The sequence below is a fragment of the Syngnathus scovelli genome, chromosome 12, assembly GCF_024217435.2.
Source record: "Syngnathus scovelli strain Florida chromosome 12, RoL_Ssco_1.2, whole genome shotgun sequence".
Taxonomy (NCBI): Eukaryota; Metazoa; Chordata; class Actinopteri; order Syngnathiformes; family Syngnathidae; genus Syngnathus; species Syngnathus scovelli.
Window position 1 is genome coordinate 12,075,001 of NC_090858.1, and position 67,500 is coordinate 12,142,500.

The following is a 67,500-nucleotide window of genomic DNA, read 5'->3' on the forward strand; positions in this document are numbered from 1 at the left end:
CCTGGCCCGACGTCTCCGTGCTGGCCCCTCTTCTCTTTTTGTTTACATTCACTGAAGATAAACGCGTACAACTTGGGACGTCATGAGACGTCACTTCCGGCTGGCGGCTCGGTGCAGTCAAACCCGTCTGCGCGGCAAATTTAAATTAAATTTTTCAGAGCAACAGCTTCCTTTTCGTTGTTTCGATCGTCAATTTATATTTATAAGCCCATAAGCTAACTAAAACCGATTTGTACATATATCGGTGTCTCTAGGCCAGGGGTCACCAACCTTTCTTAAACCTAGAGCTACTTCCTGGGTACTGATTCAGGCAAAGGGCTACCAGTTTGACACACACTTCTGAAATAGCCAATTTGCTCAATTTAGCTTTCACTATGTGTTATTATTGTCATTTCCAGTTCACATGTAAGTGTGATTTTAACAAGAATAGCAAAAATACAGTCAAACCTCGGTTTTCGACCACAATCCGTTCCAGAAGGCGGTTCGAGAAGCGAATCGGTTGAATTTCGAATCTATTTTTCCCATTACAAATAATAGGAAAAAAAATTGGTCCGTTCCAAGACTAAAAAAAAAAAAACTCTTTTATTAAGCATTTTTTCATTTGCGCATTTTTGTCCGATCGCGCTATTGCAGCGCACCGCCGAACGCGCAACCGTAGCGCGTCGCCCACCGCGCAACTGCACCGTGCTGGTCACATTACTGTGACAGAGCCGTCGCTGAAATTTAGAAAATAATTTTAAAGTCCTGATGTACTTTCCAGAATTTAACTGGACCCAAGTGCGCAGGGAGCATAATTTTGTCCGATCGCGCAACTGCAGCGCACCGCCGAACGCGCAACCGTAGCGTGTGGCCGACCGCGCAACTGCACCGCGCTGGTCGCATTATTGTGACAGAGCCGTCGCTGAAATTTTGAAAATATTTTTAAAGTCCTGATGTACTTTCTTAAATTTAAGTGGACCTCAGTGCGCAGGGAGCTTAATTTGGTCCGATCGCGCAACCACAGCGCGCCGGCGGGCGCTCACTGTCGCATTGCTTTAAGAGCGTCTTTGTGTTTTAGGATGGCTTTACTGCTCCCACTTGCTTTCTTTGGAAGCATGATTAGGGGTTAATACAATCCTCAAAGTGACGAAAATACGTTAACTACGGAGTCAGTCGGCATCCGGGCCGCGCGGTCGGGTTTTCTCGGGTCCTCCCGCCTCATCTCGCGAGGTTCGACCTCCGAATTTTGTTCAACAACCGAAGAAAAAAAAAATCTCGAATTTTTTGTTCAAATTCCGATTTGTTCGAGAACTGGGACGTTCGAAAACCGAGGTTTGACTTTAAAATAAATAGATGCAGCTCACAGACAAGTCCCGCTATTTGAGCTAATTTTAGAACAGTCCTGCGGGCGACTCATGCGGTCCTCACGGGCGACCTGGTGCCCGCGAGCACCGTGTTGGTGACCCCTGCTCTAGGCCTTTAAATGTGAAGAAAATAAATGGTCCTGTTGCCATCTGCCAATCAATGAATGTGACTCCAGTGCAGTGCGTGCGACTCATGAGCTCCTCCTCCTTGGTCAGGTTACTCGCACTGGAAGGGCCAAGTGCTAACGGCTGACGAGCTGCACGTTCTCTACGAAGGCATCAAGCTCAACAACGTGCACCAGTATGACTATGTTCTGACAGGTGCGCGCGTGCCGAGCGGCCACCGACGACCATGTTAGTTTGCCGCCTGTACAGATTGTGCGTCTGTGTGTTCAGGCTACACTAGGGACACATCCTTCCTGGAGATGGTGGTGGATATTGTTCAGGAGCTGAAGAGAGCCAATCCAAACTTGGTGTATGGTGAGTAGTCACTTTTGAGATCAAGAACGCTCAAAACTTTGATACCTGAAAACCTTTTTAAAGTTCCAAGCTGAACTGTGCTTAGTGATTCTTGCGCATGGCACTCGAGGGAGCCCACAATTGAGTGATTCAAATTGAGCGCACGTATGTTTGTGGTTGCAGTGTGCGACCCGGTGCTGGGTGACCACGGCTCCATGGTGGGTTGCCGCTGCTGCGTTTGTCTGAGTCTTAGGCTTTTGTCTTCATCTTATGGCTGTCAATGTCTTGACAGTACGTCCCTCAGAATCTCTATCCAGTGTACAAGAACAAGGTGGTTCCTGTTGCGGACATCATCACGCCTAACCAGTTTGAGGCTGAGTAAGTTGCGCCGCGTTTCGCTCATTCTTGTAGCCGTCATGATTTTCCGTGATTGCTCCAACAATGTCTGCATTTGTTTTGGAAGAGAGAAAACAACATTCGTCAATGTACAATTTGCATTTGGTTGTCTGCAACGAATGACACTTGAAAGATGCCTGTTAGTTGTCACCTGGCGCTCCAAAGTGTGCCACCCGACGTTTGAGCTTGCAGAAGCCCGTGTGAAACATCAACAGTGAAGTGTTATCTTTAGAAATGTCCCCATATGGTAAAAAAAAGAAAGAAAAATACGGCAGAACAGGTTCCATCATACCCTGGCACTAATTTTATTTTTTTCCTCCTAATTTTTAGACTGTTGACAGGGAAGAACATCAGCACGGAGAAAGATGCTGTGGAGGTGAGCGGAAACCTCCATGCATGACAAATGTCCTGTACTTTTGGACAAGACACTTAGGAAGTGTCTGTTTGGTGCGCAGGTGATGGACCTGCTGCACGCTATGGGCCCGGACACGGTGGTCATCACCTCGTCGGATCTACCCGCCAGACTGGGCGATCGCTTCCTGGTGTCGCTGGGCAGCCAGCGTCACGGTAGGTGCCACTTCACCTCCATTGGACGATTGATTGATCGAGGAGACAAACATAAATTCTGGCTCTGCGTTTAGTTCGTCCCGACGGCAGCAGAACCATACAGAGGGTCAGAATAGAAGTTCCCAAAGTGGACGCCGTCTTTGTCGGCACGGGTGACTTGTTTGCCGCCATGCTGCTGGCGTGGACGCACCACTACCCAAATGACCTCAAGGTACCTACGCCTCCTCTCGTGCGGACCAACTGATTGGGACACGGCTCTTAACCAATGAATTCACCAACCAGTGGTTGGACGAGGTCCCTCAGAGATAGGAGAAGCGGCAGTAGAACAGGCCAAAATCCCGATGAGGTGCGATGAGTAATCGCTGTGGTGTCACCAATTGCAAGTGTGTGGAAAGTCCTCCCAGAAGAGTGGAACAACTGATGGCTGTCAACTCCACGTTCCTTCATTTCTCACTCTGCCAAGGTCTCACAATGCTTTTCTTCTCTGTCCAATCTTTCGACCATCAGACGGCATGTGAGAAAACGTTTTCGGTGATGCATCACGTCATCCAGAGGACCATCTCGTACGCTCACGGTAAGAAAAAAAACTATGCCGGAAGACTGTGTACACTCACGGCTGTTTGTGGTTTTTTAACCAGACAGTCTGTCCGTGAAAATCACTGTCTATTTGACGATAATTGTAAAACAACAAAAAGAGTCATAAAAAAAAAAAAGTTTTGTAACGGTCCTAAAATTCCCGCTATTGAAATCAGTGGGATTCTTTCCTGCTGTAGCTCATCCATCCATTTTCTATGCCGCATGTCCCCACGGGGGTCGTGTGCGTGCTGGAGCCTTTGCCAGCAGTCATCAGGCAGTAGGACACCCTGAGCACTCACAACTAGGGACAATTTGGAGTGCTCAATCGGTCTACCAAGCATGTTTTTGGGATGTGGGAGGAAACCGGAGTGGCTGGAGGAAACCCATGTGGGCACTGGGAGAACATGCAAACTCCACACAGGGAGGGCCGGAGGTGGAATCGAACCTACACTCTCCTAACTGTGAGACGGACGCGCCACCATGCTGCCGTTGCTGTAGCTCAGATTCTTATTATTTTTTTTATATTTTATTTCTGTATCTTCTTCAAAGTCTTGGTTGTCTTCTCCGTTTTTCTCTCCTCAGAACTAGCAGGTCCCGGTCGGAGGCCCAGTCCGCCCCAACTGGAGCTGCGGATGGTCCAGAGCAAGGCCGACATCGAAGACCCCGACATCGTGACGGAGGCCACCGTCATATCGTAACGACCGCCAGCCTCCATAACGCATTGGGCCCTCGGAGCCTTTGTAGTCTCCTCAGCGCTCCCGACAAGCCGTTAGCCTCCATGCTGAGCTGCAGATAGACAGCAAGGGCAGCTTGTCACAAACGGCCCCAACTTGTGTATCTGCGGCTCCACTTCCACGCATCTTTTAGCAGTAATATATTGGTGAGCAACCCCCCCAGAAAATACGACCAGAAAAAAAAAAAACAACGCACAATGTATATAGTTGATGTCTCATTGTTGTGCTCAAACTGTATTGGAGCATCTGTGTGACAACGCAACTGTCTGGTTGGCCTTGGTGTGCTACTCAACTACACGTCACTCGACTTATCAAATACATTGGCACTTTTACTCTAGTACTTAAATAGTTTAAGTTACTTAGCTCCATTTTAAGGGGTACACATATTGGTTTTTAACATCTGGAGTGATATTTTAGAAGTGTGTCTTCACTTCTCTTATTGCGTGCCGTCTACTAATGGTGAGTCTCCTCCCCTGAAACCAGATGTCTGTGGGAGTAGTGACCAAGAATGAGTGGGATGAAGCAACAATCATAAATAGTCAACAAGTTGACCATTGCTCTTTGAGAAAATAACATTTGAAAAAATCTCTCTCCTCACACCATTAGATAATCACCCCAAATTCACTTTCGAACACATCTGATAATCAGGCCTTAGCTGACTTTGAAAAGCACTGAAATTGGGTTCAATTTTCAGTGCGTACATACCCCAACTAGCCAACATTGATAAAAGCAGAGAACATGGCAGGTCTTATCTTGTTATTTCTAAAATGCGGATGAAAATCAATCATGTCATGAAAATGCTTGTCTTGGGTTGAAAGATCAAATATTTGAGTGTACCCGCCATCATAAAAGGTGACGTAAGGAGGCCTGAAACATTCTGATGCGTCTTTACCAAAATGGACGACGGCTTTTAAAATGACAACGATGCAGTTTTGGTTGTCATCTGCGGTCTTTGATAACTTCAAGTCTCCTCTGGTGTCCTGCCCGTATTTCCTCAAGTGGAGGCTGCGGCTCTCTTGCTCTCACACGCACTTGACAAGGGTTGACTGCTCAGCCCATTTGAACGTTGTTGCTAACCAAAACAGCAACAAGGTGCATGCCCCCCACCCCGAAGAAATAATGCAAATCCAATTATTCCAGAATCTAGAAATGCAAATTTTTAACAATCAATACTCAATAACTAGTTTTACAGACAGAAAATTCTTCTAAATAAATAGGAATGACTAATGAAGTGATGAAATGAACAAAATACAAGATTTAGACAAGAAAATGTGTCCTAAGCCGCTCAGTGAGTTTTATCCCGTTCATCTTCAAACAGTGTGGTCAAACTTTGTACTGGTAATTGTGCAGTGAGTTGTTAATCATCACAATCAATCATCATTAAGCTGCTTTGATCTCTGCTCCACGCATATCGACGTGTATTAGCTTCTATGTCAGCTTCATTTGGCTTGTCGCTCTTTTTGACGACAGTGTCTTAGCTCCCTGCTAGCCAAGCGGGCGGCCATGTTGCGCGGTCCAAATGTCTACCTGGTGTGTCTTTTCACAAGCTGTGTGCGTGCCTATTTCTATTCATGAATGGTCACAGGGTTTTGTGTGTGCGTGTGTGTATGTGTGTGTGTGTGAGTGAGAGATAAGGTCAACAAAAAGGGAGAAATTACTGTAAATGTGGCCAAATAAGAAGAAAGGAGCATTTTAAGGCCCCTTGAAATTCTAGTGAACAGGGAAAAACTTAATTGGATTGGGCAGTTCATCTATTCGTCCGTCCGTCTATCATCAGAAGGTAGGCGGGGGGCACCCAGAACCGGTAGCCAGCCAACTGCAGGGCATACACAGACAAACAAGCATTCACACACATAATCACACCTACGGCAAAGAAAGCACTTACTACTTACTTAGCCACCAACTTGAGGTCCTCGAGTTTCCTATATGCTAACACTTGAGTGAAGTGGAAGAAAAGTGACAAATTTACAGCTAAGTGACTGTAATGCACTGGCGTTTGGGCAAGGAGAGCCACAGTCACGTTCAGATTTTTATTGGAGAGGACAAACAGTCAAATGAAAAAAACTGCTGTCAGGCCAGGCTGACCTGATGTCACTCACTAGGCCACGCCCCTTAAAGGCACACGTTCAGAAATTAGGCGTAAAAAATGCAATTGATTTCTTTACATTCTCTTTCATTGCTTTTGTTTATATAATATGGCTCTGTTTTGATTTTGAAAAGGTAACTGCATGTCATTTGATTTCAATGTGGAAGATTGAGTTGATATCAATTCAAGAGAAAACAAAACAAATGCAAAACCTGTTTTGAGTGTTACTATCATCTGCTTTTCTTTACGTGAAGGGGGGAGAAAACTCTGGAAAAATGTTTTGATGGTCCAGCAGCTGGACTCCAGCCCTATGTTAAGTGCAGCTTTGAAATTCTGAAAGAGTAGAACATTTTATCACTAGCCTAGCAGGATAATTGCAGAAAACTCACTTTTGAGCATTTTCAAAAATCAAGACAAAAAGAACAACAAAGATTCCAGTTGTGATTCAAGATTTTGGGATTATAATGGCCTGGATGACTGAGAATCTTTATCAAAATGATTAAAAATATATTTATATATATTTTAGTTGAATAAAAATGACTTATGCAATTACGCTGTCAAGTCAACTTTGAGTGATGTGTATTCAAGAGGACAATCGTGGGATGTGTTGGATGCCTCACATCACCTCTTGCCATCACTTATGCATACCAAATGTACCCCTGCCCTGCCCCAATTTGCCCCGCTTCCCTTAGATCGTTATACTAGGCTGGCGATGCACCTGTTTGTGCGTTTCCGATCCTCTTCCGACCTCCATTTCATTTGGGCAGTTCCTGCAACCTGCTGACTCACATGTGATATCTTAATGTTCATATTGCTTTCCTAAAGAAGCACAAATGATTTACGAGATAGACGTTTCTATCAATGTTTGTTGAAGAAGATCAACATACCGCCTCATCTTTAAAATGTTGTGTGGAAAAACATAAATAGTGCTGAATGAAGCACTTCCACTGGTAGATGTAATTTATTTGCGTGTGTGATTGGTGTTGAACTTTTAAAACCAGAAAAATATCAATAAAAAAATACACTATGTGAATCACAGATATTAGTTGTGCAGTGGCAGTAAACCACTGGTCCAAGTGTTCATTTGTCTTCAATTATGTATGACGTGTGCCCCCGTTCTGACATGGACAGCCTCATCTCTGTCCAACTTGTTTTGAAGTTCTTGGTGGCCAAAAACAACAACACAAATGTATTAATCATTGTTTGGTATCTGTTTTTAGTGCTATGTTTTTGCAGTATTTTCTAACATGTTACAAGATTGTAGTGTACAAATTCACATTTATAAACTAATATAACTGTATGTATGTATGTATGTGTATGTATGTATGTATGTGTGCGTGTATATATATATATATATGTATATATATTATATATATATATATATATATATATATATATATATATATATATATATATATATATATATATGACAAATGTATGTTCTAATGCAATAAATACAGAACGATGAGTTATTATTTAAAATGCACTTGTGTATTATTTACTCTTTCCTCACCATCATCAGTGTTTGTTTTGATGACACTTTTTATCCTCCCTTTTCCATTAGCTGACTTATCCTCAAGTTAGCAACAAAGCTCACATAGAACGACGGAATACCTCCAAAATTCATGTCTTTTCTAACATGTTATAAAACAAGATTGCAGTGTACAAAAATTTATAAACTTATACATACATACTTATACATACTTGCCAGTTGCAAGTTGTTCTCTTTGCATCTTCTCTGAAGAGTGGCAGCATGGGACCCTCAAAACAACTGACAAATGACCTGAAAACAAAGATTGTTCAATGTCATAGTTTAGGGGAAGGATACAAAAAGCTAGCTCAAGAGATTTCAGCTTTCAGTTTGCACTGTCAGGAACATCGTGAGGAAATGGAAGACCACAACCACAGTTCTAGTTAAGGCCCGGAGTGGCACGCCAAGATAAGCAGAGGTGAAGGATGGTGAGAACAGTCAAAGTCAACCCACAGAGCAGCTCCAAAGACCTACAACATGATCTTCATGCAGATGGTGACACTGTGCATTGTTCAACTATTGCTCACTTCGTACAAGGAGATGCTGTATGGGAGAATAATGCGGCAGGAGCCTTTTCTGCGCACATGCCACAAACAGAGTCGCTTGAGGTATGCTAAAGCACATTTGGACAAGCCCTCTTCATTTTGGAATAAGGTGCTGTGGACTGATGAAACTAAAATTTTGTTATTTGGACATAGCAAGGGGCGGTATGCATGGACGAAGCAGAACACAACATTCCATGGCAAAAACTTGCTACCCACAGTCAAATTTGGTGGTGGTTCCATCATGCTGTGGGGCTGTGGGGCCAGTGCAGGTACTGGCGATCTTGTTAAAGTTGAAAGTCGCATGGATTCAGAAGACTCTTGCAAACAATGTTCAAGAATCAGTGATAAAGTTGAAGCCACAACAAGACAACAACCCCAAACACTGCTCAATTTCTACTAAGGCATTCATCCAGAGGAACAAGTACAACGTTCTGGAATGGCCATCTCAGTACCCAGACCTGAATATTATTGAAAATCTCTGGTATGATTTAAAGCGGGCTGTCCATGCTCGGAAACCATCAAACCTGACTGAAGTGGAGATATTTTGTCAAGAAGAATGGTTAAAAATACCTTCAACCAGAATCCAGACTCTCATTGGAAGCTATAGGAAGTGTTTAGAGGCTGTTATTTCTGCAAAAGAAGGATCTACCAAAATTGATCTCATTTTTCTGTTGGGGTGCCCAAATTTATGCACGTCTACATTTGTTTAGGTAATGATTGCACACTTTCTGTAAATCCTATAAACTTCATTTCACTTCTCAAATATCACTATTTTTGTCTGCTATACGATATATTTAACTGAAATTGCTGATCCGAACAACCAATGATTTATAAAGTCAAATCTTGCCAATGATCAGGGGAGCCCAAACTTTTGCATACGACTCTATCTATCTATCTATCTATCTATCTATCTATCTATCTATCTATCTATCTATCTATCTATCTATCTATCTATCTATCTATCTATCTATCTATCTATCTATCTATCTATCTGGATGGATGGATGGATGGATGGATGGATGGATGGATGGATGGATGGATGGATGGATGGATGGATGGATGATGGATGGATGGATGGATGGATGGATGGATGGATGGATGGATGGATGGATGGATGGATGGATGGATGGATGGATGGAGGAAAAAAATTATGCTGTAATGCAACAAATACAGAACGATGAGTTATTTAAAAACGCACTTGAGTAGCATTTACTCTTTAGTTGAATTTGTGTGAAAAGACCCTCGCCAGCTTCCGTCGTCTGCGTTTGTTTTGTTGACATTTTTTGTCCTCTCTTCCGTTAACGGACTTGTCCTCAAGTTAGCAACAAAGCTCACATAGAACGACGCAATGCCTTCAACATTCACGCCAGCTCGACAAATTCCGACTTATTTTAGAGCGCAATAAGCGCAATATGACAGTTCCGTGGTTGACCGACCCGTCGTGTTTCGTCGCTATGATGCCGCGAGGAATCGACAGTTAGCTTTAGCCCGTTACCAGCTGTGACAATTTAAACTAGAAAAAAAAAAAAAAAAAAAAAAAAAAACACACACACATGGAGGGCGTTCTGTACAAATGGACCAACTACATGACAGGTGAGTCGCCTTTCTGAGTTGTGGGTATTCACAATATGTCTCATTTGAGGACAGGCCCATTGCTATTGTCTTAATAGTCATGAATGTTAATTGTGATATATTACAATCGTGCTCAATTAGAGCCAAGACAATACTTATATCACCAAAGTCCTGCCCGCGGGCCAAATCCGGCCCCCGGTCATATTTCATACGGCCCACAGCTTCGGTCTTATAATGAATTATTCATGGCCCGCCTGCACTGTCAAACTGAAAAAAAAAAAAAGAAAAAAAAAAATGAAACTTGAAACTGTAATTCCTCCTATTACTAAAAGGTGGCAGCACCAGCCCTCTCCGCTCATTTCTGCCAAAGAAAACGAGGAAAGTTGACATTGAGGGCCGTCGCTTTCAAGAGAAATGGGAATTACAATACTTCTTCACTGAAAATCAAGGCAATTGTGTTTGTCTTATTCGTAAAGAGACTGTTGCCTTGTTTAAGGATTTCAACCTAAAGAGACACCATCAGACTAAACATGCTAACACATACGACAAGCTAACAGGGAGTGACCGCGCTGATAAAGTGAAGCAGCTCCAAGCTGAACTGGCATCACAACAGCGATTTATCACGTGGGGCTGTGAGTCAAAAGTAAATCAAAAGTAAAAATTACTTAATATTAAATATTACGAAGTGGCCATGTTAATACTGTTTAAGTTATGAACCTGTAGACGTGACACAAACTATTACTTTCTGAAAAATTTTGTAAATGACAAGAGCAAAATTCACTTGTTTTAAGTTTTAATAATAACAGACAACTTTGCATTACTTATAACTCCTGTTTAAAATGTTCATGAGGCAAAAATAATTTTAAACTCTTTGATACAGTTTGTTCAATGTTATCTGACTCTTTAGATATGAATGAAAGGCAGAATTTGTGTTTTTAAAGTTGCTCACATCTGCCTGAGTGGCTTATATTTGGTTATTTTGTCATTTAAAAAATAAAGACAATTGGGACAATGAAATTTGTTTCATAACAGTATGTATTTGCATGAAATTTCTGTAGTTAAAAAATGTCTGAAAAAAGTATTGGCCCCCAGGCCCCTTCACTTTATCAAATCTGGCCCTTGTTGGATTCTGTCCACAATTTAGGGAGCGCGCTATCTGCGCCTCACGGCAAAAGCCATTGCCAATCACCTGTTATCCAATTTACTCACTGCGTGCTTGTTTGATTTCTTCAGATTAAGGAAAATGCTAAAACACTGAAGCAGAAATTAGACTTACACAGGTTGGTTGAGTTCAATCACAATTCTTGTTCAGAAAGCTCCGTTTTCAGGAAAGTACAATACAGCGCTGGGCCCTTCAAGAGCAGAAAGTCTCCATTCAGAAAAGGCAACATTCAAGGTTCTTTGGTCAGCTTATGTTCATTTGCACATCCCAGTGTGGGCCGAGTTTGATGGGTGATGAGTCAGGGGGTGTGACAAGTTCGTAGGAGATTCTGATTCCATGGGAGTGGTGCTGGTTATGGGCGATTTGGTGTGTGTGGGGGCTGTTGTCTTCCATCCCGTCTTTCGGCCTTGGCGATCATCTTTGGCCGAGTCCTTGGCTGGCTCCCTCTGTCACCTGCTGGTTTTTATCTCCACATGACCTTCCTGTGAACATTCTCCTCCATTCTTGCACATACACTGTCGCACCTCATTCTTTCATCGTTCTTTCAATTTTGTCATTTTGTACGAAATTGTGTGAGCTTTTGGCTGTGACATCATTAATCTATTACTGTTCCCTGACTATGCAAAGTTTGTTGTTTTGATACTCCATGTCTTTGCTTACGTCATTATTCTCAGTTTAATCATGCTTCCAACCGTATCTTTTCTTTGTTAGGCAAAATATTTCCCTCTGTGCAGAGCGTTCAGTAGTAATGGAAAAGCTGGCGTCTCGCATTAGGCGACATATGACGTTTAGTCAAAACACAAGATATAATCAAGTACTGAACAGTCAAGACGACTCTGGCCGTGTCCATGATTTAGAGAAAAAACATCAGGCATGCATTACACAGTTCCTTAAGGGTCATTAAGCTATTTCGGCAATATATCAAAAGACATTTGTTATTTCAAAGTGCTCAGAAATACATATCAGATCATAAAGTTATAAAAACCTTATTACCACCTATCAAAAATGTCTAGTTATGTCTTCTTTATTGATTTGGTGTGCAGGTATAATTATAAGCTTAAAGTGTTTCTTTTATTGATTTAATATGTGAATATAGTAGTAGCTCAAGAAGTGAAACTCACGGAGATTTTTTGCACAATGTTTTTCTGAAGAAAAATTAGAAACAATTTTATATCTGTAATAAAAATCTATTTTACTTTTCTTAGATGTAATCATACAAATTCTATTTTAAGATTTAAAATATGACATTGTCTAGTAAATCTACATAATACAAGAAATTGATTTTTTTTTTTTTTTTTTGAAACTCAGAATTTTTTGTTTTTCAGGTCCCTTGAATTGTGCTCCATAAATCCAATTTATTAGAGAAAAGCCCAAAATATATATACAAAGCTTGAAATAATACTATATACAATGCAAATATTTGAGAAGAATGAGCACTGCGAGTATTTTTAATCACAGCGTATGTAAAGAAGTCATCATAAGGTGTTCAGGATTGGTGCCTGTAAGACGAATACCGTTCTGTATTTACTCACACAGAAGACTGTTGGCATCGCATATTTACCTTTCATTGGAATGGACATTGCTGTTTGATGTGCATCTTCATAATGTTTTAGAAGAATTGAATAGTATTTCATGGTGGCTCGGTGGCGCACTGGGTAGCACGTCCGCCTCACAGTTAGGAGGGTGCGGGTTCGATTCCACCTCCGGCCCTCCCTGTGCGGAGTTTGCATGTTCTCCCCGAGCCCGCGTGAGTTTTCTCCGGGCACTCCGGTTCCCTCCCACATCCCAAAAACATGCTTTGTAGGCCGATTGATCACTCCAAATTGTCCCTAGGTGTGAGTGCGAGTGCGAATGGTTGTTTGTCTCTGTGTGCCCTGCGATTGGCTGGCAACCGGTTCAGGGTGTCCCCCGCCTACTGCCCGATGACGGCTGGGATAGGCTCCAGCACGCCCGCGACCCCCGTGGGGACTAAGCGGTTCGGAAAATGGATGGATGGATGAATAGTATTTCTTTGTGTGCACACACATGTGCGTCAGGCTGGCAGCCACGCTGGTTTGTGCTGGAGAACGGCGTCATCTCATACTACGACAGCGAGGACGACGTCGGCAAAGGAAGCAAAGGCTCCATCAAGATGTCCGTCTGTGAAATTAAAGGTTGGTTCATCAACATTCGTCGAGTGAAAGCAAGCGGACCTGACGTGGCTCCGTTTCAGTTCACCCGACCGACACCACCCGTCTGGAGCTGATCATTCCCGGCGAGCAGCATTTTTACGTGAGGGCGGTCAATGCAGCAGAGAGACAACATTGGCTGGTGGCACTCGGCTCCTCTAAAGCCGGAACCTTGGACTCACACAGACACAGAGGTACGCATAAGACATCCTGAGCAATCAATTCAAACTACTCATTCAAGTGGATGATTGGCCACCCCTGATATGTGGATGGATATGCGTGTGCGTTGCAGGTCCGGACTGTCTGCGCACCAAAATGTCTGAGCTTCGCCTGTACTGCGACCTGCTGGTGCAGCAGGTCCAAACCATCCAATCACAGAGCAGCGCAGAGCCCGAGGGCACTCCCACATCCGAGGTTTCAAACGAAACGAAAACACGGTTTGTTTGTGCCTGTTTCAGCTTGGGCGCCAGCGGAAGCTCACTATTTCCACCTGATCCCCAGGCCTCGCTCCTCAGCGCCACCTGCACCACTTTTATCCGGACACTGGACGAGTGCATGAGCCTGGCGCAGCAGAGCCTCGCGCCGCGCCCGCAACCTCCTGAAAGGCTCAGCCGCCCTCCTAATGTGCGTGCGTATGTATCGTATGCAATGTGTGTTTGAAGCGTACAAAGACAACATACATATCATTGAACGTGTACCTCCTGACAATGATGGTTTTAAGAAGATCGTGCCGGGATAGACTCCAGCATGGACAAGCGGTTCAGAAAACGGATGGATGTTGACTATTCCGTGTTGATGCGAAATGTTTGGTGTCCAGATGAGAAGATCAGTCAGTCACCCCGGCACGTCCATTTTGGACAGGTCAGTGCCAGCGCACACTCCCACTTTGGGTTCCCACCTGATTCTGTCCTTCAGGCTTTCCCGCTTGTTGATCCCTCTTTCAGCTTCTTTGCAACTCTTCCATGTTTCAGGCTTATTCTTTCTGTGTAAGGTTCTCTGCTTGTCATTCCTTTAAACGGCCCTTGTCTTAGCTTTGTAACGAATGGATTCATCAACTAATTGATAATTTAATTATTTGGTAACTATTTTGGTAACTTGGTAACTTCTTTTTTCAAACAGCGGCCGATACTATTGCCCATTTTCTTGAGATGTTACAGACCAAACCAATAACTGTGTCAATTAACTTATGTTTCTCTATTTTCCACTCATGCAAAATAACGGTCGGTGTATTGTTTGTGCGTCGTTGAGGTGCGGCGTACTGAAGGAGAGCTCCAGCGTATCCAAGCCACGGCGGGACCGGGCCAGCTCAGACACTTCAGAGTTGACGTATAAAGGTGCCAGCAAGTTTGGATTTTGTCTTCACGTTAAAAAGATGTAGCGCAAAGCTGATTTCCAAATAGCCCATTTTGTTACAAATCGGGCAAACAAACGACATTCAAGACAACCGTTCAGTAATCTACCGTAATATTAGTTGTGGCTTTGCTTTTTTTTTTTTTTTTTTTGCAGAAGATAAAGAATATATGCCAGTGATAATACGTTAACGGTCCGTTTTTAAGAGAACAGCCATGTTGTTAGTGTGAGAAGTGCACAGGAGGCCTGGCTGAGCGTCATTCAGCAATGAATAAAGCGGCCAGGTGTTTGTGTTCCAGGATTGCTGGACTCATCGCACATCCCTAAGGAACGAGGGGTCGCGGCCAGTCTGAAGACCACGCCTGCAGACACGGGCGCAGACCTATCCATCTGAAGGTCGGAAGGTGTCGTTTTGATGCAGACGCCGTGAATGTATTTTACTCGCTCTCTCTGTGGGAGCACACCTTTGGCTTTTATTTATATTTGCCCATGGGACTCAGAACTTGAATTCCTGCTGCGGCAAGTGGGACCAAAGTGGACGCTGTCCTTCCGGCCCTCTCTCCCATCCACACAACAATGTGAACACGTGGCGCCATTTTGTGGCGATGGTCGCGGCTTCGATGTTGCTGCTGCCTTCAAAGACCATGCCTGTGTTGGGACTTATTTTCTCATGAGCGATTTTCAGTTGGTTCATTGAAATGTTCACAAAATCAAAATCTTTGTACCGTGTCGCAGCAACTGCGCTCAGAATCAATCACATTCTCTCCCTCCCCCTTCCATGAATATGTGCCATTGTGTTTTTGATCAATTCCCAATAGCGCCAATGTGAGGGCGGTGCAATGCACAATTGGTACTTGTAGGCAGCAGCTGGACTCCATTCATCCACTTTTTACTTGCCGCTTGTGCACTTTAACAGTCAAATTCCTTTTATGGAGGGATTGGGATAACTGTGTCGCCATGGCAACAGATTCTGCACTTAACCATATGGCGTTAAAAAACACTGCACTAAAGCACCTAAAATAATCTGAATTATGATATATAAAAAAAAAAAAAGTGTTTTTCTGGATGTTATGATACCCCTGAATAAAATCAGACACGATTCTAAAGCATCTGTCCAAGTAGTTCATTTGTCTCACTGAAGTTTTGATTTAACAGCTGTTTTGAGTCACATGCAATATTGTGTGCGTGCACAAGAACCAACACCCGTACAAAAATTACTTTCAGTACAGGCTCTCCCAAAAATGTCCACACTCTTTGACCACCCATTACTGTACTCAGAATTCTTCTTTCCACTAATGTTTTCCCATAAGCCATTCCACTGTTGTGTGTGTGTTTACAGAAGGTGTGTGCATGTGTGCTCTTGGTATTTGTTGTTTTTGTCTCAATGAGCAAGCTTCACCCACGATGGCATCCATGCCGGATGCGGTCTGAGCTTGGCCGTTGAAAAGGGCGTGAACACAAATGAGAAATTGAGCAGTCGCCTCCAAAAGTATTGGAATGGAAAGGTCAGTCAGTTCCTTTGTTCAACTTTTTTAAATGAGCAAGGTCTGTTTCAATAGATCACTTGAAAAGTGATGTTGACAAATGAACTTGAAGCATTTCACATTTAATGGCATGACCCTTTCTTGCGCTCCAGCTTCACTTCTGCAAAAGCGGACACGATGACAGCGATGACGATGATGTGTAAGCAAACATTTAAAAAGTGGCTTTGGGCGCGGTCCCTGGCTCAGATGGACGCGGCGATGAACAGACGACAGGCACTCGGCCGTCAGTTTGGGCTTCACGTTTTAGATGTCTTTGTCTGATATTTCTCCTTAACGTGCGTAACAATTTGCCACTTTGTTTACTTTGGGCAGGAGGAGCCGAGGAGCAACTCGCAGCAAGTCCAAAACTACGCAAGGTAACAGCACAAACAAATGTTAATGTTACTGTTACTTTTGTGTCAAAACCAAATGCCAGCAACATCAAAATAGACTAGCTACCCCGACCTAGGTTTTGGAATTGGTTTGAACCTGAACATTGCGCTTAGATATACAGGAAAAGAAAAAAAAGACTGAATGCACGATTTATGATTCACTGAAAATGGCAAAACAATGTACCTCAATGAATGTTCCAAAACATTTAAAGGTTAAATGCAAGTGTGAAAGGTATGTACATACAAGTGAAGTGTATGCTACTTGAAAAGTCAAATGGAAGATGTAAAAAGAAGTTAGCCGTGTGTGCGTGTGTCTGCGCGTGTCTGCGCGTGTATGTGCGTGTGTGTGTGTTGCATTCCAGGCCTGGTGCCCTCCAGAGTTGGTGGTTCTGGCGCGCTGCGCGGGTTGTTACAAGCAGCCCAAACATGCCACCATGGCGGCAGGACCCTTGGAAGATCAATCGTCCTCCAGTGATGAAGACGACCATGAATTGGAATGTGAGCCGCCGGTAGTGAGCGCCAATGAGCACGAGGGACCCCAGGCCGAGTGGCAGAGCGAACCGCCAGACTCCAGGACCACCGTCCTGCAAGGTGACTGCTGCCTAATTCCCTTGCCCAGAATGCATACGCTACCCAATCTGCACACATGAGAAAACAAACACAACCAATCTATGTGTAAGATCATCATGTTTTCCACACGCCATGTTTTATTTTTTATTGTCGCTGTTGTCATTTGTTGTCATTAGTGACTAAAGTGGCCAAAGTTTTTTTCTCCTTTTACGATATTCATTTCACAAATTTGCATCAGTAAAAAGTTCATATTTTGTCCATAATTCATTTGATTACTTCATTATGGTTCATGTACGTTGCATACCTTTAAAATGGCAATGGCAATTCCCGCTGAAAGTGTTTCCCTTTATTGCCCCTCAGATGGCGCGTCCCCCCCGACTCAGGTCCAGGATTCACCTGCAGAGGGCGCCAGCCAAAACACGGACCCATAAGGCAGCCTGTCATGTCACACACGTGCGCTTTTCCCCAAAGTCGCAAACAAACAAATGCCTCTTGCTAGTCATAATCATTATTTGTTGAAAATTGAGAGCCCGTCACAGGTCAGCTGATTGTCTTGATCGCTCATGTACACACACACACACACACACACACACACACACACACACACACACACACACACACACACACACACGCACACACACACACACACACACACTTATGCATACACACACACACGCACACACATTGTTAACTGTACATTGAAAATGAATGGGTCATGTTAGGTTACGGATTCTAGTTATTGATCTGACTCCAAATTGCGATCAACACTTAACACATAAATTGCTATGTCCTAATCCACACACTGGCGCACCTAACAATTTTGCGAGTTCGTTCTGTCAAAGAGAAGACCAGTAGATCAATCAGACCAAATTTACCAATTATTTATTCCTGACAGAGCGCACTAATACAGGCCTGGGTCCCGGGTCCCTCACACTAAAACTCGTGCGTTTTTGTGACCACCAAAAGACGACACATTCTTCCGGGTTGCCCAGTTTTAAAGAAACACAATATGAATATTAAAGCATGCAAAATATTGTGAGATGATTGGTCGATGGCCATCTCCTCCCCGGTCCAGGTGTCGCTGAGGTCAGACAGTTGGGTTTTTCCCTCGAAGGCCGGTCTCATAGACGTGCTGTTGTTCTTGTTCCTAACCGACCTTGAGATGATCTCCTCCGGTACTCCCTATCCGGGCCTATTCCACAACACTTTGAAGAAAACAAGTTCATGCAGTTTGTCTGCACATTCCTCGCCCCCCACCAATCCACACGTGCACTCTAATACTAGATATTATATTAATATGATTATAAGTTTAACACAAACTTAAAAAATATGTTTGCAAACTCCCAAAAGCACATTTCCCTTTATTCCCTCTCATGACCTCATTTATGAGGTCATCACCCGTTACCCTAGCAAACAGCTACCAGCGCGCTGTCGATCCTTCCTTCCCCCCGCTGCTCATGTTGAGTCACCAGGGCATATTGGCCCATCGGTGGCAACGGGCCAACGGTTTTCTCGATCAACCGGACAGTGAGTGACCTAATACATGGAATACAACAACAATCGCATAAAATCATAATTGTAATAAAAATAGCTACAGCAACAAGCACAGACATGATGAGGCCTTTCCAGCTTCCGAACGTTTTCATCCAATCAGACCAAATATCGGTGTGTACGCCTGAATGATCTTTCATCTTTTTGTTCAGTGTCCTCAGTCCTTCCAACGCCCTGGTCAGTCGGCCTCCTGGTGCCGTGTTGTTTGGGATGAAAGTACAACATGCATCACCAAACATTCCACACACACCATGTTCCTTAGCTAATAGCATGTCCAACGCAATTCTATTTTGGAACGCCATTAACGACGTTGCAGCCAATTGTTCATGAACTGCGGCGAATGATTCAGCTGTATAATTACCCAGCCGTTGGACATTGTAATGAACGTAATTAATACGGTCTACATTTTTATTGGGGGTGATCCATAGGAAGATACTTTCGAATCCCGAGGACACTTGATTAACGAGTTTATACTTATCTGGCACACCCCGGGGCACTCCTATAGTGTCAATATATGTTGGATCGTCGTCGCTCAACCACGGGGGCAAAATGTCTCTTTTGGCTCGCTTCAGGAGCCCCGCCAGTGGGGACTCCAGGTTCCAATTGAGATTCTGTATTTCAATGGGGACAACCACCACAGGCATTATCAACGACACGAGGGCACAGATACCTGATGCATTCTTCGGCAAGCGATCCTATAATTTGTCATCTCCACACCACAACCAGATGTCACTGGTCTTCCTCTGCTCCTTCCATCATTGCTGGGTGAATTCTGGCATGTCCTGTTAAAGCTTGAAAGCAAGTGAATTTGGAAAAAAAACTTTGTATATCACAATTACAAATTGAAACCTACTCACCCATTTCTATTTTACCACTCCCCCCTTTTGACACATTCACCCAATGTGTCATTACGTATCAAAAGGAACCTGCAAAGCGTCCCCTCTCATCACCACACTCATTGTAGCCAGGCCCGCGGAACCTCTAGTTACCATCTGGGCCCCGGGACCATCACCCCAAGTCCTTGAAACTTGACTGTCCACCACACACACTCGGCAACACAAACAAAAATCATCGCACTCCTGTCAGTGAGCTTATAGCCCGGCTGACAGTGGACATTTGTACACACAAAAACTGACATCAAGTATCAAAATTAAAACAGTCATAAAATGAATCCTGGCGCCCGCGGATCATGTCCTGAAAACCACGTTATCAACAAGTTCATCATAAAAACCAAAAGGGCAAGGGTTAACATATTCTTGTAAATCCAACACAAACTTTCCACGAATGCAATCGACAACCTGCAAGAATGAAAACAAGTTACGCAAGCAACGCGCAATCCGCTCCTTGGCTGGTGGCTGATGCTGCAAAAAAAAAAAAAAAAAAAAAAAAAAAAAATCAAGTCACACAGAAAAACAAAGCAGAGCGTGCTATTGTCGCAAACACGTTCAAGCGTCAAACAATTGGTCACTGTCCACCTAGTCCGTCACCCCGTCGGGTGAGCTCAATGTCGTCACACGTCAAATCGTCCAAAGTCTTGCTGTTCGATACTAGTTCTGTCTTGTCTGACCATATCACTGAAATGGGCCTTCTCCATCACATCGTTTTGTTGTCGATGGTGCCCCTGATTTGATCATTGAGCCATGGTTCCGGTCAGAACTCATCATTTACCAGTTCCAGACCCTCCAGTCTGTACCACCCCTTCAGGTGAGAGGAATTTTATCCTCAATTGCAAACACATCACCCCAACTTCAGACCTCTCTGGCCAATCATACTGCGCACACACAGTCATAGATGATCACATGCGCACACACCCATCCACACACTCGCAGACACACACATCCGTCTCTATCACTCAGCTCTCCTCCCACACTAAGCAAAGTTAGTATGTTAGTGTGCAGGCAAACATTGACTCCTAATAGTAACTCTTCACATTTGGACATACTTGTCAACATGACCTATTGTAAAATCTCCAATTCAATTTTCCATAAACTCGCCCATCAGATTCATCGCAAATTGTCATATATGTCTATCTGGGGGGGAGACGACTGTGGGACCCGCGTGTCAGGGGAGCCTCCATAACCTCAGATTGCTCCTACAAACTCGATCTCTATTAATTATCCTAATTAAATTCAATAAAGATGGGTCCGACTATTCCCTCTGGATTTTTACATCATCATTTGGCTCTCCCCCTTTTTCCTGTTGTCTAGCTCAAATATGTTTCTCAGTCTGCTTCTCTTTATTGCCCCTCTTGGCGAGTCTAACTCGCCCCTTTTTCTCTTCCTAAAAATCCTGCCTGTCACACCATCCAGCACCTCTCCCTAGAATGGGCAGTTTTTAATGTAATTTACGTCATTGCTGTCCAGATCTTCTATCCTCAATCTCCCTTGCTGTCAATCCCTGTTAAAATGCCAAAATGCCCCTGTTCCTCTTGACCGAATCCACTTTAGTCCAAATGTCCTATTCTAAAATGTATCTAACTCGACTTCTACTTCTTAAGCCTGACGAGCCAAAATATCAGATCTCGCTCTTGTTTCTTACCGTTTTAGCCTATTTGTTTTATCCAAATCTGTTCAATCTCTGACTATGATGCTTTTCTCTGTAGCTCTACGCATTATTCAATTTTTATCAAATCTCCTCAGTTCTGTCAAACTCAGTGCACAATGAAGCTCCTGTCCACCTTGACCCGAGCTCCACCCAGTTTGGTAACGCCACAGCAAGGAGTGCGATTTGGCCGTCGGACACTTCCAACACCCCTGCGTCCCAGAGGCCACACAGAGTGTCTTCCATGCCTTGGTCCGCCTCTTTCGGCCAACGATATTGAGGCCGTTTGATAGGCTGCGTCTCATCCATTTGGAGATCAATAGGGGCCACCGAATGACAAAACCCGACATCAAATGGACCCTGGGACCACAGTGTGTCGGGCAAGGCCGCCAGCATTACTTCAGCGTCCTCATGATCAGTTAACTCCCTACCGTGTGTGCGGGACACCATAATCTCCTCCAGCAATCCTGTGTCTGCCATGGGTTGTTTAATTTGGTATGCATTCTGAGACTCAGACCAGTACAAATTAGGAATGTGAGTTTTCCGCCAATCAGTCTGTTGCAACAACTGCTTGACCATTGAGCCCAATTGTCTGGCCTCGTGTCCTGGGGCAAGAGCCAGCGAAATGTGTGGCACCCCTTTCTCTGTCATTTTGAACCACTGCATTTGTTCATATGTCAATTCAGTTGCCGCTGCGACTCCCTCTTTACCAATCAAAATGCACGATGAAGTTAAATCCCACATGTGCCCTTCAATTTCTTCAAACAAATCCCGATATACATCATCACTTTTTCGGTCATAAAATAGAGTGCAATGCAAAGGATCAACAGGTGGGTGGTATGGCGCCAGTGAGCAGATCCAGGCTTCCACAGTAGGTAGGTCGAGAACACACCGCCACCAGCAGGGGTCTCTGGCTCCAGCCTGGCCCAGTAGATGGTTGCAGTTTCTGCTTCTGCCGGTAGGGGCGCCATCAGCCACTGACCATATTGTTGTAGCTGCTGTGAGCACTGGATGCTGATGCCATCTGGAAATTGAATAATCACTCCCTTTGGCCCACACAGAATTCTGGCTTGAACGGCTGACAGCAAGTCCCTTCCCATCAAATTGATCGGAGTGTCTGTGGAATGGATGTATTTGTACCACAGTCTACACCCTGTCCGGGTGATCACAGTTTCAAGTGGTTTGGTAAAAGGCAGAGTACGTGGTTGTCCCGAGAAGCCGACTAAAGTTGTTGTTTTCTTTGACAGTGAGGATACAGGAAGGGCAGTGTTTATTGATGAATAAGTTGCTCCTGTGTCCACCAGCATCTTCACAGGTTTTTCTTTCCACTGTCACATGAAGCATTGGCTCCGCCGGGCCACTGCTTTCCTGGCTCCCTGGGCAGCCCTATTCAAATTGTCCACACCAGAGATCATCATGTTGGTAGTACTGACCTCCGTGCGTTTGTGGGCGGGTGGCTCCGCGCGGTCGATACTGTGGGCATTCTTTTGCCCAGTGGTCGGTTTCGCCGCAGATGAAACATGCGTTGGGCGAATGGGGTTTGTATGCTGCCCTCCCCGGGTAAGCAGGTGCACTCCCTCTGTATCCGCCCCGGAACTGGCCCCTTCCGCGCCCCACCACCTGAAGAGCCTGTGACATTTGCATTTCCTTTTTCTGTGATTTAGACTGTTTAGCTTCACCATGCATTTTTGCCAACTGTAATTTCAACAACTGTTTAGATAATGCGTCTGTCTCGTTTTCAACTTTAGCTTGTGACTCAGTGAACATTCTGCAGTGATGCAAAAGATGACGTTTAAATCGTTCTTCGGCACAAACCAGAATGTCAGGATCTGACATTAGCTGCTTCTTCACATCTGGCGGAAGTCCATCCAGCAGCGCCGTTCGGAAGAGCACCTCTGCCTCGTGCGTGAGAGCCGGATGTCGACCTGTGGTTTCAATCCAACTCTCCACACATGTTACATAATGTTGTGCAGGTGACATTTTCACATCATAAGGAAACATAGTGGGGGCCAGATCGGTGGGTTGTGGGAAAGTCAATTTAATGTTTTCAAACAGGGGCGCTGCTACTTGTGGCAAGGGCACCTCCCTCCCCAGTCTCGCTGTGCCTGCTGCTTCCTCAGTTGCCTGCAGTTGCACCAGGGAGCATGCTCCTGCCAACATCTGGCGCATGTCACCGAGTGTACAGCTCTGCCCACTCATCAGAGCCAAAAATTTGTTCAGCCACACCTTGCCTCCTCTGTGAAGTGGGGGCATATTTTCCATTATCGTGGTCACATCACGGAGCACCATGGGCTCGTAGTGCTGACCGCCCGATGTGGTCACCAGCGGACACATCAATTCATTTTTCTGCACCTCGGCCTGTGTCATCTGTCCCTGACCACTCCGCAAATTATATTTTCTCCGTGTCTCTCTCTCTCTCTCTCTCTCTCTCTCTTTCTCTCTCTCTCTGTTGCCCATTTTAACATCTGCGCTTCCTGTCTACGCTGCTCATCGGCTTGATCAATTTTCTTTTTTAGCTCCTCATTCTCGGCAGTAAGTCTATGCCAGCTTTCTCCTTTTGTCACATTGGACGGTTGAGGGCTCGGACCGGGGGTGGAGGTGTCCACGCGGGATGTGTCCACGCGGGATGTGTCCCCCTCCCGGGCCCGTCGCCTCTCTTTATTTACTGCTTGTTCAATCAACTGTACAATACTCTGATCCGCCCTTTCGCCTTCGCCCTCGACATCCACTACCATCCTACCACCCAACGTCACCACCGGATCCATTACTCCGGGGTCGCCGTACGGCGGCGGTCCAACATAGCTCACTCCGAGTTTCGGGGCACTCGGGTGTGTCACATCATGCAAAGATGGATAAATGCCCTTGTATTCATTTCTTTCCTTGTCTATTTTCACCGCTTTCTCTACCCTTCTTTCTCATGCTCTTGTTAGCCTGCCATTGTCCAAATCAAAAATGTTTTTTTCTTTTAACTGTCTTTCTTTTGAACCTCTAAATCGCTCGTGTTGCTAACCTAACCTAACCTTAAAGAAAGGACAAACAGATTACTCCCAATAGCTCCTCATTATTTACGAGTTAGCCCCCCTTTCTTGAACATTCTCTGATCCATGCCGTCTTCCTCCTCACACTGTGTGGATGCAGCACACAGGGTGTGCACATAAACGCACACACCGAGCGCGCACACAACCGCACGTACACACACACACACACACACGCATACGCACGCACGCACGCACGCACGCACGCACAATCCATCTCTCATGTAGCTTCTTTGCCACTTTCTATCGGTCAATACCACTCACAATTTGCGCTTCCACATCAGCATATACATTCCTTCAATCTCACTGCTTCAAACATTCACTGAGAAACTCACACTGTCCCTGCCCCGCCCGGGCTATAGCACCCCCCGTGCGAGAGGGTCGCGGCATCAATGTTGACTGGTTACAGGCTGGCCATTTCCTGCAACAATCATGATGCCGGCCCACCGCCCGCGCGAGCATAGCACAGGCCCACGCATACAGCCCAGACCCGCGACTACGCGCGAGTGCAGGCTCGCCCATCAGTCTCAACCTCTCAAAGGGCAGGCCAACTTTGCTATTGCGCCCTTCACCATGTTCACATTCGACATCTTTCAATGTCTTCTACACAACATTTGTTGTCTCTTATTCTCATCCTATCAAGCCACCGTTCTAGTAACTTTCTGTCACACACCTTATTTTCTCTACTGCCACACCTTGCTCATCTTAGTTTCTCTAACCAACTTAACTTAAACACACCATTCTTCCATAGAACACACATCACTCACACACACTCATATACACACCCACTCATGAGGATCCTCTGCGCGCACACTCTCTCTCCCCCCAATTTGGTTCATTTTGGATGTTTTAGCGGTCTGATCTCTCACAGGAGGAACTGTTACCACCGGATATTTTTTGAGGAGGCCTCACTTCCCCTCGGGGATCTCTTTATTAACCCCAGCTATTTGAATACGATCGTCACCGCACCCTTGTCCGCCACGACGAAGCACTAGGTCCCTGACCTATCAGTAGTACGCGTAAGTCCCTGACTTTACCGTACACGTTACACACGTAAGTTCCAAACTTATTCACCGTATGTATCTTAACTTCATGCACACCTTATTTGATCTGAACGACAGTCTCCTCTTAAATTTCCTCTTTCAATTTGCAGCATTTCGACTTATAGTAACAGGTATTCTGCTTACCTTATCGGTGATGAGCTCAGGGTTTAGGAAACGTCGTACCAGCTCAACGTTGTGCGCTTATTCCAAACGGTTCGCCGACCGGGAGACAGTGTCCCTGACACTGTCCGGTGTCTTGGCTAAAGACCACGAGTTGTCAATTACCCTTCTCTTGACATCACGTCCGCGGTCACCAAGAAATTGTTAGGTTACGGATTCTAGTTATTGATCTGACTCCAAATTGCGATCAACACTTAACACATAAATTGCTATGTCCTAATCCACACACTGGCGCACCTAACAATTTTGCGAGTTCGTTCTGTCAAAGAGAAGACCAGTAGATCAATCAGACCAAATTTACCAATTATTTATTCCTGACAGAGCGCACTAATACAGGCCTGGGTCCCGGGTCCCTCACACTAAAACTCGTGCGTTTTTGTGACCACCAAAAGACGACACATTCTTCCGGGTTGCCCAGTTTTAAAGAAACACAATATGAATATTAAAGCATGCAAAATATTGTGAGATGATTGGTCGATGGCCATCTCCTCCCCGGTCCAGGTGTCGCTGAGGTCAGACAGTTGGGTTTTTCCCTCGAAGGCCGGTCTCATAGACGTGCTGTTGTTCTTGTTCCTAACCGACCTTGAGATGATCTCCTCCGGTACTCCCTATCCGGGCCTATTCCACAACACTTTGAAGAAAACAAGTTCATGCAGTTTGTCTGCACATTCCTCGCCCCCCACCAATCCACACGTGCACTCTAATACTAGATATTATATTAATATGATTATAAGTTTAACACAAACTTAAAAAATATGTTTGCAAACTCCCAAAAGCACATTTCCCTTTAGTCATTATAATAAGATAACAGACTCTACGAATTTAGTGTTTTTGTTCCTCCGTTGGAAAAAACCCAGCAACAACCGTGTCTTAGGTTCATTCTTCCCTGTTGAAAAGTGTCAAAACATGTTCAATTTGCCTAACCTGAAACCTTAATGCCTGTTTGAAACACCATCTCTGGTTTGGATCCCTAATTTGAAAACTGTCCCAAAGTCCTAATTTAAATCTCTACCTTCTTAGCCTATCAAATGAAATCCTGTACCTTTAATTTCCCTCATGATCATCATATCGACCTGCCTACCTATTTGAAAGCCCAACCTACGTTCTTAAGCTTAACCCTGTGTTGAAACCATAACCCTCATTTCACATCGAAATTGCATCAAAGTCAATCATCTGTCAAATAAATAAATAAATAAACAAATAAACAAATAAATAAATAAATAAATAAAACACAAAAAGTGGGAGTGACACTTTTGAAACTACTGTACAAAAGCTACATTGGCGGCGCCCGAGTCGATTAGCCTTATTGCACGCCGCTTTCCGTAATGGGCCGCGGCTCAGACCACTCCCTCCTCACCGCACACGCGCGCACACAGACACGCATGCTCTCTCTCGCTCTCTGTGTCGATCTTTCTTTGTTTGTTTGCACGAGCGTCGGACCGCAATGGAGCCCAGCAGCCCCAAGAAGATCCAGTTTGATGTCCCGCCACTGCAGGGGCACTTGGACCCTCAGGCCGCCGAACACGTGAGTGGGCCAAGCCACCATCAATGGGGCCTCTCTCTACTTGGAATGCGTGCGGGCGGTCATGCGGGCGCCACTCTCGTCAACAAGCCATTGCAGGCTCTTGAGTGTCAAATAACACTCGACCAAAAACACTTTTTAAAAGTGACAAATTTTGAAAATGGGTGGTGGATGCGTCAATGGCCAAGTTGTCCAGCGTGTCTTTCCCAGGAAGCGGCTTCCAACTGGTCATCACTTGCTGCTCCACAGGGATGAAGATGAGGAGGATGATGCCTAAATGACATCATGTGTTTGTCTTTGCGGGAGGCTGAACAAAATATCGTCTGTCCGAAATGTAAACATGAACGCAAAGTTCTTGTCTGCATTCAAGTGGAACAAATCTGATTTGAAATTTTCCGAGTGGCTTGCGATGCTTCATCAATACGCCACGCTTATAGTGGGCAAGTTGTTCAGCAAGTACACGCACAAAATTCTTTCTGTATATTCTACGTGTGTTCTACAATTTTACAATTTTCGTGATTTTACCTTGGTAATACTTTCTAAACATAGATTATATTTGACATTCACAATTATGGATATGGGTCGTAATTGCTTTTATTGCATTGGTATCAATATATCATAATTGTACCATTACTTTACGATTCCTTTTTTTCTCTTGCTGAAGAACAAAAGTCAATTGTAATAAAAAATAATATTCAAGATATTTACACAGTGCATGAATGTAATTAATATGACTGTTGTTGTCAGGCAGAATCAGTCTTTTGCATGCAGTTTAAATGATGGCAACAGGACTCGGTGGTAAACACTGACACATTGACTCATCAGCTTCTTGCTTCAGCATTTTTATTCACTTGAAAAAGTATTTTTCTCCACCCGACTTTCTGTTGACCTTCTTTCAACTCTTGCAATGTATTGAGTCATTCAAATAAACTTGCATGTGTGCTTTTGTCAGTAAATCTTTAGAGCATACAACTATTTTGAGAATGTTAATATACATATATTCCCACTGTGTGTCACTCTGAACCAATTTGTGTTGATCGTTTTATAGCGCAGTTAACATAAGTGTGTTTTTTCCATGTTGTTTTCTTCAGATACGTCGTAGACGACCGACGCCTGCAACTCTGCAAATATACAGACAACCAGGTAACACACACATGCGTGCACATGTGCACACACACACACACATACACTTACACACACACACATACACGCGCACATTGCCTAACTACAGGTAATTGGCGCTTTGGCAACACTGTTTGTGGCAAACAAGAACCTTTTGAATGTGAGCAGGACGGAGGGGGGGGGGGGCGTTGAGGGGTGGGGGGCTATAATGGGGCCTTTATTAGATTGGAGCTGCAGCATTTGGGAAGTGATGTCAGTTAGTGTGAAGACTGAACTGATGGATGCTGAGCATGCACGTATGTGTGCACACTCGTGTGTGTGCGCGTGCGTGTGTGTGACTGACTGATGGAGTGGCGGGCTGTGTTCCATTTTGTGAGCTCAGCTTGGCGAGTTTTCTCAAAGTGTCCAAACAGCATCAAGTGTACAACGGAGGAGTTCACAGAGTATAATGTAATGTCTAGTCTGTAAAGAGAGTCTGAAAAATCAACACAACCCTCTTCAAACACTTTTTTTTTTGCAGGTGGAAAAAAAAAGAAGCCTAAATGTGAAAACCTTTAAATGTGTACATCCCAATTTGGGGAAATAAAGGAGTGGTTAAAAATAAACAATTCAGATGAAGCTGTGGGGTGGTATTATGACTTGTTGTCAAATTGTCCACCCGTTTGTGGCAGAAAAAGACCCAACGACAAAGCGGTTCATAGAAGTCAAGCTAGGGTGAAGACAACATTAAAAATGGTGGAAGGGTGTGCTCAGCTGATGTCGGTTGCAGTTTAAATTATTTCACAGACCCATATAACGTTACATAAATTATACTATATAAAATAACTATTATATAAGCAACAATATTATCGAACCATCTGTGTCACTCCAAATCATTAAATCCATCGATCGTCCTTTATGTAAACAATGCCGGGTGTGCACTGCGCCGCTGACGTAGGACTCGTCTTCAGTTACAATTCAAATTATTCCACAGGCCCATATAATTATAAACAATAATTTTATCAAACAATCTCTTGTCACTCCAAGTCATTAAATCCCGTGATCGAATCCTTTGTCCTTTATGTAAACACCGCCGCGTGTGCGCCGCGCCACTGATGTCAGTTGCAGTTCAAATTACAGTAATCCCTTGCTACATCTCGGTTTGTTTATCGCGGTTTCACTACATCCTAGATTTTTTAATTTTGAAAATTTGTGAATACATTTTTTTAAAGTCGCTCCTGTGTATAAGTCGCCCCCCCACCCAAACAATGAAAGAAAATGCGACTTATAGTCCGAAAAATACGGTATTTTGCTTTGTTCTAATTAAAAAACAACAACAACAATGCCGTGTCTCTGTTTTGTGTCTCGTGCAGAAGCTGGAGATCAGAACAACGCCAGTGGAGGCTCTCAGGTTTGTACGCGTGCACATACGCACACAGTAGAATGTGGAATAAGGTTTTTGGTGTGTCCGCCCTTTGCAGTCTGTAGATGGCGCTCACAGGAAGCAAAGCACCTTGGCCCCGCCCACCATGAAAGGTAAACAGTTCATTGTAGAATATCAATCATAAATTGGAGTTAAGCTCCAATTCTGGAACACATCACGGTGGAAGATGGTTTGTGTGTCCGTGTCACAGTTCTGGAGTTCATGGTTCAGACTTTTGAAACTGAGAGTTCTATTTTTACAAGTGGCGCATAAATGTGTGCGGAGGTGCGCTCGACTGGAGTGTGGTAATTTTGCAGATGCACACGAGCTGGCTCATTCAAAAAAGGGCAGTCTGTGCTGTAGTAAGTGTGAACACAGCTGATTCAGCTTGACCGGGGAATTGCGAGTTGGTTTCCTTCCTTGTTGTATTTGTGATGCGGCATGTCCACAAAGAGATGAAAAACAACAACAAACTTGATGCACTGCCTTCTAACAGCCAGGCACAAAGTGAAGACCTTAAAAGCTTTTCTTCTATCGATTCACTGAGTGTGTGCGTGTATGCGCGCGCCAGCTTCTAAGTGCTTCACAAGCAGCGTCAGTATTTAAAGCGGAGCAGCAGAATTTCCCCCGTGCGGAATAAGGCTAAAATACTGCAGTGAATTGCAAAGTTGGATCAATGTAAAATTTCATGATTTCTGACCGTTGCGTGTGGAGTTTGCAGCACAGTGCGAGATTCAGCAAGCTATTACTTTTCAAACAGCATTGTGCACAATTAGTATTGCTTGGAGGGTTTCATTTGATTGCCATGTAAATTTAATGTAATTGAACTGCACATTTTTTTAATGTATGTAGATGCATTCTTTAATTTATCTATTTTAATTTCATTAAATTTAAATTGTATGTTCATAATGTATAATGTAGTTGCGTGTTTTAGTTGAATGCAAATTTTATTCAAATTCCTTTATTTTTGATTGCCGTTTACATTTAATTATATTTTGTTTTGTTTTACTTTGCAGATTTAATTTAATAGATTTATTTATGTATTTTCTGATTTTAATTCAAGTTCATCTCATTCAATATGAGAATTTATCACGCAAATTGGATTTTTATTACTTTTGAAGCAAGATTTCAATTGATACAAATTATTTTCTGTTACATTTAAATGCGAGTTGTAAAGTATGCATATTTAAATCATTGTTATTCAGTTGAATGTGACTTCTGTCTATTTTCATTTATTTTTAACTATAAGGTATATAATTTGTTGCAAATTATTTATGAAATGGTTTGGATGAAATCTAATTTAGTTTCAAGATTTTAACTGGACTTGATTGAATTGAATGGCAAACATATGGAGGCGCTGTTGTCGTTCTCAGACCTTCACGTGGGGGCGGAGCAACTGCCCGACTGCCAGCTGAATCCAATCACAGCGCAGCTCTATGCCGGTTCCTACCCGTGGACCAATCAGAACAGGCCAGAGGAAGCCAATGGGAACCCGACGGCCCTTTTAGCCAACCACGGAAGAGGCGTGGCGCAGAGCAACAGTTCAGGCGGTAAATTATTAATCATGGAATATTTGTTTTTGCACGGCAAACACTTTTTAAATTATACTGCAATCTGAAATGATTTTGAACATATTTAGCATTTTCTGATCATGCATGCAAGCATGTCTTCCTGGATCTTTTGCCCACAAAGTTGGAAGCACTCAAAATGTGCAACGAGGTATTCCAATACGTGTGCATTTCACAGTCGGCTTGAATGGAACCAACTCGACTAACTTCTGTTTCTTACGCATCTCTTTGCTTGGTCCTTTCGTCCTTCCATTTCCTCAGATGTGTCATGTGATTCGCATAAAGAAGTTTCCAGTCCCGACTCGGTCTCTCGGTAGCCGCCGCCGCCGCTGCTGCTGCACTTCCTCCAAGTAACGCTTCCTCTTCTCCTTCTCTTCCTCCTCATGTCCATGCTGCTGCATTAACGGCTTGACAAGAGCAACAGCTAGAACCCTGTACAATCAATCTCATGTAAGATGGCATTAATGCACGACATGGCTGTGAATAAAGAGCTATTATTATATGGCAGGTAGAAACATAGAACATATCTTGAATCATTAATTATTATGATTAATATTGTGGCTTTGTGGAATGAGATTTCTCAAATCCAGGGGGGGGGGAAGAGAATACATAACACATCTATGAGGTCATCACCCATTAATATTGACCCAACAATGATCACGGAAATATGACGTGGTGGTCATGTGAGCAGCCAATAAACGAGCACGGTGCCATTCTGTTGAGTTTGCGTCACTCTCCGTAATGCACATCTCTAAATAGACGATCAAAAGCCATTACCGGCAAAAACGTATCACTACTTTATGGATTAAAAGCGCTCTTCATGTTAGTTGTATTATACTGCCCTCTTATGGCCATTGTTTGCACACTAAAAGGAGCGAGCGCAATGTCAATGGCTATTAGCGCATGAAATTATGACGCAATTTGTAACGCTTTACTCCGTTCTTTACATTTCATTCTTTTTTGTTTAAAAGAAATACTTTACCAGCTCAGCTGGACACCACATCATTAAAATACGTGCTCCCTTAACATTTTGATTTTTCTTTCCGTCATCCAAGTCAATTGTGAAAAAGAATCGAAGCAACGAGTCCTTTGTTTGTTGACGTGTTTTATTGTATTGATTTTTTTTTTCAAAACCATTTAAAAATGCGTTTCATCACTAATTATTGAGCTGTTCGTTTTTGCAGGCAAGCTTGAATCTCCCCTACCTGAAGAAGAGGAGGGGGAGGACATCACGCAACAGACTGAATAGAGTGGGTGCGTGTGTTTGACTAATCGGAATAAAACATACGAGGACTGCAGCACTCTGGTGGGGGTGGCTGATCCTGCACACCCCCCTAACTGTAGTATGATCTAAATTAGCTCAGACCCCTAAATAAAAAGACATTTTCATGTCGGTTGTTATTTTTTTCCAAATTGGGCTTTAAAAAAGAACGTCTCGACCGGGTTTGGTCATGTGACATTGATTAGTCCTTCCAACGTGTGCTGCCAACGGCCAATCACTACACGAGCCAGATGAAGCGGTACGCTCAAACGTGGCCAACTCGCCAGGATCAAATGGACAGAATGGAGCAAAAAGCTCACTTCGCCCGAGGTTTTATTTTTTTTACACACGCGCGCACGTACGCACGGGTATCGAAGTCATGATGCCTGCAAACAAGACAGGCGGGTGTACCACTATAACATCAGCATTTTTTCATATAATATATATATATTCTTGTATTTAAATTTGTCATTTTGAGTGTGGTTTTCCAATAGCTGTGCTCATGGCGCCTGTTGTCAAGCATTTTCAGATAGGTGTTGAGACTTCTCCATTTTGAGGAAGTTGGGTCATTTTTTATTTTCCATGTTATATTTCGAGCAATGATCATATCCTACTGTTGATGAGCACATGAGGTTGACTTTTGATTTCCTGTCAAGTAGAGGTAAACGCTCAAGAAAGAGTCCACGGCAACTACTGACGCTCCTCGTGTACTGCAGTGAAGTGAGCTAAATTGACATTTTGAAATGACCTTCAAGTGTATTTGTTGCCCGGGAGACGACCGCAAAGCAAAGAACCAAAGTGCTCAGAGTCCATGCAGACAAATGAAGACATGTCCACTTGTACTTTATTAACCGTGATTGAGAGCAGTCTCTTTTTTTAAACTCCACTATGTTACAGAACGCATGATCCCGATCCCCCTTCCCTCCCTATCCCTCTTGCACGCAAACATCGTATGTAGTGTTGTTAGAATGATTGGCAAATTGAAAAAGTAAGAAAACGTAAAAACAGACCAGTTGAGTTCACATCAAAAACCTTTCTTTAAAAAAATAACAACCCACAAAGAGTTCATGTTACCACTAACTAGAAAAGAACAAAATCACCATGTTACAAGTGTACGCGTGCGTGTTTTTGCTATGAAATGTCACAAGGCGGCATAATGACCGGGCTGTCCGTGTAATAAATGAAATATGTCCACAAACAGCAAGCAAACGTTGGCCGCCCTCCTCGAGCAAAAATTAAAAACATCAAGGAAGGAAACCATCCAAATCCATCACCACCACATACAAGCCGTCAATTAGTTTAGTGTCAACGCAATATATATACTGTAAATTTATATATACTATTTATTTATATTTTTTGTCCTCGTATAACAAACAAACACTTGGGTTTGGTTTGTGTTGCCACGCTTATGGTCCCCATCGCATCAGCATGACATAATATTTAAAACAAAAAAAGGATTAAAAAGACAACAAATGTAGACTGATTCCCAACTAATCCAGCTCGTGTGTATGTGTCACATGTTGTTGGTCAGCCATCATTATGTACTTATTTACATCTTATGTGTGTGTGTTTATGTGCTAGCAGTACAGTCCAGTACAGTGAACCCGCGAACATTTGGTGTTTGGCAAATAGGTGTATTTGCACATTTTTGGTGGGAACTTTAGAAGAACTTAGCTATTTTTCCTGCTGCCATCAAGTGGGATGAGGAACTTCATTAAAACAAAATTAACGATTTGCCGCCATTTTGTGGCATTTGGGTGCTAAGGAACTTTGTTCAAGACGGTTGAGGTGCCGCTTTTTAGACAAAAATAGTGTTATGTGGCTGTTGTAGCAGCTCTATAAGCAATTCTTAATTCTTGGACAAAAGGAGAAGTCAAAGCACTGTTGTAAAAGGAGTGATTTGGCGGTATCTTGTGGCATTTCCAAACAGTTCTAAACCTTCACTGCTTGCTGCCACTAGTGAAAATCTGCAAGGAATTGCCCCCCCCCCTACTCACACACACAGGAAACTTTACAACTTCGTATAGATGCGCCATATCACTACTTTGACATTAGACAGAGGTTTAGTGCTATGGTGTGTGTGTGTGTGTGTGTGTGTGTGTATTTCAAGGTGAGGTCCCTACCGGTAGCATACGTGGATTTGCAGGCGGCAGAGAGGCGCAAGAACAGTGTCGTGTATGGAGGTGTCTGACATTTGCGTCTACTGAGGAAGCAGACGGCCAGAGTGGCTGGCTGGATGCGTGTGTGCGTGTTTATGCATTGGCGCTGATGCTCTGCTTGTAGACAGCGTGGTAGGCGTTACGCAGGAGCACATAAGGGAAGCAGGATTCCAGCAAGTCCATGGTCAGGAAGGGGGACTCCTGCACAATCTGACACAACGCACATTAGCAAAACAAAAAGTGAGTAATTTGTGGTTGATCACTTTTCTACTGCTATTTGATTTGATCCAAAATGTTCAAGTGCATCTATCAAAGGGCATTTCATTGCGCGACCTCATTGAACACGGAATAAATCTCACCATGTCCAGCAGCAGGTAAACCGACTCTCTGTTACGCGTCGTCATCTTGTCCGTCTCCTGGCCAATCTTCAGAAGGCTGGACGAGGCCAGCTGCAAGCAAGCAAGCAAGGAAGCAAACAAGCAAACAAACAAACAAACAAACAAACAAACAATAAAAAAAAAACACACACACACACACACAGCAGATTGATGTGAGCCGCAAACGCACAACCACTGGCTTCGTCCGCCGTATGGCGTGACAAAAACAATAATGTGTAGTATGGTGAAGCTTCTTACAGCCAGGAACTCTTTGAGGCGGTCCTCAATGCTTCCTTTGTGGATGGTGAAGAGTGCGGCGGCGATCTGGTTGATGGCTTTAGCCAGGCAGTGGATGTTGTTACAGTGGCCTGCAGGGGACAGCAAAGACACGCTTAGGACAGCCTAGCTTTTCTCTCTCTCTCTCTCTCTCTCTCTCTCTCTCTCTCTCTCTCTCTCTCTCTCTCTCTCTCTCTCTCTCTCTCTCGCTCTCGCTCTCTCTCTCTCTCGCTCTTTCTCTCTCTCTCGTGGCAAGATGAGGAAAATATGGTCGGTCCACAAAGGGAATAAAACATTATTTAGTGTCGTGCCAAATGGCTATTTGTTCAACGTCCCCCAAACGCGTTGAGTTAAAATGTAATTATTTATTTTCCAAGCCACTTATCCTTACACTCTTAAAACTGCCTGGTTACAAATTGGATCGACACAGGAACTTGTTTTGCAAAGAAACAAGCTAGTTTTGTCCAACCCAAAAAGTTGTGGTGTTTTGTCCCATAAAGTTGGGTCAAATTGACGCAACATCCTGGGTTGGTTAAATTTTTAACCCTAAATGGGTTGTTTTTAATCCAGCATTTTTAAAATAATGATAAAATAATACAGAAACCCTGTATGTATTATTTTTTCAACCATGTGATCTGTCAGTTGACTGATTTATTGAAAATAAACCTGAGTCCTTTTAGACAGGAAAAGCTGGAGGTCATTCAAGGATTTGCGCCCAAGCTAAAGGGAGATTTCAATACACAATGATCGTGTGTGATATGGAGAGGCGTTTCCGACACGCGACACCCGCACACTAACAATAGAGCCCATTACCAGTCATTATCCTCTTCCAACGGCCCTTATTAACAATGGCGCCTTTCATTTCAAGGTTGTTAGTGCCGCTGCCTTTCAATGAGTCTATCAAGAGGCTCTCGTGCTGAAGAATCAACTTTATCCAGTGCAGCCTTTTTGCAATAATCACCTTTAATTAGCGCCAGCGAGTGTTGTGACCTCAGCGTGGAGGTAAGCGGCGTAATGAAGCAATCGCGGCGACCGCTTCGCAGGCCTCGTGCCACTGGAGCAGTAAATGACATTTGCCGATGCGGCTTCTGCTGCAGTCGCAACACGGCGATATCTCGCTCTTCTTTTTGGGACAACACACGACAGGGACGTCCTTGAATATTTTCTTCCGCTCAAAAGCCACCTTCACTTGAGTGCTATTTTTTTTATCAAATCGGGAAAAGTCGAGTTCACTTCTGTAGCCTGACGCCACACAAATTGGCAACAACACATCATTTTGTGTCCCACGACTGATACTTGTATCCTACACGTTTGATATTTTCATCTAATTTAATGAACATCCATTTTTTTTAACTGTAGATACTTGAAGACAGGCAAAAATCGTAATCGTATTTGGGATCGAGTGATGTTAAAAAGTAAATTGTGATTATGGTAGTGGCCTGATTGGCCAGTCATCGTGTGTACCTTCAATGGCGGGGCTGTACTGTGACATCACATTGCTGGCCAGCGTAGGCAGAGAAACGGCCACAAACACCATCAGCAGACACGCAATCTTGTACTCCTCCTCTGGGCTGATGTTGTCTACAATAGTGGAAATGGTTTAGGGAGAGCCCGCATGGCTCTGTCAAAGTGCGTGCCTCTTACCACTCTTTTGCGAAGACAGCGCCACCACCAGGGCCGGGTCGATCTCGCAGGGCAAACCCGCGGCGGAAGATAGCTCATAGACATTCATGGCCACCTGAATAGGGACAAAAATGTTGCGGCACAAAGTCGAACCAAGCTCTTGGTGGCGGGTATACCTTCATGTCTGTCTCTCTGGGAATGTGGTCCTTGAAATCCTCCACCGAGCTGACCAAGAAGGGAATGTGGCATGATAACACCTGTGGAGGAGAACTATTAGAGGCACTTGAGCAGCACTTAACCATCATCACCATAAAAGCTTGGATGTAGATAAACATTATAACAATTTCTGTGGCTGGTAGCAGGTATGAGAATTGGTGTGTTGCAAGGAAAGATCGAGTGAATGATGAAGGAAAAAAAAGCCGCGTCAAGGTCACTGTTTGTGTCCCACAAGAAGCCGATGTGCTCTGTTTTTTGTTCAGAAACCAAGTCATGTTCAGCGTTTCATTGCTGCTGCAGAATGTCAGCTAGCATGACAAAGTTAATGTGCCAGTGAGTGTGTGCAGATTTTTGTCTTTCTTACATCTCTCAGTGCTTCCTGGGCCAAGGAGCGGAATGACAAGATGACTCCGATGATAGTCATCCTCTTTAGGACGCTGTCCACGGCTACAAAAAAAGTCATATGGCACAATGACAAGCAAACATTTTGAAAATGCCATTGTCATCTGCTTTATCTATAAACAGAGCTGGATTGTGATCGCTTAAAATCAAATTTGAGTTAAAAAATTGCCCCAAACTGTTAAATGCCTCCTTGATTGGGAAGAATGAAGAAAGCGATGCCTACAAGTAAGCTTCTTGAAGAGCGCCGCCATGTGATCGGGTTTGTCAAAGCTGGTCCTCATCTGGGTCAACACATCTATATTCTCCATCACCAATTTCTGCACGCACAAACACACGTTGATGGCTCACGCAATGCTCGGGATGGTGAGGCCGCGCGGTGCTCCTACCTTGAGCTCGGCCACCTGCGAGGAGATGTGCCACATGAGGCTCTCGCTGAGGAACTTCATGCCATATGGCCCCAGCAGCTCAGACAGGGAGCGCATCTCTGGCAGGGAGCACAAGGACAGTCGCTGATTGTGTTTTTATTTTTTTACCTTTTAGTGGAGAGGACGCGTGGGCGAGAGTACCTGAGATGTCAGAGTATTCCTCAGCATTGAAGGTCAGCTCGTTCTCTGTGGGCAGATTGACAAAGGCCTTCATGGCGGGAAAGTACGCGATGTGTCCGTTGCTGACCTGCCGGAGCAATGTCTCCAGGTACCTACGTCACAGTTTAAACACTGGCATTAAGGTCAGTCGGTTGCCGTGACAACACCATAAATTTATGTTGTGTCAAGAGCAGGCGCCGCCGCCATCGTGGGGCAACGGCGAGAGCCACACCAGTTGGTGTACAGGCTGGTGATGGTGGGCTCGCCGTGGCTGTCCAGGTGCTGCGTCTGCTGCAGCAGGACGTTGTTGAAGACCCGCGTGATGTCGATGGTGACGTAGTTCTCGATGGACTGCAGCACCGTCATGTAGGCCCGCACACTGGTCAGCAGCTCACTGGGCTTGGCGATCTCCTGAGTGGCCTGGTTGTACATGGTCATGCCCACGATGGACCTGCAAACAGTTGATTCAGGTGACATGTGGCGCTGGGACTTTCTTCTTTGCCGTCGGGTTTCAAAGAAGTCCCACTTCATCTCAAGCAAATCCCAATTTGGGTAATTCATGTCTAACTAATTCATGTTTGTAGCGCCTCCCCCGCCTGTGGTACATCCTTACTTGGTAAAGCGGATCTCCAGATGGGAGGTGAGGTACTCTCTCGGCGTGAAGGTGTGCTCCCACACCGCCAAGTTGGGAACATAGTTGATGGAGAAGCAGAGTTCCGAGAGCGCCGTGTGCAATTTGTCCAGACTGGAGAAGGAAGAAGAGCACAATGCAGGTTAGGAAGCATGAAAGCCTCTGGCGCCATTGCGGGCGGCTGGTTGGGGGTTTACTTGGTGACCAGTAGTCGGGTCTTCCTCATGCTCTCCACTCCGGGTTTCTCTCGTTCCGGCTCGCCCTTTTTTCCCGTGGCCTTTTTGCTCTTTTTGTTAACGGCCTGGCTGATGGTCTTTGCGCAGTGTTTGGGAAGCAGCTGCGGGCAAAGGGGAAGAACTAACAGAGGGTCGCTCCAACAGATGGAACACGATCGCCGGGTCGAGCGCGGCGATTTGATATGGCATTGCATGTCAACTTAATGACAAAAGAAGCCCAACCATCCATCACGTGACGGAACTGAAGCGGAATGATTCTGTAGGTCGGTGAAAATGAACGATGGCCTTCCTACCTGGTCGCTGAGGGTGCACTGTTCAGTGCAGATATCTGTGATGAGGTTTCGCGCTTGTTTGGCCATCTCATCTAGAAACATGTTGCACAGCGACAGGCTGCGGTCCCCTATGTGGTGCCGCTGCAGGGAGAGGGAGCAGATAGCATGACGGGGACAGATGCAAAACGCCACACTCAGCATATTGTGATCGTGTGTGCGTGCCTGCGCTCGCTCACCTCCTCGGGACAAAGCTCGTGAGTGCAAGACATGAAGTGTGTGCAAAGCAGAGGGAAGCAAATGGAGTGGCGGCTCTGCGATGGAAGCTCCAAGCACTGCTGGAACATCTTCTCAAACGCACGGCTGTAGAAACTGCACGCCGCCGCACGCACCGTTTTAAAATCATGGACGGAAGAGGAAAAAAAAAAAGGGGGGGGGGGGTGGCGTCATGTCTCATAGTGTAACAGTAGTCATCGGTTGGCTGTTCGAGCTTACCAGAATATGGAGAGGTCAGAGGTCTCCACCAGCATCTCGACCAGCGAGTCCACCATTTTAGTGTGGAAGATGATAGTGTTCATCATTTTGCCCAGCTCTTTGTGGTCGGCAATACCGAGACTGGCCTTGGACACACTGGTGTAAGCCTGCGCAGAGCAAACATGGTTCACAAAAGCAGCCAGGACTGTATTCAGACAATGAGAGAAAGGAGCACTTTCAAACCTGCAGTCGAAACCAGTCGAGCCTCATGCCTCTGAAGTCAAACACCTCGCCGTCCTCAACTGCAAAGCGCAATTGACAGCGTCCGTCAGTTCTCGGCAAAAGGTGGCACGTTCCACCATGGGCGCTTCCGCGGAACTTACCTTGTTTGACGCTGAGTGAGGTCATCGTGTTGACGAAAGACGACATGATAATGGACTCATCCTCCGGACACACGGACAGGTTCTGGCGGACAAAACACACGAGTCTGGTTACAACCGCAGTGACCGATTCAGTTCAGCCGTTGCGTCAACGGCCAAAAGAGAGTCGAACACAAATACAAATTGAAAGAATTACACAACATTAACAAAATTACATTATGCTTAAATTTAGCAAAATAAAAAGAATCAATTAAAAATACTTTCAAATAATAACTCAATGAAATTAAGTGTCTGAAATCTGTCTTGACTTTTCAAAAGTGAAATACGGCCAAAATGTAGCCATGGATTGAAAAACTGGAAGGCCACCTTTTGAACAGTTTGAACGCAAATGTGCCATGATGGCGGCACTTTTGTAAAAATCACCTGCACCAGCTCGTTGAGTACAACGGCGTCAAAGCCGGACAAGTACTGCACGTAGTAACGCTGCATGACGGGGCCGTACTTCCTCACGTGGGCTCGCAGCTCCTCCATGTAGAAGATGAGCTCCGCAATGTGTCTGGCGCACAACGTGCAAAATTCATCAGGTCAGAGCGGACGCGCGTGCCCGGGCCAGACCTTTAGAGCGCGTGCATACTTGTCGATGAAATCGTCCGTGCTTTTCTTCTGGATGTTGTCGGCGTGCCGGAGCAACCAGATGATCTCGTCTCGGGCGAACGACAATGCCATGAAGACAAATAAGGCCTAAATGGAAAGCGTAGATGTCGGTCAGCAACTCTTCAAAGCGCGTGCGTGTTGAAAATTGTTTCACGGTGCCACCTTTGGACCCAGCAGGCCCGGCTGGTCCGCCAAAACGGTGGCCAGCTCCTTGAGGGCGGACCGAAGGAACTTGCGGCGCTCTCGGTGCATGGAGCCTCTGTGGAGTTGGGCAGACAGAAGGAGGAAGTCAGCGTTGACACTTTGAGGACAATCCTCACCAGACACCAAAGTGAGGAAGTGACAGCCACGGCGGCAAGAACCAGAACAACCATCAAAGTGGATTAAGTACAGAGGATGAAATGTGGGCAAGCCAAAGAGGGGGGAAAAAAGGAAGGCGAGACGTCTGAGTCGGAATCCCCGAGGGAGATGAGCGGGTCGCAAGCGCATAAAAGGAAAACAAGAAATCAGTTTGGCAAGTCGACGACGCGACGGCAGCCGGGGATGGAGCACGCTCGCTCGCTCGTACGTACGCGTGAGACAGGGCCTGTTCCTTGCATTCTCTGATGTCATTGATGCGCTTGTTGTACCTGGAAAACACAAATTGGGGCGGGTGGACGCGCTTCGTTCAATGGATGCTGGAAAAAAGGACTGTATTTGAGATTTTCTTTTCAAACTCATTTGTACCCTCGGATGTTGACAAAAAGGTCCTCGGCGGCCTTGTGGATGTGGAAGACTTCGTCCCTGAAGAGGCAAAGACAGGTGGAACTCTGCAGTGCCAGCTTCCACAGTGACAACGCTCCCGCGTCGCTGTTCAGCACCGCGTGACACAGAATGAAACCGACTGAAAACAAGAAAGTCAATCAGAAAGCTCCGTCGGAAACACAGACACCTCGCTTCGCCACTCACAAACTATCCACTTCTCCATCGCGTCCAGGGACAAGTATTCGCAGGGCATCTGCAGAGAGCCAGAGACAAAGACTTTGAGTTGATCTGGTCATGAACTTGTTAGCGAGGAAGGTGACGGCGAGTCGCCACTCACGGTATCTGACTGTGCGGGGTTGAGCATGGTGGACGGAGCCGAGATGAGCGAGAGCAGCTGGGCGTTCCTCCACTGGTCGGCAGAAAGATTCCTTCTGGGGTAGACCATCTGAAGGCTGGTCAGAGCGTCGGACAGAGACTGTGCAAAGAGGCACATACTCATTAGCAGTCGTATGTGTGCAGATGTATGCATTTTCTTTGTGTATATGTTGTTTGTTTTTTTTGCCCGTTTGTGGTGCAGCTTGCCGTCTCGTGCGTCCGCCTTCCGCGAGCGGCGGCGTGCTGTAAATACTGAGCGACCTGCATTCAGGCGCACATCGTCAATACAAGTTGCCGTATTTTGATTTCCGTACAATGCTAGCGAATGAATTGCTAGCATCTGCGTTAGCCGACACGCGATGCACTTATGGTTTGAAGAATTCCCTTTGCATTCTGGATCTTGTTTTGTAATGTGTTTTAACAAGTATTATTTGACCGGAAAAGCAAAGTGTTGTGTCTTTTTTTGAAAAATATTTGATGGGGGGGGGAAAAAAAAACATTGATCACAATGACATTATTGGCATTTGATATGGGTTAGTTCTCCAAAGCAAGTCCCTGCACTTGTACTCAATCTGGCGCTTCTTGACTGTAGTGTGGCATTGATTGATCTCGATTGACTGATTGGGTCCAAAAACACCTTTGATTATCTCTTAGCTGTTTATCTTTAACAGGTACAGAAGGGCTCACTATGTTATATTTCTTTTTTTTTCAGGCCCATAGCTCTACTCCGACTGCAAACATGCTAACGTGCAATGAGCGTCGATGGACTACCTTCCCGTGGGGGACAAATTCTTCCATCAGCTTCTTCAGAGGGTTCTCATAATCCACAATCATCTGGCCCAGCCTGGGGTACTCGCGGTCACTGCGACACACAAACACAAACGCAGAGACACAGGCATACACGTCAGAAGTCACCTGACTCGATGGGCGTAAAGTCTGAGTGTGTTTTGCTCACCTGGCGCCGTGCGTCATCTCGTGAGCGTAGTTGTACAGGCCGATGATAGCTTTCCTCTCCTCGATGCGTGACAGTATGATCATGAGTGTTGTGTATGTCACCGCCAGGTCTAGGTAGTTCTTGGTCAGGTCGAAGTTCACCGTCTTGACAGCAAACATAACGGTCCCGTCACGCGCCACAAACAACAAACTCTCATGACGAGCGGGCTTACAATGTCAAAGAAGACTTGGCAGGCATCAATGGTGTTGAGCAGCTCACACACATGGTCCTATTGATGCACACAAAACGTTGGTGAAACACCTTATTCTCAAAATGTCACCGGTAGCACTTCTAACCTTAAATTCCATGACATCCACAAAGGTGAAGTAGTAGAGAGCCAAGTTCTTCAGGATCTCCGACTTCTCCTTCTGCAGCTGCGCCAACTGTTGCTGTGACATCACAAAAGAGTCTTGACATTACAATGCCAAACTAGAATGCAGACCACAACTCATTTTAGTTGGGGGCGGGGCTCATTTTCTAGTAAGCAAACCTGGTAAATGTAAGGAGCTCTTAAAATGCACACTTTGAAAGGGACATCAACAGTAAGTCAGGTCAATTAGCCTGCCGGTACGCGCACTGTAACGCGGCTGGTAGACGCACTAGACTACGGAACATAAAAAATATAGAATGTGGCCAGCCGAGCAAAACAAACAGACAAAAAATAGCCTCAGAACGTGTGCAAAGAAACCACTGCAGTGTTACAAAACTCAAATGAAATACACAAACTTACCAAAAAGCACAAGTCCGGAATAAGCCAGGATTAGCATGCAAAACAAATACACACACAAACAGAAAAGAACATAAGAGACCATTTGTGCACATTTATGATATTAAATCAAGCTGTTAGCCAAAAACATGCCGCAAGCTAATGAAACATTTGGCGTCATGACTCCACGCACACGCAGAAACATACACACGCACACACACGCGCACACACGCGCGCACACGCACGCACGCACACACACACACACACACACACACACACACACACACACACACACACACACACACACACACACACACACACACACACACACACACACACACACACACACACACACACACACACACACAGTTTTTGTTTTACTCGTGCACTTCAGAGTAAATGTCGCATTTCCATCCCAACACGGGTTTTACTACTCCTTCACACACAAAAAACAACAACCATAAAACGTCTTCTAAAAAACACAAAGTAAAGTGGCGATCTTCTCCAAAGATCTGGACTGACGACTTTGGAGATAATAACAGTTTGACATAATGCCCATTTCAGGATCCATATCCAATCAAGCTGCAGGCCCACTCACGTTGTTGTTGCGCGTCTCCACCGCAGGAAACTTCCTGACAATGAACTTGACGGCAGACTCCAGGTTCTTGTCCACCAGGTAGGAGGGCTTGGCCTTGGGGTCTCCGCATGCCTACAGAGAAGACACACGAGTTGGCGAGTGTAGAAGCAAAAAATAATGCTTGGAGAAAAAAAAAGACCATGCTAGTAGCCGGCTTCCTCAAAAAGTGGCCATCAGTGGTTGAGTACCCACTTTGCAAAAGTGAAAAGTCCATCTGTGCTTTTCATGTTTCAAATTTACGGCACCACTTTCCCACCACTGCAGCTACAACTTGAAAAGAGCTTCGTTATTGAAGAAGAAAGTCACCACAGTTCAATGGGAAAAATTTTATGTCAAAATGAACTAAATGTGGATTTTCATGATTAAAGTTAACTTCCTTAGCTGATTAGCCTCCACACCAACGGGTGGCGCTGGGTGTGATGGTAGTCAGCGAGAAGACGTCTGAGTGGCGGGAAGCGACGGAGCTCATGCATCATGGTGGCGTAGTTGTGAATGGTGAGGAAGCTGCAGTTCATGCATGTGCCATCCACTGAAAACTTCCTTGACTGAGTAGTAGTAATGAGAGTCATAGTGGTTACCATAGTAGCTAGATTGTGCCACATTAATGCCAAAATAATACATTACTTCAAGCGGCATAACGATACAAAACTTAACACCCACAGTAAATCCTGAAGTTTTTTCCGTATTCAAGATCCAAGCACCAAACACTGATTCACCGTTGCAAAACGTAAGCGCAAGCCAACCCAACAAGAAACGAGCTGTTAAGATGGGACACTTCAAGTCTACTTGACCACAGCACAAGCGAAATTATTCTCAAGGCCAGACTGCGTCGCTGATATACAACCACCAAAACGCCGTGCCAATGTCATATCAAAGTGAGGGCGCCGAGTAAACTGCTCTCCTTTCTCTGTTCCAATGATTTCGCAATGCTCCGACAGCTGATTTGGTTGAAGTCCAATTTGACAACACGTACATGGTTTGGATGCAATGTCGCGGCACGGGAGCTTCTCACATGCATTTAGAGTCGGCGGCGTGGACGTTCCGCATTTGCCGAGGCTCAGCGTCATGGTTGTGCAGTCGGGTGTTAGAACATGCAAGGGCTCCAATCGCTCAACCGAGGAACATCTTCATGTCTGCAGCTAACAAGTTTGTAGTTGATTTCACATCAAGTGGACTCAACTACGACTGCAGGATTTTGCTGACATGAAGCGCCACAGAGCAGAAAGCTGCCTGGCTGAATGAATGAAGGGATGATGGATGGATGGGTGGATGGATGGAGGAAAGGTAGGAGGGAGGGAGGGAACAGCGCAGTCAATGGAAGGACGGCGTGGCGATGACTGGGCGTGGTGGGGGAGGAGTGTGGAAGTGGCTGCCAGGACACCGGAACAGAACGACATCTTGCCTTCTCCAGCAGCTACCGCCGGCTTTCTGGAAAGGGTCGAATTGCGAGCGCATCTCAGCTATCATCGGCTTTTCAGCTGTTCCGTAAACCGCGTTAGAATTGGTTTGATTTTTTGGTGACATTTTAAGGAAGTGTTGTATTCTTGTCCATTTGGGATCCCCAAGCTCGTGCTTGACTGCACTATCTGTGACTTTGAGTATGTATGGCTTCAACCGGCCTGGTGAGCGATGTGTGTCAGGCAACAAAAGTAGATTTGTGAGCTCAGGTTGATGGCTGAATGCTAACCAGCTAACCTTTAGCCAGTCCGCGCAACGATGAGTTCCCATACGTCAGAAGTGGCCGTAAAAGTATGTTAATTACGAGCATTTTTGTTATGGTTTCTGTGTGTCTGATGTTGACAACTAGAGGGATAGGTTCCACGGGTGGTAGGCTGCATGAAATTAGCTAACACCGATCCATCGATACCTTGCGTTGGAGACCGTTGACGTGCAGTTATGGTATCTGAATTACAGTAGTTGTGCTTTGCAGTGGAGCATTATTGTCACATGGAATTATTTGAGCTGTTTTATTTCATCATATGAACATTAGAAACAAGCTAATTGGCAAAAAGCTGCTTTTATGGGCACTCAAAACGTGTTAGCTTGCTGGCTGAATGCAACAATTACTTTAACGATGTAGTGAAATCATCAAAGTGTAATTGCACAGTGAGAACAATAGCTCCTGTTCATATTGTGTATGATTACATTCATGGCCTTTGTAAACTATTTACATAATCCAGCAACACTGTTTGGTATTAATCAAGAAGAGAAAATGTAACACACAGAATCTAAAAATGGACTCATCATCAATCTGCATTACACACGGGTTGACTGACTTGTCATTTTTTTATCCATCACATGTAACGTAAGCGAATTTGGTTCTTAGAGTGCTTGTGAAGTAGCCCACATTGGTTAATTGAAACATGAAGAAGCGCAGAGGACCAACAGATGAGTGGCCAGTAGGGGAGGAAGGAGAGAAGGGTGGGACCAGGAAGGAGTCAAAGGGTGGGTGAGGTGGATTAAGAGGGAGGTTCATCGGTGGAAGGTGATAAACTTTGCAAACCTTCCAAACTTGTCCTTGCTGCATAGGAGAAGGGGGAAGCATTGGAACAGAGAGAAGAAGAGAAGAAATCAAAACCACCCACACGCACATACGCACGCACACACGCATGCATTGTGTTACACACGTGTTGCTACATTGTTATCCACAGCACATTAAAAAGGCCACACGAGCATGCTGTCGCCGCATAACACTGGCCTAACGCACGCTGACTCGCCGCTGACACACTGAGTAGCATCCCTACCTTCAAACTCGGCGGGGAACTAACACGTCCATTTTGAGTGCCCACCACGGTGGCCGACTAATATGGCCAATACTCCACGCAAACACAAAGTTAGGCCCGTGTGCTTTTCCCCCCACATTTTTGGGGGAAGACTGTTGCCTAGTAACTGGCAGACTGCAATTATTCCTCCGTGGCGACGGCCACTCGGCCGCTGCTAATGTCCTCCTATAGCTTTGGAGCTGCATCAACAATTGCAGCGGCAGCCTTCTTCACAAACTCTCTTCAAGGGCTGCAGCTATTTAGTATTTTTACAAAACAAGTTCTGCTTTAGCAAATACAATACCATGCGCATGTAAGGTGCGATGATTATTTTTGTCCACTCAGGGTCGTCACCCACACATTCTACTGTTGCATCTGTGACTTTGAGTGTGTCTGGCTTTAACAAGAAAGTCTCGGGCCCAGAGAATGATGTGGGTGACAGCAAATGAGAGTGTCAAGTTGGCTCGCTGTTTACTGCGTCCTGAGTTGTGGCCAAAAGGGAGCATGATGAAACATTCTACCTCGTACAGGTAGGCTACGTGAAATTAGCCAAAGTTACCTTGCGTTGGACATGTAGATGTGCTGCTGTGGTAAGTGCACTTTATCTTGCTTCTTAAGTGTAATAAAAGGTGAAATGGTTGGACATTCACTCTCTGTCTTTTATGGACTTTTTCTTCTGACTTACAGCATTATGCCAACCTATTTTGACAGAGCAGATTGTAGGACTGCAACAAGTAGGAACATGATCTCGGCAAAGTTTTGAGGCAGAGTCTTCAATAGCATTAGTTGAGAAGAAAGATGAATAATTGGAGATGCTATTTTGTAGAGACTTCCAATTTCAACTTTAGTTCTGCCTTACATTTAGAGGATAACTTGTGTGTGATTGTTGCCAGTAAGCCCCCAACTCCCCCTGAGGCCATCAGATCTGCCAGAGGGTGGGCAGGCTCCATATTCCGGAACATTCATGGAAGTACATTTAGTTGATCCCAGAACAGTTGGAAAGTAACAAAGCACACAACACTGGGGTGGTAGTGGCGTAGGGGGCTCCGTTGCACAACACAATCCATCACAACAAAAACAACAACAGCAATTGAAATGTAAAACGTCTGGAAAACATCAAATTGAACTCTAATCACCCTACCACGACGGCCATTAATTCACCGTTATGTTTATGAATGCCTTTCACAGACAGAATCAAACAACCAATTTTGTAACTTGTGATTTTATTTACCAATAAGGACACTTGTAATAATTAATCCAGTGCTCTGCTGTCCAATTTTCTTGAAATAGACTGATGGTTCGAAAAACTTTAAGACATTATAAAGGAAAAGCTCAAGCAGTTGAGGGTGAACATGCTGATAATAAAAATAAAATAAAATGGCCATGCTAGGAGGGGACAAACAGGACGGCTTTCAACAAAATCAAGTCAGAAGCAATGTAGCTCATTGTGTGGACACACACTAAGCAAGGTTCTCTGTTCTCATTAATGTGACCGTTCCTTGTTGTGCGGAGTGTGAATGGTGTTAAAAGAAAGATCAGTGTGGGCGTTCAGATGGGTCAGTTTGACACACAAAGTGGGCGTAGATGTGATCGACCAAACTGTGGTGGCAATGGTTCACTGGCACACAATCCCTGTTGGTACTTCTAGCAACTTAATAATTACATTGGCTCCTCTTTTGTACAACTTTGGATGATTGGCTAACTCCACTCTCCCTTTCGGTCATAAACAATACAAGCCGTCACTGGTTGGACTTCTCTTGTCTGCACAAAGTAGCCTTCAAGACCTAACGCCAACTAACAAGTCATGAGGAATACGACCACATCCGGATTATATATTTTTTAAAACACAGGGGAGGAGGGCACAACAGTACAACTATGATGACATAACATGGCCTGCCTTCCAACAAATACTCAACAAAGAGCACTTTGCTTACTTTAAAGATTAGGTAGAGAATCACACATGCACCCTATCACAAGACCAAGCCATGCAAATATCTCTACTCACCAAACATTTATATTTAAACTCAGATACAAGAGTCGTACGAGCTTTCATAAGGACAATAATGACTGCTATCTTATGTTTATTCCACTGATTGTAGTAGCAACGTGACATCTTTGTGAAATTCTCAAAAACACCATTGTAGTAGCAACGTGACATCTTTGTGAAATTCTCCAAAACACCAAAAAAAAGAATCAGCACTTCAAACACCTCCATAACCACAACAGCAACAAAATGCTTTCCGCTTCCTTACTCCGTACAAAAGCACTTTTCATTTCGGGAGTCTCAATGTGATTTAAGACGTGAAAGCAAGTTTACTGTCCAAAAAGTTGTAAAAAGTACTAAAAGTAGATGTCTTTCTGATTTTGGAGTAACATTGTGGTGAGTGAATAAAATACTGTAGTACCCTGACTATTGCTGACGTACAGGACCTATTTTACTGCTCTTTTCACAAAGAAAGTTTCATTTATGAAATGTTTTCACCAAAACTTGTCAGATAATTGGAGGAGGAATTCCCCAAGGAAAAAATGCCTAGAAATGGTCGTGGAGATATGTGAAGAGAAATCATCAGTCATTCTGTTTTATCAAGGCCAGAATTTCTACAGGCGATATTGCATAAAAATGCTCCCCAAAAGCCTCCCCATCACGGACAAAAATTTCTCCAGAAGTCATTGTTTGATTCTCAAATATCTTGGTATGCTAAATGTTGTACAGAGGCCAAGATCTACCAGAGTCAAATTTCTTGTTTGGCATGCTCAAACTTGGCAAATAAAAATTTCTATTCTATTCTTTATGTGGCCATTCCAACCAAACCCAGCATTTTAGGTGAATCTTGTCACGTTGCTATTTAAGAGCTGTTTTTAAATTTTGCATTTGTATAGTGTAAGAAACAAATCAACCAAATTGAAGCTTGAGAAAACTTTGATTTTTAGATACAACTCTTGCATTGGATCTCATTGGAGTTTGCATAAAATCACGACAGACGGTAATGAAATAGTTTATTATAAAAAAGTGTAAAATATGTTTATGTGTTTGTTATTAAGGTGGATTTGTGTGAATTTACACTTGCCTCAAAGGGTCATTTTGTAATTTTGTTACAACAACAAAAAGTATGTTTAATTGCTACATTAATGTGAGCGCTCAACGCTGTTAAGCTGAATTGACAGCAGGCAGTCTGACGGGCTGCGGCCGCGCTTGAGCTCTCCCTTCAGGCTTCTCGCCGTCGTGAGTTAGGCGGATCCCGGCTCGTTAGTTTAGCCTAGCCTAGCTTAGCCGACACCCTCCGCCATTATCCCAATAACAAGCGAAGCGACGCTAGCTCGGCACTAGGCCCCGACGTTTTTAGTTAGAAGACCGGGCATGGCTATTCAATAATCTCCGTCGTCGCTCTTTAGCTGACTGATTACACAATGTATATTTGAACACCCATGATGAATAAACGCCTCAAATCCGCCGTGAATTCCCTTTTGGGCGCAAGGGACCAACATTACCGCAAGCTAACGCTGTTAGCCGTAACCGTGCCCATCGTCAGCCTCCATCATAGCAAATTGGGGCCAATTCTCCGTTATGAGCGAATCCACAACGCTTATTATATGGAAAAAGACGAAAAGTTGCTAAACATGTCGAGACTTTCCATACAATGCGAGCTAATAAACCATTCATACACTGACGTGCGTCAATACGTGCGACACCGGCTTTTGGGTACACATGTTCGTCTACATTCAAGCTTGCCCGTGTGCTTAGTGTCCGCATTTAATATGTGAGCGTGCGAACCTTTTTGATATTGTAAACACGGGTCAGCATCCCGATGCCTCTGTCGTTGAGGATGGTGAGTTTTTCGGCCAGCTTCTGCTGGCTGGGCTGGATTACTCCCCGAGACATCTTGGAGCTCCTCGATCTCCACAAATCAGTCGAGAAATGGAGGGAAAAAAACACGTATACAAAATCACAAATGTCCACACTCTCGGCTAGTCTATTGGTGGCGTTTGTGTAGGAATTAGATTTGGGCCATGATCAAATAGCCGAGGACAGCAGCAGCTTCCTGTACTCCACCCACCGTCGCTCCAGCCGCTCGCCGTGTTTTTTTTTTTTTTTTTTTTCCTCGGTCACTGGGATGAGATGGGATGAGAGGAGGCGTCCTCGTTTCCGCATCATGAGGCGTTCACGGTCAGCGCACCTCGAATTCGCGTCACGACTTGCACAGGGAGACTGCCAATGTTTCCCCACTTCTGCTCGTCTATATTTCGGCATTATTGAATTCTACGCGTTTTAGTGTTGATAACTAAACGTATGGAGAGACTATGCAAAAATGGTAGAAGGTGAAAGCTACCGTATTAGTTTTGCAAATAAGCATCTTGATGATAAAAATACTTTTAGGTGAATATTCTACGGACGAGACTAAAGGTGTTTTTTTTTTTTTTGCAATGTATGCGTCAAGTAACATTTGTTGTAAAAGCAACGGCATTTCTGGGAAGAAAAAACACAACTCACCAGCAGTCATACATGGTGGCGGTTGTGTGAACTGCTTGCTACTTAAGGACCCGGATAATTTGTGAGTCACAGATGGCCCATAAAATAAAGTAACTTTACCCAGTCTTTAGGGCTGACGCTAACTCTATGTACGATCATCAGCATTCCTACTTTTCTCCAAATGTGAACGCATCATGCGCTACGTACTTCCGGCTTCTCTGGCCGTAAATGTTGACCGTTTCTAACGTCGCCTGTAAGTATTCCACTTTTCTCTATTTAGAATAAACATCAGCTGATTTAACATTACACAAAGTCTAGGGACCTCGATTGTTTTAGTTGCATGTCGTGTCATTAATAGTCTTCTATATTTTCAACAAGGTGAGTACACGAATAATCTTTTAACTCACTGCAAAGCTATGATTTGGTCCATGCCTAGTAGTATCTTGTATTTTGCCCATCCCTAGAACTTACTAAATGTTTGGTAAAGGGGAAATAAACCTGCGGATTTCAATCAAGAAATAAAGTGTAATTTGTAGTGTAAATTGTAAGTACATACTTGGAATTGCAACAAATCGCACATGTTCAATATTTACATCGTAACATCGTTTGCTTACCTTGCAATGTGTTCATAGATACAATTAATGACAGTAAAAAAAAAAAATTGCTTTCTTTTTAAATTTGTTCAGTTCGTCCATTGTGTGTCTCGAGCTCTGCTTGACCCTCGTGCAATGCATTCATTGTCTGGGGAGATCCAGGGCTTCTCCAAAAGCCGCCTGAGGAAACAGTGCAGCCGCGTAACCACAGTGACGGGGAGGAAGCTGTTGGAAAGGAGCACCGATGGCAGCACACAGGTAGAGGAGCTTGAGGACGCCAACGGATGCGGATTTGTGGAGGATAAAAGTCTGGACCTTCAAGTTGGAGTGGTCCGACCCTTCTTGCTGCTGGGTAAGAAATTTAACTGGAGCTTACCTGCATCGGCTAAGTCTCTTTTACTGCACATCGTAGCATTGAGCGCTATAGGGCCTACATGACAAGTTTATCTATGTCTACGCAACATCACTGCATGACTTTATATTAAAGCGTACGGAAAAGAAAGGAAACTAAACCCAAAAGCCCTGACGCTGTTGTCCATCCACATTCTGCTGGAGTGTCCTTGAGCCTGACATTCAACTCCCTCACAGCTCGGCATGGCCGTTCGGTGTCGTAGACGCACACGTGGCACTCCACCTCGCAGACGAGACGACTCGTCAGCGGGGATCAATATCAATATTGCATCTGTTCGGCTCAGTAAAAGGGAATATTGTCTTTATGGCGCGTTGGCACTAACGGCATTGAAGTCCCATTCATCTTTCCTGGACGTCAGCCAATCAGCGGCAGTATGCGCCGCGACACGACACCGCTCGTTTACTACTCTGCTGGGATTTTCTGGGGGCCTGTTTTTTTTTTTCCTTCTCTTTTCTGAGCAAACTCATTTCAGGATGACACACTTACTCCGTGAAAGCCACACACATTTTCAACTCTCCTTATCCATTTTTATAAAAGACAATCGCTTCGATTGTTCTCTGAGGATCAATTGACTATTGCACTTCTTTTTGCCGACATGTACTGTTAGGGTTTTCCAGGTTATCTTTATTGTAGGATTATGTTGGAATGTAACCTGTAATAATTACCCTCGCCTGTCCTGTCTTAACAAAAGTAGTAGAACAAAGTGCTAAGATCTTTTGAACTGATTGACTAGCTGCAGAGGAAGCAATCAAAGTTGTTTTGTTCACACAACATCGTGAAGGACCCCCTGCTGTGCTTTGATCAGCCAGGGGCTTCGGCCATTTGTCTACTCTGACCCCCACTCTCACCCCCACTCTGTTTCTCTCAATAAAAATGGTCCTGCAAGAGGCCTGAGTCAGACTTCATTCGATAATCGCTGTTCAGATAGCGACGAATGGACTCTCCACCTGCAGGTGTCTAAAAGAACTTGCTTGTCTCCTGTTTGGTTCTTGCAAAATAAGTTGGAGTGAGCAAATCTCTAACATGTACCACCAACACAACGCACTGAACATTTTTGACTTAACGCAAATTGTCTCCCAGTGCATACAGTTAACGTCCCGTCTCTGATACGGCTCGAATACTACCTTAGAAGGTGAAAAATGTCCATGTCGGCTTTGGCCCGAGATGGTATTGACGATAGTAGTAGGGCGCCAACTAACAATTCATTTGATAGTCAATGTCTCAAGTTTGACAGACGAGCAGCACGACCAAATGCGACACACTGTTTTATTTGGGGAGTTGGGAGTTGGATCGGACTGAGTTGGCGTTGTGACACGGGTCGGGACAGGCGGCGTTTGGACTTGGTCGTGAGACGGGCGAGTAGTCGGGGATGCCGGCGATCGGGCTTGGTCGTGAGACGGGCAAGTGGTCAGGATGGGCGGCGGACGAGCTTGGTCGGTCACAACAGAGAACTGGGTCGACAACTGGGAATCAGACAGACTACAACAAACACAAGGCACAGTGACGGACGGGTAGCTCATGGGTTGATCTGACAATGGAGTGACAGGAGTGTGACGTTTAAGTAAGTGGACCGGTGATAGGTAAGAGCAGTGATTGACTTGATGGCGTGGCTTTGAGCAGTAACCATGGAGATGGAGTGACCATTGTTACCAGGAGAGGACAGGTGGCACGGCGCGTGACACAATTTCTTTTTATAGATTACTAAATCAGATTTAAAATGTATAGATATTTTCCATCCCTTTATTAAAAAACAAGACATACCGTATTTTCCGGACTATAAGGCGCACCTAAAAACTTATTTTTAGGTTTTCTCAAAAGCCGACAGTGCGCCTTATATGTGGACCAAATTCCGGCCTGCAGGCCAAACACGGCCCGCGTCTAAATTTAAACTGGCCCGAAGCATTGTGTCATAAAATCAATCATAAGTGGCCCGCTGAAGACTATGAATCAAAAAGACTATGGATCATTACTTTGTGACTATAAAGTAATTTGTTGCGTCTGAAGTTGAAATAAAAAAGATAAAATGGGGAATGATTTGATTTGGATTAAAAATCTGGCATGATGCAACCTGGCCTGTTTACTGCAGTCACAAACACCAATATCACCCTTCTTATTCATACAACAATAACAACAATAGAACAAACTTAATACATCTAATAAAAAAAATTCATTCAACTTTCATAAAATTGTTAATTTGTTATTATTTTAATCTTTAACTTTTCTGGTAGTGCAATTGACAACAAATTCTCATTTGCAATATCAACCTATCTGCAAAGGATATAGTAAAGGATATAGTTACATACTACTTACAAGTTCATTCACAATGGTAATGGTTCGTGGAATGTCGGTGCGAATGGTTGGCCCCTATACAGGACTGTCTCGGAAAATTAATGCATTAATGGTGCGCCTTATAGTCCGGTGTGCCTTATAGTCCGGAGAATACGGTAATTTGAAAGTGCAGAAAATGCTCAGTTTGGCTTCAAACACGTTTTTTTTTCCCCCCCATTCTCTTTCAGCCTCTCAGGATGTGGCCCATGACATGGACATTTTGCAGCGATATCAGGTCAGTGTGGAAGTGGAGGTGGGAATGTGTGTGTTATAATCAACAGGGCTGGTGCGTCCTTGCCGTGTCACGATCACGTGCCGAGACGTGAGATGAGTATAGACGTTGACTCGTGCAGTGTTGATTCCGCTCAGTAGAGGGAGTAAATGATCCCAGCACGGCTCCGGGGACGATCGGTTTCATACCTCGCCTTGTTCTTCCTGGAAAGGCACTAGTTGGCTGTTTCTTACTGGTTGTCGAAGCTCATGAGACGGGTGATCACAAAGATGAACAACCATCTGCACTCACACTCGAAACTATGGGCAATTTGGAGCGCTCAATTGGCCTACCATGCGTGTTTTTGCAATGTGGGAGAAAATCGGAGCACTAGAAGGATACCCATGCGAGCAAAGGGAGCATTTCAATGGAAGAAATTGATTTCCAATCAATTTAGTTTGCAGTTTAGAAATGTCACAAATTCAACTGCTGAGTCAAGATAGGTCTGTAGTAGTTTTTTCATAAAGTCACCAACGAGGATGAATGCCACATCACCATCAAATGTTTACTAAACCAGAAAAAATGCAGATGTCCTCTTTGAGTTTTGTTTGCGCGCCCTGTTAGGTTCTTCATCACACTAACTGACTGTTGTAATTTAATTCCGGCGTGCACCTGTGACACGCTGCACAGTAATTAATGCCATCAATCACATGCTAGCATGCTAATGCGCGCAAACGTAGAAGAGGCCATCGGCCGGAGTGGTTGGGGTTGCTGATTTGGACCACATTTGCATTGCGCCTACGTTTCTTCCCAAGCAGATGTGGCGGCGTTAAGAGCGAGAGAAACGAGCACTTGAGTGTATTTGCTGACCTCCTCGAATCGGCTCTTACGCGTCGACCGCTGCAGCCGCGCCCCATAAATGAGCCACAAAAGTGTCATTCACTTTGGACCGCTGCTCTCCATTTGCTGAACACAACACTCGTGGTGCTCTGTGAGTACACCGCAGTCATCATTTTACTCATTTGGCACTCCTGTTTTTATTGCCAGTGTGACTTCAAATAGAGTGAAGTGTGCCTTTATAGGGGCCTGTATTCTGATGTTCTATTCTATTTGGTCATTATCTGGAGCAGTTCACAATTGGTATTTTTCTAATAATATGACAAAAATAAAATGCATCATACTCATCCGAGATGCTGATGAGTACGCTATGCCTGCAGATTGGTAACAGGTTTCGTTCTGACCTACCAAGCACGGGCTGGCCTTTGAAATCCGTTTAGTTACACGAAACAGTCCCACTAATGTTGGCGAGCAGTACTCAAGTCTCTGTACAAAATTGGCAAGAAAGTATATGCAAAAGAAGGAACATGAGCTGCGTTATGTCAAGAGACTCGAGGAGAGGAAGGAGGCCTCCGAGGTAAAGTCCAATTAAGTGAGAGGGTAGACATGGACAACAAACTGAATCAATGCCATCTGTCTCATAATAAACACTCCGTCTGTCCCCGAAGCCCCCCCCCCCCCAGACACACACACACACAGCTGCTTAATTTTCTTGCTCCTTCACAATGGAGGCTCATTTGCTCAAGGTGCCTCATTCTCGCTTTGCAGGTGTCACACGTGCTAAACGTGGCCTACGGCGTGGCCAACCTCTTCCCGCATCAGCTGCTCTACAAGACCGTCCAGATTCTGGACCTCCCCGACACGGAAATCACTTCATACCTGAAGGAGTGCGGCGCGTTTATAGATCAAGCCCGGGCACAGGTAACACATATGTGGGGAGAATTCATCCATATGCACTCACCAGCTGTGTCTCAGGGGAGTACTTGCAATTGGCTCTCAGTGCCCAGCTTTAGTATGCGCTCAATCAGCCAATGCACACTGTCCATTCATCATGTTGTTTCACAAGAGGCGGGTGGAGTCAACAGACGGCCGGCTACGAATGAAAATCAGAAGCTGCGTCAGCAATGTGATCATGCACAGTTGCCATGTTTTTGCAGTTCACTTAGGAATAATACACTTGAGTATATTGTGCCTATGTGGCGCCTCAAAACCCGACATACTGTCGCAAGTGCATGAATCGCTTGAATTCTTTGCAAGTTGAGTCCCGTGTTTTCTGCACCATACGGCGCACCTTAAAGACGTTAATTTTCTCAACAAAACAAAGGTGCGCCTTTTGTGTGGACCAAATTCCAAAATCTGTAAAGTTGTTTTGTGTGGCTTCTGCAATATACAGGCGTAATATGTAGACCCGATGAACAAATCAGAGGACATTGTGTTTTACGTAGATGGGGCGAAAAAACAATCAGAGGACTGTACGTAACACGTAGAGTACGTACCTCCGCCGCCATTGTTAAATAAATACAGTAATCCCTCAGTATATCGCAGTTCATTTATCGCGGCTTCAGTACATCGCGGATTCCCCCCCCCCAAAAAAAAAAAAAAATTAAAAATAAAAATTCTAAATTGAGGAATTATGGCACGAAAGTTGCCCGCACGCCAGCAGAAGGCAGGGAGTGCCCACACAATTGCAGTACGTACACTTGTGCCTTGTTACACAAAAAGTTGTTCTAATAATAATAGTTCTAAAAACATATTTACAGTATTGTACCTTGTTATAATAATAAGAGTTCTAAAAACATTTACAGTATGTACACTTGCACCTTGTTATAAAAAAGTTGTTATAATAATAAGAGTTCTAGAAACATATTTACAGTATGTATACTTTAGCTACATCTACATATGTTACAAACAACACACACACGTATCATATTTATATTTATATTATTTACACATTATTTTCTGTCTGTCATTTATACTATTAATATAGTATTTACATGTTTGAAACTATGTTAATGTTCTAATGATAACATGCACTTACGTATATGGTTTGATATACATTTATTGATACACAAAAAAATTTAAAAATGAGAGGGTGACACTACTTCGCGGATTTTCCCCTTATCGCGGGTGGTCTTGGAACCAATTTTCTGCGATAAACGAGGGATTACTGTACTATCGTTTGTGCAAATCCGTAAAGTTGTTTTGTGTGGCTTCCGCCACACAGAGTAGAGTACACGTAGAGTATGTACATCAGCCGCCATTGATGAATACATTTGTGCAAATCTGTAAAGTTGTTTTGTGTGGCTTACGCCACACAGAGACGTGATATACAGGCATATTCTGTAGACCCAATGAAGCAATCAGCGAACATTACGTTTTATGCAGATCGGGGTGGTAAACCAATCAGAGGACTGTTCTTAACACGTAGAGTACGTACCTCCGCCATTGATAAATCAATACTATCATTTGTGCAAAGAAAACAGCATTAGGACCCTCTAAAATGGCATAGACAAAGAGACATGCTTACGAGGCACAAGTCAAGCTTCCTGAAAGGCCAGGATCATTGCAGAAGAGCAACGTGACAACGATGAGACAACGACATGAAGGAACTTGGCATGTATAATGGCGAACTTGCCCAACTGTTTAATTTGGATATAGAAGATGAGGACTTGGATGGATTTGCGTATGAATATCGATTAACAATAATGTTTTATTTATTTATATTATTTAACATGGTTAAATAGTAGAATAAAGTACAACCGAACTCACTGTGTTGCTCCCGTGATGTTTTTCGTTTACCGTAAGTCATGGCATGCATGCGTCCTATAATGCGGTGCGCCCTATGTGTGGATTAAAAAAAAGAAAAGCCCCAAGAATTCAGTCTGCACCTTTTAACCTGAAGCGCTTTATGGTGCGGTCAGACCAAAGCTGCTTTTCTCCCTGTGCCTTCAGGATGGTGTGGTTCTTGTCCACTGCAACGCCGGCGTGTCACGCTCCGCCGCAATCGTCACGGCCTATTTGATGCGGAGTGAAGGGCTTGCGTTTGACGAGGCCTACCGCCAGGTGAAGCTGGCGAGGCCTTCTAGTCGACCCAACCCGGGGTTCCAGCACCAGCTGCAGAACTTCAAACCATAAGCAATTTTGATTCTACGACAGCAACGATTCACAGCAGACTTTATCTGAAGGTTCCTTCCATATAGAGCGCGACAAGCAGCGCGCTCCTATGTGAGCGAGCACTGCGCTGTTGAGGCAAGAAATGTCCGTCTGCCGAAGGAACATGCCTCCAACAGACAAAGTCCAGTCAAAGGTGAGACAGGGGCTGCTCCAACTTCTTGGGTCCATTAGGTGAGACGTTTCCGAGGATCACCCGAGAATCACCCAAGATTCCGAATGCCCATCAAATGTAACCGCGTGCACGGGCCAGAAAAACATTTCAAAACTGTGACGGGAAAAAAAAAAATCTGTGCATATTTTATAAAAGAAACAAGTTGTACCGCTATGAGAATAAAGTTTGATTCTATTTGTTTTCCAAGAAAAGTGTGTACTATGTGTGTGTGATTGTGTGAGTGTGGTTGCATCTGAGTGAGCGTAGTGTAGCCACGTGTGCTGCTGTGTGCCAGAAACACAGAAATCATCTCCCAATGAGAGATGCTTGTACGTTGTCATGTGAAAGATGTATCTGCTCTTGTTTGAAAGTGCATCTGTCCTCTTTTATTTCTTTATTTATTTTCAAGTGCAGATTTTGGATTTTGCGTTGGCAGCAGTCGCTTGTTGGGGAGTGTGTGGCGGTGGGGTAAAAGGAGGAGTTAAATTGGTCCAAATGGCTGGCAATTCCTGCTGGTCTCATAAAGGTCGTAGATTATTTAACGTGCCTGTAAAACCTGCCGAGTGATCGCATTGCACCGGCTTCTGTCATTGTTGAGAAGCGTAATGTTTGCACACCATGGCTTAATTCCTCCTAATGACAAAATGCTCTTCCAGCCTGACCAATTAGACCAGTATCGCACTTCCATTTTCTCTACACCCACAATTTTGACTTTGTTGTTCGAAATAGTCTCCATGGTAGATTTTGTCCAATTGCAGGAGCGTCCGGAATACACAAACGCACACACACACAAAGTGCAAAGTGGAGCGCGACTGTTCGACTTTGGCCTTTCCTCTTTGTTGCTCTTCAGCGGCCCCACCTGGGACTCACCACAGTGAAGCCAACCGGGCCTCCCCTGATGATTTTTTGACATTTCAGCATCTGGATGAGGGCCTGCAGTATAGCTCTAGCCGTCCCATCTGTAGCATCTCTGGGGAGAGGAGGCGGATAATCAGCCGGCCTAACTGCATGGCGGCCTCACTGATAACATGCCAGCACAGGTACACTGTAAGGCTGCTTTCATTGTGTTGTGTGTGTGCATGCGTGGGAGCACGCGCACACCGTATTTTCCGGACAACAATCTGCTACTTTTTGCTCAAGGTTTGAACCCTGCGCATTGTAGTCCGGTGTGGCGCAAAAATCACAATAAATCAGAATTTTGTGATGTCTAATACAAAAAAAGCTAACGAATGCATTTACCACATTATTGTGTTCCTCAAGCATAATACAGCACCTTCGATGCAATTCTTCTGATGCAACTACTCAAAATACACCCACAATAAGTGAAAACAGAGCGCACAGCTTCAAAATCAGCAGAAAGACTGACATTAATGCTATGAAAACGAGTGCATAGACAAAGTGAAATACAGTTTATTATTGTTGTGTCATCTCAAGCTTACCGCTTTACTGTGTCCGTCGTTTCCCTTAGATTGAAGGAACTGAACCATCAATGAAACAAAGTCTTTCGGCGAATCCTTCTCTATATTTACAAAAGACTTCTGAAACACTCCTTGAACAAGCAGGACTTTGCCCACAGATGTGGGAACACTGCTTGAAAATTTAAATTTGACCAGGCACTACTTTGAGGTTCTGATGTTGTGCAATGAGTTGTCTGGGTTGATGCATCCAACAACGGAACATTTTGATCCCTCCACTTCAACATCCTTGAGTTGTTTGGACTACAAAAGTCTCTCCGAGTAATAAACATGGCGGATTTGCGAATCCGCCATTTTTATGACTTGGATTTTCATTTGGCAACACCCATTACCTTGTTTGGTTTGTCCCGCCCCAACGGATGTGATGTAATAGATATAAATACGTAATAGAAAACGGAAAAATCTGAGCGGAGTAAAAAATAGCCCCCCAAGCAGATCATAAAAGTATCTCTGCAGCACCTGGAGGGATAGATTACACTTTTCTACAATCTTGGAGACTCCAAGTACACAATAAAATTATTTTAAAGGCAAAAAAAGTCGATTTTCCATGATATGTGTCCTTTAAAGGGAGAGATTGACTCTTAACAAAGGGATAGATTTGGCTCTTAATGAAGGAAATAGAGCTGCTGAAGCTACTGTAGAGGTTTCCTCTGGCCACTAGAATGCACTGGCCTATTGTTGATGACATCTTGTTGCATCGCCCTTTTCAGTATTTATTTATCACCCGGTCATGTGATCTCCGGAGCTATACGTGTAGCTCGTATCGCATTGTCAACTTTACCCCTGTATGTGCTCCAATTTTATTTATTATTACCGTATTTTCCGGACTATAAGTCGCTACGGAGTAAAAGTCGCACCAGCTGTAAAATGCATAAAAAGAAGAAAAAAAAACATATATAAGTCGCACTCGAGTACAAGTCGCAATTTTGGGGGAACTTTATTTGACAAAATACAACACCAAGAATGGACATGAATAGGCAACAACAGGCTAAACGATACGGTATGCTAATGTTACACAAACGCAAACAAGGAACTAAGAATGTGCCTGAGGTAACATATTAACAGTTATTCAAATAACTATAACATAAATAACAAGTTTATCAAACCATCCATGTCACTCCAAATGATAAAAGCCATCGAAATCATCTCTGTGTAAACAACACCGCTGCTGACTCCGGAAGTACATGCGGCACTGACATCAGACTCATTGTCAGTTGCAGTTCCAATTATTCTACAGGCCTATATAACTACATATAAACGATATATCAAATAAGTATAACATAAATAACACGTTTATGGAACCATCCGTGTCACTCCAAATTATTAAATCCATTGAAATCTTCATCCTCTGTGTCACTTGTAAACAACTCCGCTGATTCCGGAAGTTAGTGGACGGATTCAGACTCATCGTCAGTTGCAGTTCCAATTATTCCACAGGCCTAGCGCGCCCTCATGTGGTTTAGTCTGAAAATAACATGTGAAGTGAATCTACTACTAGTAAGTAAGTAGTATGTTAATGATCAAGTAATAATGTGTTAATAATCTCACATGTAAGTTGCTCCTGAGTATAAGTCGCAACCCTGGCTAAACGGAAAAAAACTGTGACTTATAGTCCATAAAATACGGTCTCTTACAAATGGTAATTAAACATTAAAACGCCTGCGATTTATAGTCCGGCGCGGTCTACATACTTTTCTAAGAAATAACTCAGGAATCATTAAGACCGGTGCTTCCTAAGTGCAGTATGTGAACGTTTTCTGTTTTTCTAGTGTTGTATTGCGGCAAAATGCCAGAGGATCTTCCAGTGCAAACACTTAAGTCTTATCCATCCCACATGTTGGACCATCTCATGGTCCAGCAGAGCGTGTCAGAGTTCACACACTTATCACAAAGCAGCAAAACATCCCATCCTCTCGCGGGGATGCAACATTTTCATTTTTTTCTCTTCAGGCTTGCCACTCTGCTGTCGTGAGTTCTCTTATTGCTCCCAGTGTGCGTGTGATGTATTATTAAATAAAGCAGGCTTTCGTTTAATGCGCACAACGCTGGCAAAGTGCATATCTGCAAACATATGTTCACTGCTTACATAATGTGCGCCTTTATATGAATCAAAGAGTAAATAAATAGAGACCCCAGCAAGGACTTAAACAGGCGACATTTGCATTTGTTAAATGAATCCAGCGGCGCTTAAGGGAGGTTTTTAAGCTTATTATTACAGCAGTGGATCATGGGAGGGGAATTCATCAGATAAGCCGCTTAGAGTGGCCTTTATTTTCCTCAACGCTCTGCAGCAATGTTTGCTCAGTGCACCAGAGAAAGAAAGATTCTCCCGGGGGGGGGCACGGCCATACTCCCTGCGCAAATGTTGCAACACCCCCCAGATTTGTTGCATATAAAAATAAACAATTCTCTATCCAAACAAATATTCTAATTCAGTTAGTGAGACGACATCATTTTCCCATTAAAATGTTTTGATTATTATTGCTTCATTCTTCAATTTGGCCCTTGAGTGCAATCGAGCTGGAAAAAAGGCAGAGAAGTGAAAGATGCTTGTAGTCATCTTGAATTGAAACCTTGACGTGCTTTTAATGTGCTTTGTTTTTGCCAGTGGGAGTCCTCATCGTAGCATCAGGCACACTCGGTGAGATGGAGATGACCTTGAGAAGTTGAGGAGATGGAAAACGCCTTCTGCTCAGCACAATGGAGACGGCGAGCCAAGCATCTGCTTCTATTTGCGTGAGTCAAGTGGCACTTGCCAATCAAACTTATGTCACGTCATTTTTCAAGTTCACTTATCAGATATTTCAGAATCGTAATTGGCCGTATGTTCAGGCGTGTACTCGTCCTCCGGCTCCATCAGGCGGGGTAGGCTCCACCTCGGTCATCAGCCTAACAGCGCTCAGCGCCATAGGAAATGGACACCTCGTGTTCCTAATGTTGTGGCCACTGAGTGCGTATTAATGTTGTCTTGTCAAAAGGTCAGTGAGAGCCAGCATCCAAAGAGCAATTTGCGCTTCTATTGGTTGCTTTCAGAAAGTTCCTGTTAGGTTTAGAAGGATTGCGCGGCTTTCAACTCTCAGCTGTGGCTACAAAGTGGTTGCGTCGGCAGTCACGGCGAGGAAGCAAATGGTCTCCTGCCGCCAATCATTTCCCACAATACACTTTAGCAAAACCAAGCGCGAAGCAGACCGCCAGAGTTCGTGCGGTTTCGTGTTTGGGAAGGAGTTGCTGCCCATCTGCTTCCAACTGCTTTTATTAGGACCATCTTCAGCTTTTGGGTGTTAACCAGGTGACACCCAAAACATTTTAAGCAATTATATATCAACACGTTGGCTGGTTAAAATGTGGAGCAAACGAGCTTTTTGTGAAAACAAACATCAAGCACAACCATCTGTGCTCCCCTTTTCTTTATGTTAACGAGCAGGCCAGGGAGGAATGCACCACGGGATAATCCCTCTGAATCGTTTTTTTGAGTCATGCAATTTTGGACGTGAGGAATTGTAATCGGTGACACCCAAAGCAAGCTGCACATTGTGCATCTTATTGTATCCCAACAGATCTGACGGGCAAACCCGGTGAGATACACACTCATCTCCTGCAGAATGTTCCTTATCATAAACCATTGGAGTATGCCTCGTGGCTTCCAGTAAAAAGAAAAAAAAACTGATAAGGCTCAAGCCTTGCGGGTGTCAGATGGCGCAAGCCATTGCCGCATTTTTTCACTATCCCTGCTTGGCCTTCTTTGTAGAGGATGAAGAATATATGCCTGTGAGTGTTATATTATCGTTGCTCCACTTTGAGGTTTAAAGGGACATCGGTGCTGGTTTGGTTAGCCTGTCAATTATGTTTTCCATTGTGTCTTAGCATTAAGATAGCAGAGGCAATGTTATTTTCTTTTTTAAATACACAATGTGAAAATCTCTTTTCTGACGTATTTTCCATTCTCTGCTTGCTTAAGTTCGCTGTCGCCATACAGTACTTGTATCTTTGCCAGTCTGGTCCCTCAAAAACTCATATCTGAAGGCAAAACTATACCAGCACGCAAATGTCAGCGAGTGCATTTTGCCTGACTAGCAATGAATGTATTAAAAGCTGTCCCAGTGAGCAGGAGAAAGAGCGTCCATGGACCTTAATTCTCAATGGGGGTAGAATGAGAGAACTTCTCCACGCCGCTTCTCTGCTCGCCGGTAGGTGGAGCTTGTCTCCTTTGGCTGAAGAGGAGGAGGAGGCGGGAGAACCGGAGCCGGAGATGATTAAGGTGGAGGGGGGGCGAGTGAGAGAGAGCGAGAGCAAGCGTCAGCACTCCATGCCTTAAAAGGGCAGATGGTAACGGCGGGTAAGTGAGGAGCAAAGCACTCTGCCCGCCGCGCAGCCAAAGCTCAGCTCGGCCGCTCCACACGTGCCACCGCAGCGTCTCGCAGGAAACTGCCCCGTAGAACGTAGCGGCGCGCTGGCAATGCTGCCGCCCGCCGCTTCTACTTCTTCGTCTCCGAGCCCACGCTGACGGGACACAGCAGCAAAAGTGCAGAAGGAGGAGGAGTGGGAGCCGAGATTGGAGCAGACAAACGGGGCGAGTTGGGGGCAACATTTGGGAGAAACCTACTAAAGAAAGATGCGGCGCGCAGCCAGCGGCAAGAAGAGACGCATTTAGGACACGAGACCAGTAAAATATCTTAAGAGAAACTAGCAGGAGAAAGACAATTCATCAGCAGAAGCGGCAGCAAGAGGGAATAAACTCTCTTTTTTTGTGTGTGTGTTTGGTTGCCCTCAAGTAGGAGCAACAAGGACGCCTTCCGCTCCCAGCGCAAGTCCGGCAAAGTCTGCCAGGAGATTCCGATGGCGTGCTACTACATCGTGATCAGCTCCACCCACCTGCGTGACGGACAGCTCAGGAACATCAAAGGGGTGTTCCGAGGACCAATTGGAGCTGGCGGACACCAAAGGAACAATACGGTAAGGCACCTTTTTCAAACCCGTTTGACGACAACAGTGGCCCGCCAGGTCGGGGCACCTGTACTCCACCGACGCTGGGCCGACCAGCCCAGTACGATCTAATACTCAATACACTTTAGTATTATTAGATCATTCACTCCTTCAATCCTTATAGCTTGAACAAGATTGGAAGGCCGTAAAATCTCTTTTGTAAAATATTCACTTAGAGTTTCAACTGCAAAATAAAAAAACAACAAAGAGCACTGTACTGTAAAAAAACAAAATCAAGGAAACTCAAGGATTTTTTTTTTCTGAGTTGCAACCACTGTTGTGTTCAAGTCTTGAACATTGCTTAATGAATATCATCGGGTGCTGGAGTCGGGTTGGCAGCTTAGTGTGCGTGTGAGTGACTGGCACACCCGGACTGACCATAGGGAGAACCGGGAGTATTCCCGAAGTGCTGGCCGAGGATTGGCCTGCTCGCCTGCTTCTCTCTGTTTTTTTATTTTGTTTATTATTTTTTTTATTTTGTTTATTGTTTATGTTTTCTTATTTCTGTTATTTCATTTTATTTTGTTTAAGACTGCCGGTGCGGCGGCGCGCCTATTAGAGAGACAGGCCAGGCCACTCAGGCCAGGAGCATGTGAGGAGGGAAAGACGACTGGTTTATATCAATTAACACCCGCCCCCACAATCCGTATCAACCACACACCTGAGAGCGTGTGTGGAGGAAGGGGTATGTTACGTATGTCAGGTGCCGGCTGCTGTGGTGTGTGTAGCTAGCGAGCGGTGCAAGTGAGGATAATGGATTTAGAAGGTGATAAAAAGAAGAGGAAAGGCGGTGCGGGGAGGGTTAGAAAAAGAAAGGCGCTGGAAGAGGACGCGGCCAAATGCCGAAAAGTTACGGATTTATTCAGCCCCCCACACGGTGCCATTAAAAACTATGTGTGTGCCCATGCGTGTATGCATGCCAGTTTGCATGTGTTGTGTGCATATGTGCCGCTGCCATGTAATAAGGCTGTCCCTCTGCTGATTTATTGTTAGATTAGTTCTAGTTGATTTTGTAAGTTGAAGAGTCATTTGTTATTCTTTCTTACATGCACATTCCTCTAAACTTTGTAACTGGCCCTGGCTGAATTAATACTAAAATATATGTCTGTTTCCTATGCAAAAGTGGAAATATTGTCAGTTTTGGTGCTTCAGACAGTAGGCTCAGTACTAGCTCAGAGCAGCTGACAGGTAAAGAACAGACAGTCATTTATCAATGCATGGGATTGAATAGGCTATGACTATGCATGAAACATTTGGGGAAAAAAACATATTTAACCACATCATTCTTTTGATATTGATTAAATGTGTTATTGTCGATAATTGTATGGCAGCCTTATGAGGGCCTATTGAGTTGCGCTCATGCCATCTGTGTGTCTTTTGTAAACCCACTCTGTGGTATGGATACTGCTGGGGCTTGAATTTCCCTGAAGGAGTATTCCCAAGGGATTAATAAAGTTGAGTCTAAGTCTAAGTCTAATATAATTATTATGCTGGTTGTTCTGACACTCCCAGCAGATGCAGAGTATACTGGCAAGACAAGTCCAGGGAGCAGTGCAAGGGAAAGGCCAACTCAGGACACACACAGACAGACAGACAGACTCAGAGAGATCTTTTGATTATTTTGCTCACCCTCATTCTAGAGATTTTGATATTTTTTTCCAGTACCACCCACAACAAAACCCAAATAATGATTGTGTGCATGTGTGTGCGCTCAAATGCGTTTTGCTTGTGCCCATGCATTTAAGTGAGGGTGTGAACATGTACGTGTGGGCAAGGCCAGGTTGGCCTGGTTACATAACTGACTCCTGACCAGAAAAAAATCTCCCAGTCCGGCCCTGGCGACTGGGTGTGAGTAGGGGCCTCCGGTATATCCTTGCAAGTGGTCGATAGATAACTCAAAGTGCATCGATGGCCGGCTCTCCTTGCCAGGCCATGACACGACCTTAACGGCTTTAGTTAGCCAACACTGTTACCACTAGTAGGCAAAGCGGGCATACCCAACTACAAAGAATGCTCACTATTGTTAGCCTCGTCGCAATTGTCTAATTGTTTTCATTATTAATTGATATAGTGACAGTAAGAAAGAAAAGGGCTTGGCCAATATGCTAATAGGCTAAAAATCTTTAACATTGTATATGAGCAAGTCGTTCCTTTATCGCACAAATAAATG

The 67,500-nt window shown here is 44.5% G+C and overlaps 6 protein-coding genes across 16 annotated transcripts in view; 5 read left to right on the plus strand and 1 right to left on the minus strand.

Annotated features, from left to right (window-relative positions):
* The window catches only part of pdxkb (pyridoxal (pyridoxine, vitamin B6) kinase b), an 11,821-nt gene extending 4,596 nt beyond the window's left edge, over nucleotides 1–7,225 (plus strand). The window contains exons 3-11 of the mRNA XM_049735204.2: nucleotides 1,560–1,664; nucleotides 1,740–1,823; nucleotides 1,986–2,020; nucleotides 2,095–2,180; nucleotides 2,529–2,574; nucleotides 2,654–2,765; nucleotides 2,840–2,976; nucleotides 3,273–3,339; nucleotides 3,924–7,225. Coding sequence (XP_049591161.1) covers nucleotides 1,560–1,664; nucleotides 1,740–1,823; nucleotides 1,986–2,020; nucleotides 2,095–2,180; nucleotides 2,529–2,574; nucleotides 2,654–2,765; nucleotides 2,840–2,976; nucleotides 3,273–3,339; nucleotides 3,924–4,039 — 788 coding nt within the window. The 3' untranslated portion in view covers nucleotides 4,040–7,225. The remainder of the gene's footprint in view (nucleotides 1–1,559; nucleotides 1,665–1,739; nucleotides 1,824–1,985; nucleotides 2,021–2,094; nucleotides 2,181–2,528; nucleotides 2,575–2,653; nucleotides 2,766–2,839; nucleotides 2,977–3,272; nucleotides 3,340–3,923) is intronic.
* Nucleotides 7,226–9,470: 2,245 nt separating this feature from the next.
* Nucleotides 9,471–17,658, plus strand: plekha3 (pleckstrin homology domain containing, family A (phosphoinositide binding specific) member 3). 2 transcript variants are annotated; one of them, XM_068652489.1, is made up of 12 exons: nucleotides 9,471–9,830; nucleotides 13,008–13,124; nucleotides 13,184–13,333; nucleotides 13,432–13,553; nucleotides 13,641–13,763; nucleotides 13,957–14,000; nucleotides 14,388–14,473; nucleotides 14,789–15,994; nucleotides 16,126–16,172; nucleotides 16,346–16,389; nucleotides 16,767–16,995; nucleotides 17,335–17,658. In XM_068652489.1, the coding sequence occupies exons 1-8, from the start codon at nucleotides 9,791–9,793 to the stop codon at nucleotides 14,881–14,883; spliced, it is 777 nt and encodes a 258-aa protein (XP_068508590.1). In that variant the 5' UTR covers nucleotides 9,471–9,790; the 3' UTR covers nucleotides 14,884–15,994; nucleotides 16,126–16,172; nucleotides 16,346–16,389; nucleotides 16,767–16,995; nucleotides 17,335–17,658. The 2 variants fall into 2 exon arrangements, with proteins under 2 accessions (XP_068508590.1, XP_049591164.1); XM_049735207.2 differs by having other exon boundaries at nucleotides 14,789–16,172.
* An 8,462-nt stretch (nucleotides 17,659–26,120) lies between these two features.
* Nucleotides 26,121–32,327, plus strand: LOC125978136 (protein phosphatase 1 regulatory subunit 1C). Of its 5 annotated transcripts, none has more exons than XR_007484867.1 (8): nucleotides 26,121–26,849; nucleotides 27,938–27,989; nucleotides 29,321–29,358; nucleotides 29,429–29,483; nucleotides 30,744–30,920; nucleotides 31,010–31,089; nucleotides 31,200–31,388; nucleotides 32,123–32,327. XR_007484867.1 is itself a non-coding variant. In XM_049735218.1 (8 exons), exons 1-8 carry the CDS (start codon nucleotides 26,769–26,771, stop codon nucleotides 32,130–32,132), a joined length of 582 nt encoding a protein of 193 aa, XP_049591175.1. In that variant the 5' UTR covers nucleotides 26,121–26,768; the 3' UTR covers nucleotides 32,133–32,327. The 5 variants fall into 5 exon arrangements, 4 of the variants coding, with proteins under 4 accessions (XP_049591175.1, XP_049591178.1, XP_049591176.1 ...); XM_049735218.1 differs by having other exon boundaries at nucleotides 31,200–31,288; XM_049735221.1 differs by lacking the exon at nucleotides 31,010–31,089 and having other exon boundaries at nucleotides 31,200–31,288.
* Nucleotides 32,328–33,026: 699 nt separating this feature from the next.
* nckap1 (NCK-associated protein 1) lies at nucleotides 33,027–50,772 on the minus strand. Of its 4 annotated transcripts, none has more exons than XM_049735116.2 (32): nucleotides 50,471–50,772; nucleotides 46,440–46,457; nucleotides 43,898–44,008; nucleotides 42,890–42,976; nucleotides 42,766–42,822; nucleotides 42,555–42,697; nucleotides 42,371–42,461; nucleotides 41,562–41,699; nucleotides 41,429–41,477; nucleotides 41,207–41,363; nucleotides 41,053–41,109; nucleotides 40,643–40,739; nucleotides 40,461–40,567; nucleotides 40,250–40,382; nucleotides 39,830–39,911; nucleotides 39,690–39,748; nucleotides 39,468–39,613; nucleotides 39,212–39,344; nucleotides 38,997–39,116; nucleotides 38,665–38,804; nucleotides 38,450–38,581; nucleotides 38,069–38,287; nucleotides 37,819–37,949; nucleotides 37,639–37,736; nucleotides 37,476–37,569; nucleotides 37,215–37,297; nucleotides 36,811–36,891; nucleotides 36,656–36,749; nucleotides 36,476–36,592; nucleotides 34,994–35,103; nucleotides 34,718–34,807; nucleotides 33,027–34,568 (listed from the first exon to the last, which is right to left on the minus strand). In XM_049735116.2, exons 1-32 carry the CDS (start codon nucleotides 50,576–50,578, stop codon nucleotides 34,452–34,454), a joined length of 3,399 nt encoding a protein of 1,132 aa, XP_049591073.1. In that variant the 5' UTR covers nucleotides 50,579–50,772; the 3' UTR covers nucleotides 33,027–34,451. The 4 variants fall into 4 exon arrangements, with proteins under 4 accessions (XP_049591073.1, XP_049591072.1, XP_049591075.1 ...); XM_049735115.2 differs by having other exon boundaries at nucleotides 42,890–42,982; XM_049735118.2 differs by lacking the exon at nucleotides 46,440–46,457.
* Nucleotides 50,773–50,928: 156 nt separating this feature from the next.
* On the plus strand, nucleotides 50,929–59,084 carry LOC125978134 (dual specificity protein phosphatase 19). 2 transcript variants are annotated; one of them, XM_049735212.2, is made up of 5 exons: nucleotides 50,929–51,419; nucleotides 51,853–52,111; nucleotides 54,688–54,734; nucleotides 56,316–56,468; nucleotides 58,500–59,084. In XM_049735212.2, exons 2-5 carry the CDS (start codon nucleotides 51,895–51,897, stop codon nucleotides 58,680–58,682), a joined length of 600 nt encoding a protein of 199 aa, XP_049591169.1. In that variant the 5' UTR covers nucleotides 50,929–51,419; nucleotides 51,853–51,894; the 3' UTR covers nucleotides 58,683–59,084. The 2 variants fall into 2 exon arrangements, with proteins under 2 accessions (XP_049591169.1, XP_049591170.1); XM_049735213.1 differs by having other exon boundaries at nucleotides 51,417–51,544.
* Nucleotides 59,085–64,642: 5,558 nt separating this feature from the next.
* LOC125978089 (uncharacterized) overlaps nucleotides 64,643–67,500 on the plus strand; it is a 27,509-nt gene continuing 24,651 nt past the window's right edge. The window contains exons 1-2 of one of the 2 annotated variants that reach the window (XM_049735113.2): nucleotides 64,643–65,010; nucleotides 65,123–65,300. In XM_049735113.2, coding sequence (XP_049591070.1) covers nucleotides 65,184–65,300 — 117 coding nt within the window. In that variant the 5' untranslated portion in view covers nucleotides 64,643–65,010; nucleotides 65,123–65,183. Of the gene's footprint in view, nucleotides 65,011–65,119; nucleotides 65,301–67,500 lie in introns of both variants that reach the window. The other variant, XM_049735112.2, reaches the window with a different exon arrangement.

What these genes read in the sequence shown, in the direction of transcription:
- plekha3 (XM_049735207.2), top strand. Translation starts at nt 9,791, where the DNA reads ATGGAGGGCGTTCTGTACAAATGGACCAACTACATGACAG. An exon ending in AGGGCACTCCCACATCCGAG is followed by an intron (nt 13,554 to 13,640) that starts GTTTCAAACGAA and finishes CCTGATCCCCAG; the next exon opens with GCCTCGCTCCTCAGCGCCAC. An exon ending in GGCTCAGCCGCCCTCCTAAT is followed by an intron (nt 13,764 to 13,956) that starts GTGCGTGCGTAT and finishes TTTGGTGTCCAG; the next exon opens with ATGAGAAGATCAGTCAGTCA.
- LOC125978136 (XM_049735218.1), top strand. Translation starts at nt 26,769, where the DNA reads ATGGAGCCCAGCAGCCCCAAGAAGATCCAGTTTGATGTCCCGCCACTG. An exon ending in GCAGAGCAACAGTTCAGGCG is followed by an intron (nt 30,921 to 31,009) that starts GTAAATTATTAA and finishes GAACATATTTAG; the next exon opens with CATTTTCTGATCATGCATGC. An exon ending in CACTCAAAATGTGCAACGAG is followed by an intron (nt 31,090 to 31,199) that starts GTATTCCAATAC and finishes CCATTTCCTCAG; the next exon opens with ATGTGTCATGTGATTCGCAT.
- nckap1 (XM_049735115.2), bottom strand. Translation starts at nt 50,578, where the DNA reads ATGTCTCGGGGAGTAATCCAGCCCAGCCAGCAGAAGCTGGCCGAAAAA. An exon ending in GAGATGACGCACGGCGCCAG is followed by an intron (nt 42,462 to 42,554) that starts GTGAGCAAAACA and finishes TGTGTGTCGCAG; the next exon opens with TGACCGCGAGTACCCCAGGC. An exon ending in GTACAGCCCCGCCATTGAAG is followed by an intron (nt 35,104 to 36,475) that starts GTACACACGATG and finishes TGTCCCCTGCAG; the next exon opens with GCCACTGTAACAACATCCAC.
- LOC125978134 (XM_049735212.2), top strand. Translation starts at nt 51,895, where the DNA reads ATGCATTCATTGTCTGGGGAGATCCAGGGCTTCTCCAAAAGCCGCCTG. An exon ending in ACATTTTGCAGCGATATCAG is followed by an intron (nt 54,735 to 56,315) that starts GTCAGTGTGGAA and finishes CTCGCTTTGCAG; the next exon opens with GTGTCACACGTGCTAAACGT. An exon ending in TAGATCAAGCCCGGGCACAG is followed by an intron (nt 56,469 to 58,499) that starts GTAACACATATG and finishes CTGTGCCTTCAG; the next exon opens with GATGGTGTGGTTCTTGTCCA.